Below are 72,089 nucleotides of genomic sequence, written 5' to 3' on the forward strand. Positions count from 1 at the left end.
AAAGTAAAATCACAAAAATACTGAATCCCGAAGAAAATTCAAAACGAAAAGTCCCTAATCAAATGGCAAAATCAACAGCTCAAACACATCAAACGAATAGATAACAACTGTCATATTCCTGACTTGGTACATGCATCTTCTTATGCAGAAAATGGTGGATTGGAAATTTTGTATAACCCTTTATTTAATTTTTTATTTCATTAATCTCGTGAAGCATCAAAGTATTCAATGAAAGTGGTCAGATACCTTGTATTTGTACACTGCACAAAATGCATTTCTGACAATTGATAAAATTCAGCGGTTAAACAAAATCGAATTGAGATACTTGAAATAGGATTTTTTTTTAATATTATCAACTTTCTGAGTACAACTTTAATTTTAAGTAAACACATAACGTAGTCAAGAATTTTCTACCTTTTAAGAAAACCAGGCTCGTATGCAAAAACCTACTAGACAATGAATAGGAAACACTCTATAGATTGTAAATTAATTATTAATTGGCTTGATTACGACATAAAAATTTAAAACATGTTTTGAAAATGTGTTGAGTACTCAGAATAAGAATGACTCTAGGGTAATCTTAATCACCACTTATATAAAAAGCTAGACTAAGGTAAGACGATTTCTAATAGAAATCACAGAAATAGATTACCTAAGCTGTATTTGGCAATTCTTTTAGGAATTTAGATCCTAAAAACTCTTAATTTTTGTCCTTTATTTGGAGTTTTTAACTCTTTTTTTATTAGAACGCAACTGATCAGTCTTTAGTAGACAAAACGCGCGTCTTTCGCAAATACAAAATAGCAGTCAGTAAGTGCAAGTACTGTCAGATCTGTACTTTGTGTCTGTTGTTTTTACGCATGTATAATTACATTAGATGCATGACTAATTATAATACGTTATATTAGATGGCTATAACAATTTCGCGTAACTTTGAAATTAACGTTAATTTCACGACAAATAAATTTATTTACCACGACACACGTTTGCACAATCAAGTGCAAATGATAAAAAAGTTTAAGAAAAACGTCATCGAAATCCTGTTTTCTTGATAATAGCGAAAAAAAATATTTAATTATTGTGAGCACTTCTTTTAGTAACTGTATAGGGTTGTAAAAGCGTTGAGCATGCACACATGTTAAGAATGAAGCGCTATCGCACTTCATAATAAAGGTATTTTGGTCAACCCTTTTACACATGAATGAATTAACATAACAAAAAAAGCATTCAAATTCTTGAATAAATACCCCCACGTCTGGTCTATGGTTTTGTTCCATGTTTTCTGCTTTGTTTCTATCTGATGAGTTAAGCCCTTGTCAGTTGATGTGTACAGTTTGTTTTTAATGTTGTTGTGTTAAACTATTCTCTCAGGCCTGTTGTTCAGTGGTGGTCGTTGGTATATGTCTGTCATATTTATACATATATTTTTCGTAATTTTTTTTGGTTATAAATCAGGCTGTTAGGTTTTTTCTTTGAAAGGTTCTATATTTTTCATGTCCTGAAATATTATAGCCGACTATACGGTATTGAGTTCCATATGATTGCTTGTTACTGCTTACATCCACTTCATTTTAATTTTGGATGATAGTTGTTTCATTCGCAATCGTACCATATCTCCTTATCTTTATATTAAAAACTTCTTATAGCACTTTTTCGCTATTATGATATATGAAGACTTTACTGAACGTTAAAAAACTTGCGAGTTCGAACTAAGAATATTAACAATCTTTAATTTTTGCAGTGACTTGTTTTATTTATGGATGGATTGATGTACTTCATGCAGTTGTACTAAATTTAATTTGATACTACTTTTATAACATCCCTTCATTTTCAAAACATTAAAAATTATATGTATTACACTACTGGAGGCGGGATTTTTTTGCTGTGCTGGAGACCAGTTGATAGCTTTTGGCTGATTTCTGCTCTATGAACTGTTGTTGTTTCTTTGATACATTTCTTTTCGCAATTTTTATATAATTATCAAATATACATTACCAGACCACTGTCGAATCAAACTGTCTAAGTTGATTTGATTTCCTTCAGACATTCTATGATATTGAAAACTTCCTTTAATATTGTATATATGACTCGATTCAGACTTGATCTTATAATGAACAACTTTTTATAGGAATTAATAGGATTGCTTGTTCTTTCCCTGTCGTTATGGCATGTAACTGATGGTGCACCAGCTCCTGCTGTTACAAGATTAGAAATCACAAGTCATTCATGCAATGGACGAAATCCTGTATTTAATTATGTCCAGATTGGATATGCAACGTCTACCATAGTCACTTGGGATGGTTCTGTAAGTACATAACAAAAGTCAAACAAAAGGAGATGAAATTGAGAAAAGAATTGGTGAATGTGTCTAAGAGACAACAATTCAATTAAATAGCTGAAAAATAGCCGAAGTCCGTTACTGGGTCTTCAAAACAGCGAGAGAATCCCGCATTCTAACGAGGATTTCTGTACAGCTGACATGAAATTGTATTGGTAAACGTGATTAGGGCAGCAACACATCTACCCAAACATAAAGTATCTGCTAGTCAGTAAATTTTGAATCCTAAAGGTTGCGAAAATATATTTAAGAGAATATCAAATATCTTTACCAACATCAAAATATTTTTCTTTTTAGATATTTTGCGGCATGCTATACACTGAGGTTTTTCTTATTGTTTTAGATCGTGTGATGAACCATAAATCGTTAACTTCGTCTTTTGAACTGTCCTTAAAAGTTTCCTCGTAGGCAAACATATTTGTTTTCGTTCACTTTTTGTACTTAAATTAGGCCGTTAGTTTTCTCGTTTGAATTGTTTTACATTTACATTGACATTGACATTTACAACACAGTTCATTATTTGTATACTCTTTAAGCAGTACTCATACTTTAAGAAAAAGGGAAGAAAAGTATGCTAAATAAAGAAAACCGAGACCAATCTCAGTCTGAAAATTATCATCCTTATAAATCACATTTAATAATTTACATTTTTCTCAGGATGCCAGAAGGGATTGTAATGAAGTTGAAAGATACCTGGATTGGAGTAGGATCATCACTGGATGGAGATATAGATGTGAACAAAAGACTATCTGTACTGCTACTCTTAAACTTCTTAATGGAAATTTTAGGGATCAACAGTTTCAAGACTGCTGCAATATACACTAAATTCAAATAGTTTTCATGACAATGAACATTTCGAATGAAGAACATTAACTCTGTGTAAAACAATTCATATAAGACATATACATTAAAGTTCAATATTACTTTCACGTACATACAGATGTTTCCTGGACCCAAAAGATCGTAGAAGTAACAAATGCATAGTTCCAAACGAATAAATCAAGCTAGGAAACAAAACAAACCAGCTATAAATGGCAATTGTAAAACCGATTATAGCTCGTTTCTGTGTGTGTTACATTTTAATGTTGTATTTCTGTTTTGTCGTAGTTCTCCTCTTATACTTGATGTGTTTCACTCAGTTTTAGTTTGTAAGCCGGATTTGTTTTTTCAATCGATCTTTTAATTTTGAACATCGGTATACTACTGTTGCCTTTATTTACAAGCTAACATGCAATTATTCTCTGCCACACCTTTTCAATAGTATTTAGTATATTACTTCTGTTTCACCAGTTATATGAACAAACATACAAAACTTACTATTTTTGTGGATACATCAATCTCATGACCCATTGTACTTATAAATATAAATTCAATCAAAATACAATGTAAGAATTCGATATATTAAAAGTACATTCGGATATTGTATAATGATAATCCAAAATAAACAAATTTTAATGGTGTCACAATAATCCACATAACACAACAAGAAGCTTTGGACATGGTTTTCATGCTTAAATCTCTAAATATGATCATATAATTAATTATTCTTAATTCTTTCGAAGTTCTAAAGGTTCTGATTCAGCAACAATTATCAAATGTTGTATAAAATATAAACGTTCAGTTTAATGCTGGTATGGCCATGTGTCATTTTGAAACATGCAGTAATAAAGCAAGATGGGTAGTACACATCTTCAGATCATCTTGCTTAGAAAGTATTTTCTATTGCTGCAGATGATACACGAATTAGAAATTACATCAAAATATTTTAGAACCTTATTAGTATATGCTGGTTTAGAAAATTTACACGAGGAATTTTATTTGATTTTGATAGAACTATTTTATAAAAATATTCTACTTTGAAGTGCACATTTCACAACACAAGATAACATATACACAAGATGAGCTTTCGCATTTTGTATATCATTAAGACAAAAACCCTACAGAATGAAAATATGCAGTTCATTTTGATTTGTATTTATGTAATTTATCTAACCACATCTGTACACGTCAATGAATAACAATGAAAGTACTGAGACTCTGACAATTGCGAAACGCGGAAACCCTACCAAGACCTTGTTGCAATGCAAAGTGTCTTTACATTTATAAATGTTTTCTTTCAATAACGCGTTATAGTTTCGGCATACAAATCAATTGCTATAGATTCATAAACAAGAATAGTGGCATTCTTGTTTTTATCGCGGGAACAGTTCTAAAAAATGCCAATAACAAAATTTTCCATTGGAATAATTAGAAAACAAAAACATTATTCAATACTGAAAATGAGCACGTAAATAAGGTATGTGTCAAAAAGACAACAATCCGACAAACGAAAAGCCAAAGGATATTATAAAAAAGAAAATATTGTACCGCTATGTCGGTTCTGCTTGTTTGTTACGATACACCATTTAAAAAATACGGAAACTATCCCCAAAGAGCCAATATGGCCGAAAGAGGCATTTAAAACCAAATAATTAATCGGTCAATCGTTTGTAACAAACTATAATGTTATTACCAAATAAATCAAAGATGCTTCGTCTTACAAGTAAAGCGAAAAAATGAAACTATACTTTTTCTGTCCTTGCCTGTTTCATTGTATATTAATTATATGTTCTAGTTAAATGAGAACATACAATTCAGTGTTAATGACACAATGATAAATTATTTCCCCGCTTTTTCGTGTAGGAATTAGTATCGATTCTTATTCTGTCGGTGTCTTTATGGCATGCTACTGAAGGAGGACCAGCTCCTCGTGTAACAAGATTAGAAATTACAAGTCATTCATGCAATGGAAGAAATCCTGTCTTTTATTATGTCCAAATGGGATATAGAACGTCTACCATAGTATCTTTGGATGGTTCTGTAAGTACATCAAGTAAAAATATATATAAATATTAATTATGGATAAAAAAAAAGAAAAAAGGGAGATTGGTAAACTTCAAAAAGACATTTTTGGCAAATACTACGGTAGAGAGGGTAAAAAATGCATATCCCTTTTTTGCATATACCCCGGCGGCGTTAAAAAATTAACGATATTCATTTGATAACAGTAAATTGGTGAAAAATGCACTGGCTATCAACCAATCAAAACCCAGGATTCTTACATAAGGTGTATTTTAACTCAATAAGCTATTGTGAAACCATCCAGTAATTAGCTCTAACAACAGCGATTGTTTACATTTATTAACTGAAAGGGTACAATATGTTTATGATATGAACAACTGTGTTTTAACCTGACATTATCTAAAATCAAAGACTCTCAGCATAGCACAGATATTAAACATGTTCTAAAACATCTGTCCTTTATAACATTTTATTTATTCTTGGAGGTAGTGATACCGTTATCGGATCTAATTGTTTCAGAGTCTTTAAAGGTAGCAAATTGTTTTATTTTTAAATATACACACGATTCTTGATTTATTTCATTTTGAATATATAAAACACATTTGTAGAAGCCGATTGTAGGCTCTTCTTTGAGAAGACCTTATGGTTGAACCGCATAAAAGATCAAAACAACTGACAGTTGAACATCAATTTAAGTCTAGAATTATTATCATCCTCAATTTTATTTTCTAGTACATATTTGTTTTCAGGATGCCAGAAGGGATTGTACTGAAGTTGAAAGATACACCTCGGGAAGAACCATTACTGGATGGAGATATAAATGCGAAAAAAAGAATATCTGTACTGCTACCCTTAAACTTACCAATGGACGTTTTAGGGATCAGAAGTTTCAAAGCTGTTGCAATTAACACTAAATTTAAATACAATTTTCAAATAGATTTACTGACAATAAGAATTTAGAAAGAAGAATATCAACACTGTTTATAATGATTGATATATACTTAATTTCGATACCTACAAGAAACCTACAAGCATTCCTACAAGCCTGTTAGATGAAATGTTTAAGGCTGAAAAACTGTTGCAGTTGAAATATTTATCTTAAATTTATGCATCTCAGATTGATTATTTCTTTTTAAAGTTAAAGCATAATAGTCTTTGGTCTTGTTTTTGTTTAAGTATTGTTTTTAATTTTTTTTATTCTATAGTTTATTATAGCTGGATTCTTGTTTTTGTTTATTACAAAGCTTATCATAGCTGGATATAATAAAATATGCATATTACAAAGTTTTAATTTCTCCCCTTTGTATATGGTAAATGTGTCTCTATAAAAAAGATAATGTGATACAATCACGATTGATAATGAGACAACTTTACACAGGTTGCTACAGGTTACCAACGACCTTCAACAATGAGCAAACTCAAACAAAACAGTGTTCATATGGTCATTATTTTTCTCAAATACTACCTTTCTCAATAAAGTTGGAATGTTGTTCACGTTTTTAGTTTGATGCCAGAATGGAATATATGAAATGTTCCTAACAAAATGATTATCAAAGATAGACAACAGTTGCGATTGTATGATTTTAAAAGAAAAACAAAATGTAAATTCTACCGATCCTATTACACCTAGCTGTCGGATGGTTTATTTGAAATCATGTTATGGGTTAAAGTATTTTTAAATTATCATTTTACTTGGATACGAACGATTTTATGTGGATTAGTTAAGTCAACATAATAATTCTTTAGAGTCTGTCACTCTACCTTGTTTCACTTTTCAAGAGGTTTCTTTTTGATGAATAAACATCCTGACCACCGCATACCACAACATAATGAATACACGCGAATAAATCTCAAACAAAAGTTCCATTAATAAGGACTTAAAATGGCTTGGTTTTTTTAATGCTAATTCCAAAGAATTTTAACGAAACTAACTACTACCATCAAAATATTATGTTTTTATCAGCTTTTACAAATGTGTGCAAACAAACTAAGCTATTGTCCTTTAACAGTTATAAAAACTCTCGTCAGTTATGTCGCCATTGAACTATGTATTTCTGTAACATTTTATTTGTCTGCATTACAAGAGATAGGTTTGAAAATACCAGAGTTTGTGTCTTAGCTTTGAGTATTAAAGTTTTAGTGCGGATAGATTAACAATACAAAAGAAAGAGATTTGGCGATGTACTATGACATTTTAATTCTTGCAAATTTAGAAAGGTGCCTTTAAAAATCCAAACCAATTGATCTTCAACGGTGCTGATTAGTTAGGCAAGACCAGGTAAGGAAAGCTCAATGTACATTATGGAAGAACTACACACAAAGAAGTATAACAGAAAATGATGATCACATTTAAAACTTAACCTTTCCAGATTTTCATTTGCTTATAGTATTCAATGTACTCAAGGATGATAGATACAATTTCTAATGAAACATTGATTCTTTAACGTGTTATTGAAAATTTGATCCAAATACGAAATATGATCCAGGTTCACTTCGAAAAACTGCAAATCAAACTATTGAACCATATATAGCAACAGCTTGCTGACTGTTTCAAGTGGAGTCGAAAAGTGGTAAGTTTAATATAAATAAAATAATTTATTTATTGTGGTGAGTTAACGCCCAGTAGCAAAAAAATATGCATAATTAGGACGGGAACACATTACGAAGTTAAGTTTTTCTTTTGTTAATTTGATCGACAGGATGGAAGTCAGGGAAATGTAAGCTGTCACTAACAATAGACCACCCACAGACGGTCCACCTCAAGGAGTTGAAATTTTCCCTTCAAGTGGCATCTTATTTATTAACAACATTTTGAGTGACCACATGTACTAATATTAAAATCAAATGTATGTTATTTAATAAATATAATAAATAAAGATTTGTCTTCAATCAATATGTAAACACGTATTTCAAAAGCAGTCAAATATTGTTAAACAGCAACTAAACCTTTGCATTTAGAAGTACAAATCGTAAATAATTTTCTATGAAATTAACACTTAATAAATTACGTGCATTTTTTTTTTGGGGGGGGGGGGTACCTTTCTCGAGAGGCTTAGATCTAAACTTTTGAAACCAAGGGTTTAGGGATGCGTAAACATGTTAGGCGCCACAATTGTACGATTAGATTAGATGGACGAAATGTAAAATCCGTCTAAGAACAGATTTGCTTGAGAGACTCTCAAACCTCAACTTCAAATCCAAGGACACATTGATATGTAAAAATGTCAAGAGCTATAGTATCAAAATTGAAAAACAAAAAGCTTAATTCTTCTGAAGTTACCTAAGGGTTTTTAAACCTTAGTTTTGTAATAATTTCCTTATTATCAAACGGGAATTTCTGAATAAAATGTTATAAATCATGTCACATAGCAACACGAAGCATGCATTTGCATCTAGTGAATGAATACTACGCATGCTTTTCTATTTTGATTTAACTATATCAAGTAGTATAAGAAGTCAAAAATTCACCAAAGAAATTAACATGCGAATGTTCCTCATATGTAGTAGTTCACTACATAGTTACATGTAACATGTAAAGTTGTTATGCATAATACATAGTTGACATATCGTTTGGTAGTTTCTCAGGTCATGCAGGTATGATACTGCATGAATATTGGTATATCCAGTAAATTCGTAAATTGTGTACAAAATTGTAAACGTTCTTTTTTTAATACTAATGGACATTTCATGAGCAGGATTGAGTATCTATTTCTAAGTTGAAAAGACATCACAAAATATCATGCCTCTCTTACCTTATCTCAATACGAAATAATTAAAAAGCAATTACTTTTTATTCTATTATTTAATACTAGTAATCGTTATATTGTTAACAACAGTCGTTTCATAAGTCTTTGGTAAACATAGTATTCACATTTTCTAATCTCACTCTGAGTAATTGGGATATATAGTTTCCAATCTATAATTGGATGACCTAGGCATGGTTGACGAAGGCGAACTTGCTTTAAATGTGTTACCAGTGTAGACAATAGTACTTATCATTTATTTGGTTTTACAAGCAGACATTTGTTCAGCTATAAGTTATTGGCTAAATTCATTTTAAATAGCTCATGTGTATATGATTGCTTAACATTACATCAACGCAAAGGACTATCTCGCAGCCAGAATTGAAAAAGACTGTATGCTCGTTTAACTTCAGGTGAATATATACTTTAACTAATTTATAATTTGAAAAATCTTTCAATGACCATGCACACAACATAAAAAAAAACCCACACACACAATGCATTTTTACTGTTTAAGAACTAGTTTTTTTAAATTAATAATTCGTAGTGATTTTACTCTGTACGCTTTTAAATCTATCTTTAATTCTTTAATGTTTTCAAATTTATTTCAGGAAATTGAAAAGATGAAAGCTTTCAACTTGGTAACGTAATTCCTATTATTTTCACGAACGTGATAATATTCACATTTACAATCATATGGTCATGATTTAATGCATCCATGTTTTCAATATATGTCAGTAATATATAATAGAAAAAAATGTTTAAATAATGGTGTTCTTACCAAGGTCTATATATACAACGCCCTCTGAATACGTTATTTTTAAACTGTTGCTATTATTATACAGTTCAAGGCTCTTGTCTCGCCGGAAACTTCAGTACGTGTTTTCCGTAACTGTATGAAACTTTCCCTGGTTAGGAAAGTCATTTGAATAATCAAGTATTATTTTGGTATATAAATCCTTGGAGTTATAATCGAACAATTGGCATATTTCAGATGCATCAAAAACTCTTACATGTGTGAGAGATCATGACATGATTGAGGACGAAAAATATTAACATGTCAGAACAGCAACGTTAACGTTATGTTAAAGGACTAACCCAAGTTATTAAAATTCATAAAGAATTTTTATCGCATTTTACCCTTTAGTGACTTACGAAAATTGGACGTTAAAAAATTGCAGTGTTCGCGCTATAAATACTTACGATGATTGCAGTAATTTTTGTTAAAAGGATCGGTTGATATGCTTTATGCAGTAAATTCAAGTTATTTGTCTAATCCTACCAACGTTACCTCTCTATTCCAAAAAAAAACCATCGAAAATTATATATAATATATTTTTATAATGTTTTACTATATTCCTGTTTGAAAAGATTCGATTTCCTAACTGAGATATGCTTTTCATAACGAGTGAGAATTGGATATCGCTTCTTTTTTTAAAACTCTGACTGTTTATTTTATCTCAATATGATATTAATATTACAATAAAAACATTTATTAATGGTTGAAAAAAGGCAACAGCAGTATACCGCGGTTCGGAAATCATCAATCGATTGAGAGAAAACAAATCCGGGTTACAAACTAAAACCGGGCGACATCAAATTTTACGAGTTGTTCTTCCCATTGTTTCTATGGTAAACCTTCTCGTCGAGGCATATACAAAAACTACGAATCGTTGATCTAATATTTTAAACATACCAGTATGAAACTCATATCATCCTTATCTTTGAAATTTAGCAAAGACATAACGAAGAGACAATAGAAATCTTGCATTGTCGTCCCAATGCTGCTTGATAATGCCCGTGTCACACTGTCCCGATTTTAATATACGATGGACACCCGAATGCGAAAATTGAAAGTTCGTACGAAGTTGGTCCCGATCTCGTTAAAATACCAAAAAGTGACCGAAGCAAGTACGATAAATAACGAAGTCTATACGATGGTGCCGAAATTATATACGATTGCAAAAGATGGACATACGAAGGTTAACCAAAGACGGGTTTTTACGCTTCATAGCTCATCCTAAATCTACACGATGGATCACGATGGATTACGAAGGCTACACGATGGATTACGATGATGGCGCGATGGCCATACGATGACTTAAAATAATTCTCAGTTTATTATCCCCTCACCTACTACATGTAAGTTGCGTGTAAATAAAATTGTTATGGACACTCCAGAACCCAAAATGATTAAAACTTGGTATTGTGTTTCACGTTAAGAATATATTAAGCGCTATTGACTTTAAAGTTCAAAGGTCAAGGTCACAGTGGCAGTTGTTAAACAAGGCAATATCACCCTTGTGGACACTCTAAAACCAATTAGCTTCAAACGATTTTAACCACATTTGGTATATTGTTCCTCCTTGTAATGATCTGACATTTTTTACGTTGAAGGCCAAAGGTCAAGATCATGCAGATGGACTTTTTTCCCCCTTGAAATAGCATAATATACACGAAATGTTTGCTTGTATGTTTACCTACTGGTTCTAAAGATAATATTAAAGGTGTTTCCAGTTACTGAATGTTTTGGTTGATTTCTAAAAAAATAGTTTATGTATCAAATATGCATATTCAATTACCAACTTTCTGCATGTGTCGTGTACACATATAGTGTACATATTTGTCCCCAATATGTTACATACGAGGGGATGCCACGCTCGGCATTGCCTTGTTTGAACTGTTAAATGTGTGCACTAGTCTGAATAACCACCCATAATAATGCCCATGTTTACTGATCTATCTTAAAGGTAAGGAAATGGGTTCGTTGATGCCTTTTATTCAAAAAAGCTCTTTCCATGAGAATATCATTATAATATAGTCAAATGGAAGGATGTGGGGAAAGCAACAAATGCGGCAAAATATGACATATAGAAAACAAAATTGTTATGGAGTAAACATTCGGGTGACAACAATTCAGACGATACATAAAAAATCAGAATAATGAAGAAAAAAGTTGGTTTCCCTATAAACGTGTACTTGCAGTGTTGGTGTAAGAGGCGCGTTTAAGATTTTCATTATGTTACTTAATATGAAAAATTGACAAAAATATTATTTTACTTGTCAAAATAAATCCTGAGCCTGTAATAGCTGCTCTTCTTGTTCCATTTGAATTAATAGAAACAACGCTGTCGCCTTTCTTGTTCTCATAGAATCATATGATATGAGCCCCATATTTTGTGAACGTCTTTCTCAACTGTCGTACTAAACTGACCAGTGCATATCGCGCATTGAACTTTAAATGTATTTTAGCGCGCAAATTTACTTACATTTACTAGTAGCTGGATTTATCGCCGCCGTGATTCCATCTTGTCGCCTTCATACTTTTATTCGATGACAATACGACAGGATTACGAGGTCTTCACGGAGTCGTGTTGCAATCGTAAGACCATAGGGTAGCTTCGTGATTCATTCGTGTAGACATCGTAGTGTCAAAACTGCCCGATGGAAACGATAGAAACACGAATGCAATACGATATTCAAAGATGTATTCCCGGTGACATTACAATGTTGAGGATGTTGATACGAACTCAATTTGAACCCTCAACATCGGATGCACCTTCGGGGATTTTTTAACATGTTTAAAAATTAAGAACCCTTCCCGAAGTTGTCCCCGAAGGCTAGAAAAAGTGGCCGATGGTTTTACGATGGTTAAAGATGACACTAAGAATAGCCCGATCTGGATACGATCAGTCCCGATTTTGAAAATTTCCATAATCGTGTTGCCATCGGCGTAAAAATCGGGACAGAGTGACTCGGGCATTAGCCAATTCAACGTAATTTTGGTAAAAAAAATCGTGTATTCATTATGATTCGAAAAATGATGTCTCTTCATGCAAGAAATAGAAACCATGTCACAACCAATAGAGATTGATAATTCAACTAGTTCAAACATTCATATACATTTTGTCAATATTAAAATTTAGAATGGAAATGGCAAATGTTGGGTTGATGTTTAGACGAGTTGATAAATATACAACTCGTCTAAACATCAACCCAACAATGTTAGATCTGTAAATTTGCTTTCGCAAATTTTTGGTTCTTCACTCGCCGGTATTCGAACCCATGCTACTGAATATCGTGACACCAAATCGCCTGCACTGCAACCGTACCGCTAGATCACACGACCACCTGGGCTCTCAAAAAAAGAGCCTTCGCTGGCCATGTGTTACCTTTCCACGTCAGTTTTAATCTAGCAGCGTACTACAGTACATGTTATATAAGGCATGAAGCTGTTATTGTTACAGATCAGCTAAATTATCCATAGTAAAGGTTCCTACAAATTAATGTAAGATACAGTCACAGAAAATAATTATATTCATAAGTACGTCTGAGTCAGTGACAACTCTACAACAGATGTATCCATCGGATCGCCATCAATGATGGTGATACATGGCTGTGTACATAATGTATATACAACTCGTCTAAACATCAACCCAACAATGTTAGATCTGTAAATTTGCTTTCGCAAATTTTTGGTTGTTCCCTCGCCGGGATTCGAACCCATGCTACTGTGATATCGTGACACCAAATCGCCTACACTGCAGCCGTCCCGCTAGACCACACGACCACCTGGGTTCTCTCTCTCTCTATATATATATATATATATATATAAACGAGTCTAAGTTGAAAACTACGTTCAAACCTATGATTGCGTTGGATAAAAACCGCAATTTTTATACGTGTGCATGTCAAACAAATTTCGTTGTAGAAGGGTCTAAAAACAGCACAAACAACATTTTTCAAAAGACCAACAAAGTGAAAAAGTATATTGAAACAAAGCACATTTGACTAACAGGTCGAACAACTGGTGTTCTTTAACCCTGCTGACTGCCATTGACGACTGCCAAATAAAATTGATCACAAGTTGTAACAAACTGGATCTTAATATAAATTTAATATGTCACAGAAAAAAAAATTGTTAACTTGTGGCCACGATGTTGCGCCACAAACATTCGGTGTCAATATTTTTTTAGTACACCAGATCTTGATTTCGACAATATATGTCTCTTCAGTGATGTTAGGGATCGAAACGGTATTTGGAAGGCCATATAATTTACTCTCAATTTAAGATTGACTCTTGAATTTAAGAGTCAATATAGGATGAACGGATCATATAAACCGGAGGTAAAATATGATACATGCCCAAACAAAATATATATATAAACGAGTCTAAATTGAAAACTACGTTCAAACCTATGATTGCGTTGGATAAAAACCGCAATTTTTATACGTGTGCATGTCAAACAAATTTCGTTGTAGAAGGGTCTAAAAACAGCACAAACAACATTTTCCATAAGACCAACAAAGTGAAAAAGTCTATTTAAACAAAACGCATTTGACAAACAGGTCGAACAACTGATGTTCGTTTACCCTACTGAATGCCATTGGCGACTGCCAAATAAAATTGATCACAAGTTGTAAGAAACTGGATCTTAATATAAATTTAATACGTCACAGAAAAAAATATTGTTAACTTGTGGCCACGATGTTGCCCCACAAACATTCGGTGTCAATATTTTTTTAGTACACCAGATCTTGATTTCGACAATATATGTCTATTCAGTGATGTTAGAGATTGAAACGGTATTTGGAAGGCCATATAATTTACTCTCAATTTAAGATTGACTCTTGAATTTAAGAGTCATCATAGGATGAACGGATCATATAAACCGGAGGGAAAATATGATACAAAGCCCAAACAAAAAAATATAAACGAGTCTAAATTGAAAACTACGTTCAAACCTATGATTGCGTTGGATAAAAACCGCAATTTTTATACGTGTGCATGTTAAACAAATTTCGTTGTAGAAGGGTCTAAAAACAGCACAAACAACATTTTCCAAAAGACCAAAAAGTGAAAAAGTATATTTCAACAAAACACATTTGACTAACAGGTCGAATAACTGATGTTCTTGAATCCTGCTGACTGCCATTGGCGATTGCCAAATAAAATTGATCACAAGATGTAACAAAATGGATCTTAAAATAAATTTAATACTAAACAGAAAAACTTTTTAAACTTGTGGAGCGATGTTATGCCACAAACATACGGTGTCAATATATTTTAGTACACCAGATCCGGATTTCGACAATAAATGTCTCTTCAGTGATGTTAGGGATCGAAACTGTATTTATATATATATATATATATATATACGAGTCTAAATTGAAAACTACGTTCAAACCTATGACTGCGTTGGATAAAAACCGCAATTTTTATACGTGTGCATGTCAAACAAATTTCGTTGTAGAAGGGTCTAAAAACAGCACAAACAACATTTTCCAAAAGACCAAAAGCGTGAAAAAGTATATTTAAACAAAACGCATTTGACAAACAGGTCGAACAACTGATGTTCTTTAACCCTGCTGACTGCCATTGACGATTGCCAAATAAAATTGATCACAAGATGTTAATATAAATTTAATACGTCACAGAAAAAAAAAAAAAATTGTTAACTTGTGGACAGGATGTTGTGCCACAAACATTCGGTGTCAATATTTCTTTAGTACACCATATCCGGATTTCGACAATAAATGTCTCTTCAGTGATGTTAGGGATCGAAACGGTATTTGGAAGGCCACATAAAAAGTACCCTCATTTTTTAGAGAAAGTACCCTCATTTTTAGATTAACTCTTGAATTTTAAGAGTCAATATATAGGATGAACGGATCATATAAACCGGAGGGAAAATATGATACATGCCCAAACAAAAAATATAAACGAGTCTAAATTGAAAACTACGTTCAAACCTATGACTGCGTTGGATAAAAACCGCAATTTTTATACGTGTGCATGTCAAACAAATTTCGTTGTAGAAGGGTCTAAAAACAGCACAAACAACATTTTCCAAAAGACCAAAAGCGTGAAAAAGTATATTTAAACAAAACGCATTTGACAAACAGGTCGAACAACTGATGTTCTTTAACCCTGCTGACTGCCATTGACGATTGCCAAATAAAATTGATCACAAGATGTTAATATAAATTTAATACGTCACAGAAAAAAAAAATTGTTAACTTGTGGACAGGATGTTGTGCCACAAACATTCGGTGTCAATATTTCTTTAGTACACCATATCCGGATTTCGACAATAAATGTCTCTTCAGTGATGTTAGGGATCGAAACGGTATTTGGAAGGCCACATAAAAAGTACCCTCATTTTTTAGAGAAAGTACCCTCATTTTTAGATTAACTCTTGAATTTTAAGAGTCAATATATAGGATGAACGGATCATATAAACCGGAGGGAAAATATGATACATGCCCAAACAAAAAATATAAACGAGTCTAAATTGAAAACTACGTTCAAACCTATGACTGCGTTGGATAAAAACCGCAATTTTTATACGTGTGCATGTCAAACAAATTTCGTTGTAGAAGGGTCTAAAAACAGCACAAACAACATTTTCCAAAAGACCAAAAGCGTGAAAAAGTATATTTAAACAAAACGCATTTGACAAACAGGTCGAACAACTGATGTTCTTTAACCCTGCTGACTGCCATTGACGATTGCCAAATAAAATTGATCACAAGATGTTAATATAAATTTAATACGTCACAGAAAAAAAAAATTGTTAACTTGTGGACAGGATGTTGTGCCACATATATAGTGTCTAAAAATAGCAACAATCAACATTCAATTTATATAGGTGTGGATCAGTTTGTAAATAAACTGATGCAGTTACTAAATTGAATTATATAAGTGTCTAAGAATGTAACTTTAACACACTAATGAGTGTTATAAAATTAGGTGTTATATTTTATATATTATTCACGCAATATTTCGCTAAACAAATTAGCTTCATCGGGCGTGTGCATCTATCAAGGTGAAATCGGATGCATGACAAAAAATATCTTTGTAGCTTGAGCTACACAAAAGTTTAACATATTGATTAATGATCTGTATAAAACAATTTTTTGCCGTTTATTGTACATAAACATTTTTTTCAAAAATTAAAACAAATAGGTGTTTTAGTTAAATAGAAGTAAAATTGATGACTGAATAGATAGTCAACGATTAATCTTACAGGGCGATGGATCATGTAATATGATTCTGTACACTACTCAATATAATAAATAACATGTCAAAAAGGGTACAACATCACCATAAAATAACTATAAAATAAACAAATATTAGATATTTCGGATACTAGTAACAGATATCCTTCTTCAAAAATAGCACGATGTCAAATATATATATTGAGAGCCCAGGTGGTCGTGTGGTCTAGCGGGACGGCTGCAGTGCAGGCGATTTGGTGTCACGATATCACAGTAGCATGGGTTCGAATCCCGGCGAGGGAACAACCAAAAATTTGCGAAAGCAAATTTACAGATCTAACATTGTTAGGTTGATGTTTATACGAGTTGTATATACATTATGTACACAGCAATGAATCACCATCATTGATGGCGATCCGATGGATACATCTGTTGTAGAGTTGTCACTGACTCAGACGTACTTATGAATATAATTATTTTCTGTGACTGTATCTAACATTAGTTTGTAGGATCCTTTACTATACATGTAGATAATTTAGCTGATTTGTAACAATAACATCTTCATGCCTTATATATCATGTACTGTAGTACGCCGCTAGATTAAAACTGACGTGGAAAGGTAACACATGGCCAGCGAAAGCTCTTTTTTGGAGAGCCCAGGTGGTCGTGTGGTCTAGCGGGACGGCATTTGGTGTCACGATATCACAGTAGCATGGGTTCGAATCCCGGAGAGGGAAGAACCAAAAATTTGCTAAAGCAAATTTACAGATCTAACATTGTTGGGTTGATGTTTAGACGAGTTGTATATATATATATATATATTAGTTCATTAAAATATACCTTTTGTTAATATTGCACGATTCACACTGCATCTGATATTGGTCAATATTTTTTTGTAGGAGTTAGTAGCAATTCTTATTCTTTCGATGTCTTTATGGCATGCAACTGAAGGAGGACCAGCTCCTCGTGTTTCAAGGTTAGAAATCATACATCAGACATGCAATGGAAGAAATCCTGTCTTTTATTATATCCAGATGGGATATGCAACGCAAACATCAGAAGCTTGGAATGGCTCTGTAAGTACAATAAGTAAACAAAAGATGTTGGTACAACCAAACGACGACATAGAGATATAACAAACCTACAAGTCAGAATATGGTTTTAAATGATAGACACGTATGCCAAAATATAAATCGTCAACAAATCTAAAAAGTTAATAAATATGTTAGAGAATATCAAATATCTGTATTGATAAAATTGTCACGCGATTCTTGATCAATTTCATTGTGCATTTGAAATTATAAATGTAAGGGCCGATTGTCAATTGTTCCTTGTGAAAAAGGGGTATTTTTCATGCTGAAACTAAGATCAAACAACTGACAGTGTAATGTAAATCTTAATCTACAAATCATAATCATTCGAAATCACTTTCAATATCATACTTTTTTCAGAATGCCTCACGGGATTGTACTTGGGTTCATCGTTACCTTACTACGGGAAGGATAATAACCGGATGGATATCAAAATGCGAAAACAGGAAAACCTGTTCTACTACTCTCAAACTCCGCAACGGAAGATATTGGGATAGCCAGTTTAAAAACTGTTGCAATTAAATGCACATTAAGTTCATATATCTTTCCTGCCAATTGAAATTTCGAACGAGGAATAAAACTTAGTTCAAAATAATGCATATACACACTTTCAAATACCTACAAATGTTTTCTCAAGCTTATTAGTTGAAATTCTAAGGATGAAAAAACTGTTGCAGTGGTTGTTATAACACAATAAATGCAACACTTGTAATATTGATTTTTTTTTAAGTATTTAAGTTTCTGGTGACGTCCGTTTTCACTAAAATAGAACATGAACTTGTTAAGAAGGCGGCTGAAACATCGGGTGCGAGATTTTCAAGCTGCGTTGAAGATCCATTGGAGGCATTATGCTAAGAATGCAAGCAAGACTTTTCTCTCAGTCGACATATGAAATCCCTTACCCATACTCAGGCAGATCCCCATCGATTTACCATTATCAGTTAAAATACTGGTTGACAGGTAAACAAATTCCTCGAGCCGTTAAGTGAGGAAAATTTGTTTACCTCGAAACCAATATTTTTAGCAAATAGTCCTTGTAAGCATGATATAATTTATTATTGAATGACACCGACTGTTTTATCCATCTCAATGAAAAGTCAAGAAGTCTTCGGACGTCTATTTTTATAGACATGGTATTTTTCATCTGCAATGATATTTGCTATAAAATACCCCCGGACATGAAATTTCCACATGACAAATACACCGGGAGAAGAAAAAAATCTTTGAAATATGTCAAAGATAAACTGCGTGAATTATAGATGACACAAATAACTTGGTAGTTATGATTTTATACACTTAAGGGAGGAGAGTGACTTGAAGGAGTAGATTATAAGACCGAGGTCAAAATTAATAACAAGAAAATAATTAAGATCAATGCATATAGTAATTCCTTGTTACCGAATATAGAGAAAGAAAAGATTTCAGTAGATGTAGTTTATTAACGAATCAGCATTTCTATCAAAATGTCGGTTTTCATGCTATCGGCAACAGTTGTGTCTATCCAGTGTGTTGGTAAACAATGTTTATGCTTTGTGCTTGTAATCGTTTCGGTTTCTTATCAACCATACAGCTATTAAAAAGAGAGGAAATTACCAAGTGAACATCAAAACCATAAGTTGAAGAAAACAAATGAAACTATTGCAAAATATAAAAGTTCTCAACATAAATATTAAGCCAAGTATACATGGAATATTCCATCAATAGCATGCAGTGAACCAACATACCCCGAAATATCTACACTTCCTTCTCCACGTGTGACACACTCATTCGTTAGAGAACTATATTCCATGAACCATTTTAGATGATAAGGTATTCAACAATGACTGTTTTGTAAATATCTTTTTCCTAACCCTAATAAATTACCAAATTTAGAAATGAAAGGATTGTTAATTCCCTTTCCTTAATACTTGAACGAATGACAATGTTTTAAAATGTAAATATAAGAAAGAAGATGTGTTATGATTGCAATGAGAAAACTGTGCACACGAGATCACAGGACACAGAAATTAACAACTATAGCTCACCGTATTCAACAAAAAGCAAAGCCAATATTGCATAGTTACACGGACACAACATTCAAGCTGGATACAGCTCTGAATTTGGATTGTGATTAAATAGTTGACACAGCATAGGTTTCTGACACAGATATGTGGTCTAGTGAACTTGATTTTGTTTTTGCTTTTGAGTAATTCACTATGCTGTTGAATATTAATTCTCTAAAAAAAAAACAAATTGAAGAAATTTTCTTTTTAATTTCTAAAATCTGAAATGATGAAAATTGATGCCCCTTCCATTTTTTCCCCTTCCACATTCCCTTATTCCTAAAATGAACTCAATTAAAATGTCCAATGGAGTTTGCAACACCAACTACTCATTTAAATACATCATAAAGTATTAAAATATTTAATTTCATACAGTCGTGGTTAAAATTATTGTTAATATTAATTAATAGTAACTTCTAAAAACAATAATGGGGAATGTGTCCAAAGGGGCACAGATTATGTTCCCGCTAGCATATAACTTATAATAATTATAACGTTATAAAGGGACACAAGTTAAGAACAATAAAAATGAAGCTGCCAAAAATTGAATTTAAACTGAGTTTGAGATAATAAGCCTTATATACACATTTCATTAAATTAAGTTGAGACAAACTAAAGTTAATAGAACAGAAACGAAAATATTCTTCAATTTTCCACTTGTAAAGGGGCATAACCCTAGACTGGTAATCAAAGTGCTTGTAATTACTGAATGGTAAAAAATGCTTTAATCTATCAGTTGGTAGTAAAAGTGAATATTGCATTGTATATTGTATATAGCATTGATTTAAGTTGATTTTAACTATTATTCTGGACAAAAAAAGATCACTCCAATTTTCAAAGAAAATTTAACAAAGCATTGGTTTTAGGTGATTTAACAACCATTCTGGACAAAGAAAGATAACTCCAATGTATTGTCTTTAAACTACAAAAATGCTTGTTTTTTGGCTCCTTTCTTCCTAGACTATTTGCCCTGTAACCCTTAAAATATATCCAAACCTTCTACTTATGGTATTGAACATTGTGGTACAATTTCAGAACAATTGAAATACTTATACACAACTTGTTGTCCTGACACCAGATAAATGGTTGTTTTGGGCCCCATTTGTCCCCTAATTCATAAACCTTAGGGACCATAACCCCTAAAAAAATCACAAACTACCTTTTTGTGGTTTATAAACATTGTCTTAAAATTTTATTGATTTCTATTTACTTATACTAAAGTTGTTATCCGGAAACCATCCGTCCTCGGACGACGCTGACGACGACGTGATACCAATATACAACCGCAAAAATGTGTGCGATCGTATAAAAAATGAACGTTTACCAGCACAAAGCAAAAGCATGGTTTGCCAGCACATAGGATAGACACAACTGTTACTGATAGGATCGAAACCGAAATTGGTAAATAAGAAAGCAGAACATATATTCATTGAAAATACAAAACTGTAAAATAAAAAAAGCAATACGAGACTCTCTTTAACTAATCTAGAGGTAATATCGGGTATCTGGATATAAAAGGCATTTTTTTTGTCATAAAAAAAATCTGTCGTGTTGCTTATGATATGTAAAATTCCCGTGGTGAGTCGCACTCGGTGTCATAATCGAGCTAAATACAAACCCTTGGCTATGTAGATCTGTGAAACACGAATATTTCATTACAGCGGACCAACACTGGACAATACAGGTATATTGGATAGGTACATAAATTTTGTCTTGCAATAGGCTTCCTACAGAACCTTTAAAAAGCAATTTAAGGGTTCTAAACATGCAGATATTTTGGATAAACTATGTGTTAGACGACTTTCCCAACTACATTATTAGATTATAAATATAAAAATTGATTGTACAAGGCTCTTTTAATATACGCTACAAAAAGTACATGGAATACACGCTTTTCAATATCGAAGGAAACAAAACTTTTTAATGTCGAAGGAAGAAAAACTTTTTATTTGCGAAGATGAACAAAATTTTATATAGAGATTTAATTTAACAATATAATTGATCAAAAATTAAAACACTTATAAAAGGTACTAGTAAAAGGTTTCCATTTATTAGCCGACGAGCATTTTATTGTCATAATAAGAGGGGTAACTCTTGATTTTCAATTTTGATGTGATGTTATATATTTGAACTGAACTACTGCATCATTAAACTGAATATATCTTACATTCAAGAGCAAGTTATTGATATTAACAAGTTTATCAAGTTTAAATGATAATGTTTTGTCTTATTAACTTTTAATTGAAAATGTAACAGAAAAACATCTAAAAAAAAATAAAAAGGAAATTGAATTCGTCCTATTGTTAACAAAGTTTCGTTCTCCGCCAACAGTCTATGTGAATATCTCATGTATTTTAAGATATTAAACAGACGAGTACTGTTCATGACTAAATATGTTTAAGAATATCGTCGAGAGAGAGTGTCAAAAACGCACAAGGACATGCAAGTTGCCGATACCAATATGTTGCCATTGTACTCGGCTATGCTATTCTCGAGACAGCTTATTCTATTTTCTCACTAGATCCAATCAAGGGGACCTAAATCTAAGAATACATAGTATATTTATTAGCTGCAATTAAGCTTTAAACTCCCGGTAGCTTTTTAATTTGTGTCCTTTTTCGTTTTTTTTGTTTCTTTTGTGAATAATGCAGAATTAATGAGCTATACTATTTTCAATAAATTTATAAAGTTTCTTTTAATGTTTTAGGTCAAAGAAATCGTTTTCGTTCTTTGATTTTCTTTTTTTTTAAAGATTGGTCTCAATTATTATATTTTACCAAAGTCATTTCCTTAATATTTATGAGAAGTGTATAACAAATCCATGTACATCCTACTAGAATATGCAAGACGGAGATGTTTGGTATGTTTGACACAGCATAATTCCTTGACTTATATTCGAATGGTGTCAGATATAACTCAAATAGGTAATGGACTTTGCCATTTTTATTTACAGTTTTGGAGAAGGTAGTTGATACGTGCTAAACTTAACATACGCGTTTCTCATTCAATGGGATATCCAGCACATGCAGCCAGTCTCAATTAATATATAAATGGTTATTTCATTATACTAGCTTATTACTGTCTAGATGAACTCCGAATAAAGTTGTACTTCGACTGTTCGTGTTCGCTACAGAATGTACATATGTGTTTCGAAAACAGTCGTTATTTTAAAGTCCCTAAAATGCCACCAATATGCATAGGTAAATCCTAAGTGTAGTATATAGGAGGAGGAAATAAAGAAACCCCTTGACTCTTTAAAAATACTAAGATAAGAATCAGTTTAATCAAATAATTGTTAGATAAAAAAGAGAAACGGATGTATTTGTAGCTTTTTAATTTAATTTCCATCCTGCAAATGACGTTTTAGCACGATAAGCATTGTTGCTTATAATTGAGGCGGTGGCCTGATGCGACGAACGAATGTACACACTATCACCTTGGTTTAATGATACGACTATAGTTCCAGAGTCTGAGTCGTAGTCTAAAACATCATCCGTTTCGCCTAGTGTGCTGCTATATACATCATTGCTAACCAAGACGTCTAACCATGTCTGTCCTCGACTTGCTGTATATATCGTCCATGCAAAGACATACACACCTTGAATCGGAGCATTGAATGTTCCCGTGTAATGATTGTAGCCACCTCCAATATTAGTTTTAGCAATGTCAAAAACCAGTTGGTAATGAACGCTTGGGGCTGGGGTATTTGATGACATATACGCATAGAAAGCTACCACTTGAGGTTCACTAGCAGGCATTGAACGTAGAAAACTCTCATCTGCAAAAAAAAGAGCTAGTTTAATTTTAAGGGCTTTTCGAAAGAACATTAAGATATAAAAATATAAATCGAAAGAACCGGTATCTGTCTCATATGCAAGTAATTCTTTTATTATAGCTGTACAAAATTCCTTTTATGCTTAGACAGAGATGAGTCTGTACTACAACTGTAAAGATACATGAGTGAAGATAATAATAACACATAAAATATTACGACAAAACAGATGCAAAACAAAAACAAAAATCTGCGTTAGAATTTTTTTTTACTGTTTTGTTTTATGCTGCAGTCATGCCGAGTGTTTATTTTTCGATACTTTGAAAAGTATACGAACGGCGAACACCAAATGATTGAAACAAACCCGTATAGGTAGAGAAAAAAACAATCCGGGTTACATACTAAAACTGCAAAATATGCAAAGAAAATAATGCTTTTTATTAAGTCTTATTTGTTGAACGGCTGTCAAGACATAGTTCCAGAGTACATATTAATAGTTGATTTTTTCAATAATATATCAGTAAATAGTATATAAACTTTATTTGATAAAAAGAAACGTGTGCATTACAGTACAGTTGAATACTCCTTTTTGAAGTCGAGAAGAGCCAATACTATAATCGCAGAAATAAATGAATACAAACGGAAAACCACCAAATATAAAGACAAACGACTGTAATCAGTACTTGATGATTTTTAAGATTCAGCAACACAAATTTCACCAACAACTGCTAGTTGATATCAGATGGTTTGAGAGTGAAAGCATATCCTGCACCATTTTTAACGCCCAGCGTGTTGCTCATGAAAATTACACTACGTTTTTCATCAATCATGCCAGAACTAAGTATAGCCCTATCATACCTGCAATGGGGTCTACCAAGGAATTGTAAAGGAAAATACTTCTATATATAAAAAAAATAATAAGTGGCTTGTCTCACTGCCGAATAACGAACTGGGGTTATATAATAATAAATAAGGAAACAAAAGATGCCAAATATGATATACTTACTTGTATGACTTGCTGGCAACATAGGTTCCACATTTGTCATTTGCCCATTGCCCATATCCAGGTTATTTTCGACCCTGCTGTCTTTAACTGTTTTGTTTGATTGAATATGTTCTCCGTCATGTAATTTGTACGGTTTTCTGTTGGTCGGTCTAATCGTGATCAGTCCATATAGTTCCTGAATGTCTTGTCTAAGTAATCTGTTTTCGTTTTTGAGAGACAAGTTTTCCTCCTGAATAGATCGAAGTATAGTACGGATTTCATCTATTTCTTGTTCTACATCTTTTGCAAAAGCATAATGAACGAAATTGAATATTATAAACCTAAAAATCATGGTCTGAAAACTACACAACATCATCATAAGAAGTTCACATGTAATGTTTGAAAGATAATAAAACTAATTTAATCAAAATTGTATTCGTCGATACGAACTAGTGCAGACTTTACCTTGTATTATACAATCAATCTTCGTAATTTGTTCTTATAATTTATAGTAAACATAGTCCATTAAGTAGTGCGGCCTTCATTGTACTAGATACCTGAATAACAGTAAAAAGTTATGTTGTTGACTCTTGCAATTGCTCGAGAAAACCAATTTTTAACTTATCAAAATCAATTTATCAGCAATCAAAGTCGTCGTGCTTTAAATTCATTGTAAAACTACCTGCTCTAAAGGTGACGTGGGTGTTAACAAATTCAAAGATCTGTTAGAGTACAAACAGTATAAGTCTCTTAGTTTCATATTTCATTCAAAATCATAAAAACATTTGACTTTTATATCCTTTTCTATCCTCTCCATTTCACCTCAAAAAGAAATTTACAGATTTGGTTCGGCTTTATGTCATAAAAGCAATGGAAAACGCATATACGAATTAGACAAAAAAGTTTAAGGTTACATCGTCTTAGTGTTATTAATAAAAAAAATCGAAAGGGTACCAAAAAGCAAGTCAATCATTTGGGAAAAGGTATCTTAAAGTTATTTCTTCTTACTCAAAGTCTTGGTTAATTTATTTCATCAATAAATTAAAACAATTACTGGAACCAGTTGTCATTTGCGTTAAGTCTTTTCCCTACATTTGGAACTTTCGATTTCTCAGCATTAAACTTTAGATTCAATTTTGAAACAAATTCACTACCAATATTCAATAGGGATGTATTTTCTTTCAGGTTTTCCCTATTAAAACAATAATGTCTCCGAAGAGTAAACTACTTATAACTTCTGTGGCTACATTTATATGGCGATTTGTTTCTTTTATCATTTACACCGGATCGTCATTGTTTTGGGACACATGTTTGATCAAACAAGTTTGATGCGTAATTTCCAAAAAATACCTTGTAACTTACGTTTTAATTTATAGAACGTATTAGTTTAGGTTATTATCAAATTCATGTTCTCGTTTTTGTGCAAATAATTATAAATATTCAGTAAGGCGAAAATAAAATATGTTATTTTAACATTTAAGAAATCATTTTTATTGGTTCAATGAAAGTTCAGTACGTGAATACTATGATGACGTAATCTTCATCATTTGACATATATATAAAAAGTGCAGCACTTCATCGGATCGCTTTGTAACTTTTTTTTTGTATTTATATGCTGTCAAATCCGCCAGATATAAAAAAAAAACAAAAAAAAACAAAAAAAAAAACATACAGGCATTTAGGGTCATTTGGACGCATGTTTAAGTTGATATGTAATACATATGGTGAAAGATAACCATATACCATGTATAAAGAATTCGTCTTAAAATTACCATGAATTATAAGGATACCAGTGCGCAATACTGGTGTAAATAAACACAACCAGTCAAATAAAGATTTGTTGAGTTTCGGAAATACAGGGTGTCCTCCTTATTTTTTCAATTCATAATGTGTACAAGTTAACTGTTTTATATTACGGTATATCTCAATGGTTATAACATTTTATAAAAACTTTGAACCAATTTTGTGACATGTCATTTCATCATGATTTTGATGCTCATTTAGAATGACTCAATATCTTCCCATTTGAGAAGTAACGTTCAGTGCTAATTCAATATGATTAATCCTGCAACATAACTTTTGTGGTTTCTTATCTAAGAGAGTCTAAAGATACCAAGGGATATTTAAGTCTAAAAAAAAACAAACAATGGCATGTCAGTTTACGCCGACAGGGCAAACAATTATTATAGTACACAAAACATTACATGAAAAACTAAAGACTGAGCAACACTAATCCAATAAAAAATACTTATGGTAATCTTAGGTGTTTCTGAAGACTGTAGACTGAATCTGCTCCACGTGTGGTACCCGTTGTGTTAGCACAAACACGGTATTATTGAGTATGTCACATTCGGTGGAAAGAGGATGAGATTGTTTTTAATTGAACATATCAGTCATTGTCTGTGAACCAACTCGAAACGGCATTTGTATATTTTTCCGTAAATATTTATACTTTAGCACTAAATCGCCTGGTTCGTTCAACGAAAAAAAAAAAATTCCTGCCTTTGGTTTTTCAAGCTCCCCCTTCCATACTTTGTTCGTCAGAATACAGCACACTTAGACAACAAAATAGTAGTTTTTTTTTAAAGTTTTTTTTCCCTCAAAGCAAATAGTATTTTGAACCCTCAAACAATATGTTTTCTCTTTTAAAATGAATGTTCAGTTCAGAAGGCTTCAGATAACAGTGCTTGATAAACTAGTGTTTCATTTTTATTTAGTGAGTACGTGATTTTTGAACGTATCTAACATTAAAATAAATTTCGAAGTGTAATTCTACTTTTATAATCTTATTAACGTCGAATTTAAAATAACAGCAAGACATCAGCAATCTTTGAAATAAAGGTAGCTGACGTGACACATGCACATTATGCATGCAACGTGTGTGATGAGAGTAATATTATATAATATAAGCTATAAGAAAATTGCAAATGTAATTGTATGCACTTTTAAAGTTTTCGCAGTATAAATATACAATTTGCATCATATTTGTTGGACATGTTGTAAACATAAGGTTGATTTATTATTGTATTACGGGAGAACGGATACAGCGGATTTTAAACAAATATTAATAAAGTATTGTTTTCCAGGGTAATACATGTAAGGAACCAGTCCTATTTTCAGCTTTGTTTAGCAATCATCTAGATTCAAGTCATGTGTATCCTATTTGTGTTGCTGCACGTATTATAAAGTATACATATGCTCTGGCACTCACACCATATCTTCCTATATCTATATCTTTATATGTTCAGTACTGAGAAACCGAAAATGCATGAAACAACAATTTAAATTAAACGTATCACACTCCAGTTATGGAGGTAAAGAAACATTTTTTCAACATTTGTTAACTTTGTTTTTTGTATGTAGTTCAAACCCAGTTATTTTAAAATCGTACATTAAAAGCTTAGTTGTCAAATCTTACAATAAAAACCTTTACAATTCATTTTTACAACAAACAATTATAAGTTTTTCCTTCCAAAGTCAAATTTATTTCATGTATTTGGTTAAAGTTGATTAAATCTGTAAAAGTAATTAAATAACTTTTAATAAGACACAATTAAATTGAAATCCCCCATTACAACAAACTAGTCTAGACTTTTGCAAATTAACTGTTTGATATATTTCGTAGATCTTATTTAACTGTTGGAAACCATTCGTTGTGCTCTTGATGTGTTCTTCATAATTGTATTTGTTGTATACGTGCTATCTAATTGACGTATACACACATCTAATATTTGATATTATCGAGCTGCTTATTTTGGTTAACCTTTTTTTATGTTCTGTCCTATTGATAGTTAACAAACACCCCATCAAAGTATACTTTTAATTAAGTTGTATGAAAAATTACCGTATCATAACTGTTATCATGATAGTAAGGACTTTTCACCGTTATCATCAGTAATATTATCAAGCACCAGCTGCTTCCGCCACAGACGCCGCCACCGCGACTTCATCATCATCATAATTATTATTATCAATATTATTATTATTATCATTATCATCAGCATCAGCATTAAATCGTTTCCATTATCGTCATCATCATCCTTATCATTATCTTTATTATTATAATTATTATTATTATTATTATTATTATTATAATTATTATTATTATTATTATTATTATTATTAGGTCTTTCCACATTTCCGTGGAAAGACCTATTGAATTTGTTCTGATTATTATTAGGTCTTTCCACTTTTCTGTGGAAAGACCTATTGTTTTTCTTCTGATTATTTTTTTTTTTTTTTTTTTTTTTTTCTTCCGCCTAATTTTGTTCTTGCGATAAACATTTGTTTCGCAATATGTCGCTTAGATATTTGGTATATGATATCGAACAGTTTATGCGCTTTTGAAATTTACCCTGCGTAAACGAATACTTTTCTTTGTAGGAGTTATCTCCCCAAACACTGTTTTCCTTGTTAGCGCAACTCCTTCGCAACCGTAAAATATTATGACAAATTTATTTTACAAAATTGCTCGTTATATCCTTCGCATGATTTGTCCTATTTTGACCGAAGCGATATGAACGCTCCATATGAGAGTTATTTCCCCTTATGCATTTGATATAAGTGATATGCATTTCTATCTTGTAAACCATCAGTGCTAGAGACCTAGGATCTTTTGATTTGAAGTCCTTGGTCCAAAAAAATGAAAATTAGGTCAAGGTCAAAGGTCAAGGTCATAGTCTAATTTTTTGAATTTGGCTTATTATCTCTTATTTCCAGAAACTGTATAAGATAACGACAAATTATTTTACCTAAATTGTTTGTTGCGACATGTCATTACACGTAAATTTTGATTGCAAGGGTACGTTGAACGTTAAATGGAGTTTTCTCCCCTCTTGTATTAAAAAATACGCGTATGGTGATATAACTCATTAACCAACTATAAATAAGACCTATAGTCTTTTGATTTGAGTTCCTTGGTTTGTGACCTTGAAATTGAGGTCAAGGTCATGGGTTAATAGGACGTTCTAGATTTTGACCTTCGCTCTAAATTCATACAAATACATCAAAAAGCTATAGGAACTAACATTATTAACTGATTTTTTCTATATCAATATCAAAATAGATCTTTACTAGTGGGAAGACCTTCAATTGTTCTCTGAACAATTGGTTTTTAATTATTATTATTATTATTTTTTTTTTTTTTCTTCCGCCTAATTTTTTTTCTTGCGTTTTCTTGAGGTTTCAAAAGATGTCGCTTAGATATTTGGAATATGGTATCGTATAGTTTATACGCTTTAAAAATTAACAACTGCGTAACAAAAGACTTAACGTTGTAAAAGTTATCTCCCCAAACACTGTTTTTCTTGTGGCCACTACTCCTTCGCAACCGTTAAAGATTACGACAAATTTATTTTACCAAATTGCTCGTTACATCTTCAGGATTAGGATATTCATTTGGACCGAAGCTTTACGGAGACACCATATGAGAGTTATTCCCCCTTTTCCATTTAATTAAGTGATATGCATTTCTAAATGGTAAACCATAAGGGATAAAGACATAGGGTCTTTAGATTTGAGGTCCTTGGTCCAAAAAAATAAAAATGAGGTCAAGGTCAAAGGTCAATGTAATATTCTAAATTTTGATTTTGGCTTATTTTCATTTATTTTCAAATACCTTATGACATATCGACAAATAATTTTTCATAAATTGTTAGTTGCGACAAGTCCTTACTTGTATATTTTGGTTGAAAGGGTGCGCAGACAATAAATGGGAGTTTTTGCCCATCTTACATTTAGAATTACGCGTAAGGTGATATAACTAATAAACCAAACATATTGAAGACCTAGGGTCTTTTGATTTAAGGACCTTGGTTTGTGAACTTGAAATTGAGGTCAAGGTCATAGGTTAAGATGACGTTCTAGATTTTGACCTTTGCTTTAAATTCATATAAATACATCATAAAGCCATAGGAACTAACATTTTAAACCGATTTTTCATTTTTCAATATCAAAATCGATCTTTACTAGTGGAAAGACCTACAATTGTTCTCTGAACAATTGTTTTTTAATTATTATTATTATTATTATTATTAGGTCTTTCCACCTTTCCGTGGAAAGACCTATTGAATTTGTTCTGATTATTATTAGGTCTTTCAACCTTTCAGGTGAAAGACCTATTGTATTTGTTCTGATTATTATTATTTTTAGGTCTTTCCACCTTTCCGTGGAAAGACCTATTGAATTTGTTCTGATTATTAGGTCTTTCCACTTTTCTGTGGAAAGACCTATTGTTTTTCTTCTGATTATTTTTTTTTTTTTTTTTTTCTTCCGCCTAATTTTGTTCTTGCGATAAACATTTGTTTCGCAATATGTCGCTTAGATATTTTGTATATGATATCGAACAGTTTATGCGCTTTTGAAATTTACCCTGCGTAAACGAATACTTTTCTTTGTAGGAGTTATCTCCCCAAACACTGTTTTCCTTGTTAGCGCATCTCCTTCGCAACCGTAAAAGATTATGACAAATTTATTTTACATAATTGCTCGTTATATCCTTCGCATGATTTGTCCTATTTTGACCGAAGCGATATGACCGCTCCATATGAGAGTTATTTCCCCTTATGCATCTGATATAAGTGATATGAATTTCTATCTTATAAATCATAAGTGATAGAGACCTAGGATCTTTTGATTTGAGGTCCTTGGTCCCAAAAAATGAAAATTAGGTCAAGGTCAAAGGTCAAGGTCATATTCTGATATTTGAATTTTGCTTATTTTCACTTATATCCAAAGACTGTATAAGATATCAACAAATTATTTTTACTAAATTGTTAGTTGCGACATGTCGTAAGATGTAAATTTTGATTGCAAGCGTACGTTGAATGTAAAAGGGAGTTTTCTCCCCTCTTGTATGTAAAAATACACGTTTGGTGATATAACTCATTAATTAAATATAATTAAGACCTATGGTCTTTTGTATTGAGGTCCTTGGTTTATGACCTTGAAATTGATCTCAAGGTCATAGCTTAATTTGACGTTCTAGATTTTGACCTTTGCTTTTATTCTATATGTATACATGATAAAGATATACAACTTTTAGAAAAAGGTATCAAACCATTTAACCTTGAAAAAAACAACCGGAAGTGACCTTTTGTAAACCGGAAGTAGCTATTTTTTTGTACTTTATTAATATAAAAGTACATAGAACCAGATATTTTTGGAATCAGTGTCAAGTAAATATTCAAATATAATCGGAAGTAACATTTTTCAAACCGGAAGTAACAAATTATCTCCCTTATTTAAAAAAAATGTATGGAAACAATATATTTTTGGAATCAGTTTACTAGGAGCTATCATTTTACGATTGAAATGACATTTTAAACTTAGTTTCACAACTTTTCATATCAAAATACATTGTTTTGATGGAAAGACCTTCAATTGTTCTCTGAACAATTGGTTTTTAATTATTATTATTATTTTTTTTTTTTTTTTTCTTCCGCCTAATTTTTTTTCTTGCGTATTATTGATGTTTCAAAAGATGTCGCTTAGATATTTGGAATATGGTATCGTATAGTTTATATGCTTTAAAAATTTACAACTGTGTAACAAAATACTTTACGTTGTAAGAGTTATCTCCCCAAACACTGTTTTTCTTGTGGCCACTACTCCTTCGCAACCGTTAAAGATTATGACAAATTTATTTTACCAAATTGCTCGTTACATCTTCAGGATTAGGATATTCATTTGGACCGAAGCTTTACGAAGACTCCATATGAGAGTTATTCCCCCTTTTCCCTTAAATTAAGTGATATGCATTTCTAAATGGTAAACCATAAGTGATAAAGACATAGGGTCTTTAGATTTGGTGTCCTTGGTCGAAAATAATAAAAATGAGGTCAAGGTCAAAGGTCAAGGTCATATTCTAAATTTGGCCTATTTTCATTTATTTTCAAATACCTTATGACATATCGACAAATAATTTTTCATAAATTGTTAGTTGCGACATGTCCTTACTTGTATATTTTGATTGAAAGGGTGTGCAGACAATAAATGGGAGTTTTTGCCCATCTTACATTTAGAATTACGCGTAAAGTGATATTACTAATAAACCAAACATAATAAAGACCTTGGGTTTTTTGATTTAAGGTCCTTGGTTTGTGAACTTGAAATTGAGGTCAAGGTCATAGGTTAATATGACGTTCTAGATTTTGACCTTTGCTTTAAATTCATATAAATACATCATTAAGCCATAGGAACTAACATTTTAAACTGATTTTTAATGTTTCAATATCAAAATAGATCTTTACTAGTGGAAAGACCTACAATTGTTCTCTGAACAATTGGTTTTTAATTTTTTTTTTTTTTCTTCCGCCTAAATTTTTTTCTTGCGTAGTAATGATGTTTCAAAAGATGTCGCTTACATATTTGAAATATGATGTTGTATAGTTTATACGCTTTAAAAATTTACAACTGCATAACAAAATACTTTACTTTGTAAGAGTTATCTCCCCAAACACTGTTTTTCTTGTGGCCACTACTCCTTCGCAACCGTAAAAGATTACTACAAATTTATTTTACCAAATTGCTCGTTACATCTTAAGGATTAGGATATTCATTTGGACCGAAGCTTTACGGAGACTCCATATGAGAGTTATTCCCCTTTTTCATTTAAATTAAGTGATATGCATTTCTAAATGGTAAACCATAAGTGATAGAGACCAAGGGTCTTTAGATTTGAAGTCCTTAGTAAAAAACAATGAAAATTAGGTCAAGGTCAAAGGTCAAGGTCAAATTCTAAATTTTGATTTTGGCTTATTTTCACTTATTTTCATTAACTTTATAAGATTTCGACAATTTTTTTACTAAATTGTTAGTTGCGACATGTCGTAACTTATGAATTTTGATTGGAAGGGTGCGTAGACAATAAATGAGAGTTTTTGCCCCTCATATATCTAGAATGATGCATAAAGTGATATTACTCATGAACCATACATAATACAGACCTAGGGTCTTTTGATTTGGGATCCTTGGTTTATGACCTTGAAATTGAGGTCAAGGTCATAGGTTAATTGGACGTTCTAGATTTTGACCTTTGTTCGAAATTCATATTTTTATATCATAAAGCCATAGCAACTGACATTTTCAACTGAATCTTAATATTTTCATATCAAAATAGATTCTTATTGGTTGAAAGACCTTCAATTGTTCTTTGAACAATTGGTTTTTAATTATTTAGGTCTTTCCACCTTTCCGTGGAAAGACCTATTGAATTTGTTCTGATTATTATTAGGTCTTTCCACCTTTCCGTGGAAAGACCTATTGAATTTGTTCTGATTATTATTATTTTTTTTTTTTTTTTTTTTCTTCCGCCTAATTTTTTTCTTGCGTAGTATTGCTGTTTCAAAAGATGTCCCTTAGATATTTGAAATATGATATCGTATAGTTTATACTCTTTAAAAATTTACAACGACGTAACAAAATACTTAACGTTGTAAGAGTTATCTCCCCAAACACTGTTTTTCTTGTGGCCACTACTCCTTCGCAACCGTAAAAGATTACGACAAATTTATTTTACCAAATTGCTCGTTACATCTTAAAGATAAGGATATTAATTTGAACCGAAGCTTTATGAAGACTCCATATGAGAGTTATTCCCCCTTTTTCATTTGATTCAAGTAACATGCATTTCTAACTAGTAAACCATAAGTGATAGAGACCTAGGGTCTTTAGATTTGAGGTCCTTGGTCCAAAAAAATGAAAATGAGGTCAAGGTCAAAGGTCAAGGTCATATTCTAAATTTTGATTTTGGCTTATTTTCACTTATTTTCAAATACTGTATGACATATCGACAAATAATTTTTCATAAATTGTTAGTTGCGACATGACCATACTTGTATATTTTGGTTGAAAGGGTGCGCAGACAATAAATGGGAGATTTTCCCCATCTTACATTTAGAATTACGCCTAAAGTTATATAGCTCATTAACCAAACTTATTAAAGACATAGGATCCTTTGATTTAAGGTCCTTGGTTTGTGACCTTGAAATTGAGGTCAAGGTCATAGGTTAATAGGTCGTTCTAAATTTTGACCTTTGCTTTAAATTGATATAAATACATCATAAAGCCATAGGAACTAACATTTTAAACTGATTTTTCATATTTCAATATCAAAATAGATCTTTATTAGTGGAAAGACCTTCAATTGTTCTCTGAACAATTGGTTTTTAATTATTATTATTATTATTATTTTTTTTTTTTTTTTTCTTCCGCCTAAATTTTTTTCTTGCGTAGTATTGATATTTCAAAAGATGTCGCTTAGATATTTGGAATATGATGTCGTATAGTTTATACGCTTTAAAAATTTACAACTGCGTAACAAAATACTTTACGTTGTAAGAGTTATCTCCCCAAACACTGTTATTCTTGTGGCCACTACTCCTTCGCAACCGTAAAAGAATACGACAAATTTATTTTACCAAATTGCTCGTTACGTCTTCAGGATTAGAATATTCCTTTGGACTGAAGCTATCCGGAGACTCCATATGAGAGTTATTCCCCCTTATGCATTTGATATAAGTGATATGTGTTTCTTACTGGTAAACCATCAGTGATATAGGCCTAGGGTCTTTAGATTTGAGGTCCTTGGTCCAAAAAAATAAAAATAAGGTCAAGGTCAAAGGTCAAGGTCATATTCTAAATTTTGATTTTGGCTTATTTTCTCGTATTTTCAACAACCGTGAAAGATATCGACAAATTCCTTTTACTAAATTGTGAGTTGCGACATGTTGTAACTTATAAATTTTGGTTGGAATGGTGCGTAAACAATAAATGAGAGTTTTCGCCCATCTTATATTTAAAATCATGCCTATAGTGATATAACTCATTAACCATACATATTACAGACCTAGGGTCTTTTTGTTTGAGGTCCTTGGTTGGTGACCTTGAAAGTGAGGTCAAGGTCAAAGGTTAATAGGACGTTCTAGATTTTGACCTTTGCTTTAAATTCATATTTATACATTATAAAGTTATAGGAACTGACATTTTAGATTGATTTTTAATATTTTGATAATAAATTAGATCTTTACTTGTGGAAAGACCTTCAATTGTTCTTTGAACAATTGGTTTTTAATTTTTTTTTTTTTTTTCTTCCGCCTAATTTTTTTCTTGCGTAGTATTGATGTTTCAAAAGATGTCGCTTGGATATTTGGAATATGATATCGTATAGTTCATAGGCTTTAAAAATTTACAACTGCGTAACAAAATACTTTGCGTTGTTAGAGTTATCTCCCCAAACACTGTTTTTCTTGTGGCCACTACTCCTTCGCAACCGTTAAAGATTACGACAAATTTATTTTACCAAATTGCTCGTTACATCTTCAGGATTAGGATATTCATTTGGACCGAAGCTTTACGGAGACTCCATATGAGAGTTATTCCCCCTTTTCTATTTACTTAAGTGATATGCATTTCTAAATGGAAAACCATAAGTGATAAAGACATAGGGTCTTTAGATTTGAGGTCCTTGGTCCAAAAAAATAAAAATGAGGTCAAGGTCAAAGGTCAAGGTCATATTCTAAATTTTGATTTTGGGCTTATTTTCATTTATTTTCAAATACCTTATGACATATCGACAAATAATTTTTCATAAATTGTTACTTGCGACACGTCCTTACTTGTATATTTTGGTTGAAAGGGTGCGCAGACAATAAATGGGAGTTTTTGCCCATCTTACATTTGGAATTACGCGTAAAGTGATATTACTAATAAACCAAACATATTTAAGACCTAGGGTCTTTTGATTTAAGGTCCTTGGTTTGTGAACTTGAAATTGAGGTCAAGGTCATAGGTTAATATGACGTTCTAGATTTTGACCTTTGCTTTAAATTCATATAAATACTTCATAAAACCATAGGAACTATCATTTTTAACTGATTTTTCATATTTCAATATCAAAATAGATCTTTACTAGTGGAAAGACCTACAATTGTTCTCTGAACAATTGGTTTTTAATTATTATTATTATTATTATAATAATAATTATTATTATTATTAGGTCTTTCCACTTTTCCGTGGAAAGACCTATTGAATTTGTTCTGATTATTAGGTCTTTCCACTTTTCCGTGGAAAGACCTATTGAATTTGTTCTGATTATTATTAGGTCTTTCCACCTTTCCGTGGAAAGACCTATTGAATTTGTTCTGATTATTATTTTTTTTTTTTTTTTCTTCCGCCTAAATTTTTTTCTTGCGTAGTATTTATGTTTCAAAAGATGTCGCTCAGATATTTGGAATATGATGTCGTATAGTTTATACGCTTCAAAAATTTACAACTGCGTAACAAAATACTTTACGTTGTAAGAGTTATCTCCCCAAACACTGTTTTTCTTTGTGGCCACTACTCCTTCGCAACCGTAAAAGATTACGACAAATTTATTTTACCAAATTGCTCGTTACTTCTTCAGGATTAGGATATTCATTTGGACCGAAGTTATCCGGAGACTCCATATGAGAGTTATTTCCCCTTATGCATTTGATATAAGTGATATGCGTTTCTAACTGGTAAACCATCAGTGATATAGCCCTAGGGTCTTTGGATTAAAGTTCCTTGGTTCAAAAAAATGAAAATAAGGTCAAGGTAAAAGGTCAAGGTCATATTCTAATTTTTTATTTTGGCTTATTTTCTCTTATTTTCAACAACCGTGAAAGATATTTACAAATTATGTTACTAAATTGTGAGTTGCGACATGTGGTAACTTATAAATTTTGGTTGGAAGGGTGCGTAAACAATAAATGAGAGTTTTCGCCCATCTTATATTTAAAATCATGCCTAAAGTGATATAACTCATTAACCATACATATAACAGACCTAGGGTCTTTTTATTTGAGGTCCTTGGTTGGTGACCTTGAAATTGAGGTCAAGGTCAAAGGTTAATAGGACGTTCTAGATTTTGACCTTTGCTTTAAATTCATATTTATACATTATAAAGTCATAGGAACTGACATTTTAGATTGATTTTTAATATTTTGATAAAAAAAATAGATCTTTACTTGTGGAAAGACCTTCAATTGTTCTTTGAACAATTGGTTTTTAATTTTTTTTTTTTTTCTTCCGCCTAAATTTTATTCTTGCGTAGTATTGATGTTTCAAAAGATGTCGCTTAGATATTTGGAATATGATGTCGTATAGTTTATACGCTTTAAAAATTTACAACTGCGTCACAAAATACTTTACGTTGTAAGAGTTATTTTCCCAAACACTGTTTTTCTTGTGGCCACTACTCCTTCGCAACCGTAAAAGATTACGACAAATTTATTTTACCAAATTGCTCGTTACTACTTCAGGATTAGGATATTCATTTGGACTGAAGTTATCCGGAGACTTCATATGAGAGTTATTTCCCCTTATGCATTTGATATAAGTGATATGCGTTTCTAACTGGTAAACCATCAGTGATATAGGCCTAGGGTCTTTGGATTAAAGTTCCTTGTTTCAAAAAAATGAAAATAAGGTCAAGGTCAAAAGTCAAGGTCATATTCTAAATTTTGATTTTGGCTTATTTTCTCTATTTTCAACAACCGTGAAAGATATTGACAAAGTATTTTAACTAAATTGTGAGTTGCGACATGTTGTAACTTATAAATTTTGGTTGGAAGGGTGCGTAAACCATAAATGAGAGTTTTTGCCCATCTTATATTTAAAATCATGCCTAAAGTGATATAACTCATTAACCATACATATTACAGACCTAGGATCTTTTTGTTTGAGGTCCTTGGTCGGTGACCTTGAAATTGAGGTCAAGGTCAAAGGTTAATAGGACGTTCTAGATCTTGACCTTTGCTTTAAATTCATATTTATACATTATAAAGTCATAGGAACTGACATTTTAGATTGATTTTTAATATTTTGAAAAAAAAATAGATCTTGACTTGTGGAAAGACCTTCAATTGTTCTCTGAACAATTGGTTTTTAATTATTATTTTTTTTTTTTTTCTTCCGCCTAATTTTTTTTCTTGCGTAGTATTGATGTTTCAAAAGATGTCGCTTAGATATTTGGAATATGATATCGTATAGTTTATACGCTTTAAAATTTACAACGACATAACAAAAAACTTTACGTTGTAAGAGTTATCTCCCCAAACACTGTTTTTCTTGTGGCCACTACTCCTTCGTAACCGTAAAGGATTACGACAAATTTATTTTACCAAATTGCTCGTTACGTCTTAATGATTAGGGTATTCATTTGGACCGAAGCTTTATGGAGACTCCATATGAGAGTTATTCCCCCTTTTTTATTTGATTCAAGTGATATGCATTTCTAACTAGTAAACCATAAGTGATAGAGACCTAGGGTCCTTAGATTTGAGGTCCTTGGTCCAAAAAAATGAAAATGAGGTCAAGGTCAAAGGTCAAGGTCATGTTCTAAATTTTGATTTTGGCTTATTTTCACTTATTTTCAAATACCTTATGACATATCGACAAATAATTTTTCATAAATTGTTAGTTGCGACATGTCCTTACTTGTATATTTTGGTTGAAAGGGTACGCAGACAATAAATGGGAATTTTTGCCCATCTTACATTTAGAATTACGCGTAAAGTGATATTACTCATTAACCAAACATATTAAAGACCTGGGGTCTTTTGATCTAAGGTCCTAAGTTTGTGACCTTGAAATTGAGGTCAAGGTCATAAGTTAATATGACGTTCTAGATTTTGACCTTTGCTTTAAATTCATATAAATACATCATAAAGCCATAGGAACTAACATTTTAAACTGATTTTTCATATTTCAATATCAAAATAGATCTTTACTAGTGGAAAGACCTGCAATTGTTCTCTGAACAATTGGTTTTTAATTATTATAATAATTATTATTTTATCATCATTGTTTTTATTATTATTAGTACTATTATTAGTATTACATTTAATAACATGTAAAAAAAAAATTTACATAAAGAAGCTGTCCGAACTCATAGTGTTTGTGTGGGTCTCTCGAAATTGCAATCTTGATAAGTTCAAACACATAAAACTCAGTGTATCGGTAAGATTTGTGCCAGAAATAATCAGGGTAAGGTCGCTTCATCATAAAACTTATTTTCCTTTCTCTAAAGGTAATATTCGTATAAGAAATCTAGTTTCTACCTTTTTTTTTTATATATAATATTAAGAAAGCAACAACATTAAAACAAAAAACCGATTAGTCGAGCAGTAATTTGGTAATAGATGCTCGATACTACCGATTGATACCTGAGTACTCGAGTACTCGTTAACATACGTAGTGAAAACATACAAAAACCAGTGTATCGGTGAGATTTGTGAAAGCAAAAGGCAGGACAATGTCGTTGACTTCATGCTATTACTTAGTTTTTTCTCTATAGGTTACATTTTGTATTCATAGTCTGATTTCTACCTATGTTATGTAACTATGATGATCAATAGACCGACATATGGGACGTCGTCAATTAAATTATGACTTAATAATATAAGATATGTAACGAGTGAAGAGCATAATGATTGGTTGACAGTTCCTATGACAGAAATACTTTGAAAAAACTTAATATCAATTTAAGATTTTTTGCCTTTTCTCTTTTTGAAATTTAAATTTGAACGAGACATACTTAGATAACGTAAGTTATTATCATTCGTTTGCAGCAATTTTAAATCATAAAGTGCATAGGGCTCTAGTGAAATATAAACCTTATTGATATGTGGAATTCATTTTGCTAATAAGTTATAACGGTTGAGAATGATTCTATCTATGACAAATTCATTTTTGTATTTTTTTTTATCATAATCTCTAGTTCAGTTTTTTTGTATTGTTTTTCCCATTTGATTTTTAAGCTGGTTTTCTTAGTTGTTGATCTTATCCTCTTACTAATGTTTAATTTTCTTTTTTGTTTTATTTTGTATTATTTTGAATTTTCGTTTTTTCGATGGTACAACCGCTAAATATAATTTAATCATTTGTATGGAGACGAAATCATCAAGATGAGACACAACAAGCAATCGTTTCCGAGATATTAAAAGTTGTCTGTACTTTAAGAAGCTATTTTAGATTTTCTAAATATTTCGCACAAAAATATCAAAATAATGCCATCTAGACTAAATATGGTAGGCTCTTGTTTCTAGAATTTGTAGATTAACTTTTTGTTATATTGTTTTATGTCTTTTGTTTGTTTGTTTTTTCATGTATAAAATTGATATTATAAACACTTCATACTACGAATATCACCGCTTCGTTTATGTTTCTTTTTATTTGATATTTTTTTTATCACTTTTGTTTTGCTACGTATAAATACAAATTATAGATTAATGTACAAAAAGATCGTACGAAGTGTTTCGGTTTATGCCTTTAACGTTCATTGACTTAAAAACAAAATGCACACGTTAAATGAACGATCGTCCTTGTTTGTCTCTGAAGCATTCAAATGTGAAAAATTACATATTTGATTTTCGCCTCACTAAATATTTAGTATTTCTTTGCACAACAACAATACTAAAGTATGAATTGAATTATTTCTAAAAATATTTCACTTGGAGGGAACTGTTCCAAAACTGTACATTCCTTTTTATCTCTTTGAAATTTTCAATTATTATCTTGATAGATCTATTCCGAGAAAGAAAAAGTAGTCTGTACTTTAAGAAAATGTAATTATCGTCAAGGAATGTGAAAATATATATGTGGTATAATTGCCAATGAGAAAACTTTCCACTAAAGTTGCAATGAGTAAACGTAAGTAACTACGGGACCCGAACGGTCTTCAACAATGAGAAAAACCTTAAGTCGGCTATGACAGAACATGACATGAATAATATGAAATATTTTAATTGAGAAATTTTAGTGAAATCCGTTTCAAGTAAAGGAGTAGTGACAATAATGCCCTCATTTGGCCCAAATGTTGTAGTAAATTTACAAATTATCATATAGTGAGATAACGTCAATAGTCAATAAAATGTTCATCTTGATTTTTTTTGTTGGTTCTTGGCTGCGCAAAATGTTTCTATAATGAAAATAACGGCGTAAAACAGCCTACATTCTGTAGTTTTCATCATTTTTGTGAAAACGTTACATATCATGACGTCATTGTGACATAATCAGATACAAATGTTTATAATTTTCATTTATATGTCATGACTCTATGTTTTTCTAAACATAGTGTGTCAATTTGAAATACATTGTAGTTGTCGAACAATTTGTTTTATTATTTTTGATTTAAGAATGATAATTCCCGGGTTGCTCTCTTAATAAAAAAAGGTTTGTTTATAAACTTAAGATATCAACATCATTCTAACAGGAAACCGATTAAACGAGCATCCTTTTGGTACTCAGTACTACTTAGCGATACTCGAGTACTCGAGTACTAGTTGACATCCCTAGTTAAATCACATTAAAATCAGTGTATCGGTAGGATTTGAGCAATCAATAAATAGGGTAAGGTCGCTTCATGATATAAATTATTGTCCTTCTCTAAAGGAAACATTTCGTTTTTTGATTCCTGTATCATCCTATGTAAGGTAACTATCGTGATTGACATATGGGAAGTCGTCAACTAAATTATGACTTAATAAAATAACATCTATAAAGAGTGAAGAGCATCATGATTGGTTGACAGTTCCTATGACAGAAATACTTTTGAAAAAGGCAATATAAAGTTTTGAATCTTTTGCCGTTTCTTTACTTTGAAAATTGAATTTGAACGAGAAATACTTAGATAACGTAAGTTGTTATCATTCGTTTAATTTATAGCATTAACAAATCATGAAATTTAGATAGCTCTGATGAAATCTTTAGCTTATTGATATGTTAGATTTGTTTTTTCCAAAAAGGTTATTATGGTTGAGAATGATACTATTAATGGCAAAAGTAATTCCTTTTGTGTTTATTATTATCTCTATTTCAATATTTTTGATGTTTTTCTCCTTCGTTTAATAATTTCGTTTTCTCAGTTATTATATGTATGTACGCCTCCGGGTGCGGAAATTTCTCGCTACATTGAAGACCTGTTAGTGACCTTCGGCTGTTGTTTTTTCATTTGGTCGAGTTGTTGTCAGGGCAGGCTGAATCTGTTCCACATGTGGAACCCGTCGTGTTAGCACAAACACGGTTTTATTGAGTATATCACATTCGGTGGAAAGAGGACGAGATTGTTGTTAATTGAACATATCCGTCATTGTCTGTGAACCAACTCGAAACGGCATTTGTATATTTCTCCGTAAATATTTATACTTTAGCACTAAATCTCCAGGTTCGTTCAACGAAAAAAAAAATTCCTGCATTTGGGTTTTCAAGCTCCCCCTTCCATAATTTGTTCGTCAGAATATATCACATTTAGACAACAAAATCGTAGTTTTTTTCCCCTCAAAGCAAATAGTATTTTGAACCCTCAAAAAATATGTTTTCTTTTTTAAAATGAATGTTCAGTTCAGAATGCTTCAGATAACAGTGCTTGATAAACTAGTGTTTCATTTTTATTTAGTGAGTACGTGATTTTTGAACGTATCCAACATTTAGATAAATTTCGAAGTGTAATTCTACTTTTATAATCTTATTAACGTCGACTTTAAAATAACAGCAAGACACCAGCAATCATTGAAATAAAGGTAGCTGACGTGACACATGCACATTATGCATGCCACGTGTGTGATGAGAGTAATATTATATAATATTAGCTATAAGAAAATTGCAAATGTAATTGTATGCACTTTTAAAGTTTTCGCAGTATAAATATGCATCATATTTATTCGACATGTTGTAAACATAAGGTTGATTTATTATTGTATTATGGGAGAACGGATACAGCGGATTTTAAACAAATGTTAATAAAGTATTCCTTTCCAGGGTAATACATGTAGGGAACAAGTCCTATTTTCAGCTTTGTTTAGCAATCATCCAGATTCAAGTCATGTGTATCCTATTTGTGTTGCTCCACGTATTATAAAGTATACATATGCCCTGGCACTCACACTATATCTTCCTATATCAGTGTCTTTATATGTTCAGTACTGAGTTCAAACCCAGTTATTTTAAAATCGTACATTAAAAGCTTAGTTGTCAAATATTACAATAAAAACCTTTACAATTCATTTTTACAACAAACACTTCTAAGCTTTTCCTTCCAAAGTCAAATTTCTTTCATTTATTTGTTTAAAGTTGATTAAATGTATAAAAGTAATTAAATAACTTTTAATTAGACACAATTAAATTGAAATCACCCATTACAACAAACTTGTCTAGACTCTTGCAGATTAACTGCTTGATATATTTCGTAGACCTCATTTAACTGTTGGAAACCATTCGTTGTGCTCTTGATGTGTTCTTCATAATTGTTTATGTTGTATACGTGCTATCTAATCGACGTATACACAAATCTAATATTTGATATTATCGAGCTGCTTATTTTGGTTAACCTTTTTTTATGTTCTGTCCTATTGATAGTTAACAAACACCCCATCAAGGTATACCTTAATTAAGTTGAATGAAAAATGACCGTATCATTACCGTTATCATGATAGTAAGGACTTTTCACCGTTATCATCAGTATTATTATCAAGCAGCAGCTGCTTCCGCCACAGACGCCGCCACCGCGACTTCATCATCATCATAACTATTATTATAAATATTATTATTATTATCATTATCAGCATCATTAGCATTAAATCGTTTCCATTATCGTCATCATCATCCTTATTATTATCTTTATTATTATTATTATTATTATTATTATTATTATTATTATTATTATTATTATTTTTATTATTATTATTATTATCCTTCTCTAAGGTAACATTTCGTATTAGAATTCTAGTTTCTACCTTTTTTTTTTATAATATTAAGAAAGCAACAACATTAAAACAAAAAACCGATTAGTCGAGCAGTAATTTGGTAATAGATGCTCGATACTACCGATTGATACCTGAGTACTCGAGTACTCGTTGACATCCGTAGTGAAAACACATAAAAATCATTGTATCGGTAAGATTTGTGCCAGCAATAATCAGGGTAAGGTCGCTTCATCATAAAACTTATTATCCTTCTCTAAAGGTAATATTCGTATAAGAAATCTAGTTTCTACCTTTTTTTTTATATAATATTAAAAAGCAACAACATTAAAACAAGAAACCGATTAGTCGAGCATCAATTTGGTAATAGATGCTCGATACTACCGATTGATACCTGAGTACTCGAGTACTCGTTGACATCCGTAGTTAAAACATACAAAAAACAGTGTATAGGTAAGACTTGTGCATTCCATTATCAGGGCAATGTCGTTGACTTCATGCTGTTACTTAGTTTCATTCTCTAAAGGTTACATTTTATATTCATAGTCTGATTTCTACCTATGTTATGTAACTATCATGATCAATAGACCGACATATGGGACGTCGTCAATTAAATTATGACTTAATAACATAAGATATGTAACGAGTGAAGAGCATCATGATTGGTTGACAGTTCCTATGACAGAAATACTTTGAAAACACTTAATATAAATTTTAATTTTTTTGCCGTTTCTCTATTTTGAAATTTAAATTTGATCGAGACATACTTAGATAACGTAAGTTATAATCATTCGTTTACAGCAATTTTAAATCATAAAATGCATAGGGCTCTGGTGAAATATAAAACTTACTGATATGTGGGATTCATTTTTCTTACAAGTTGTAACGATTGAGAATGATTCTATCTATGACAAATTAATTTTTGTATTTTTTTTTATCATAATCTCTAGTTCAGTTTTTTTCATGTTTTTCCCATTTGCTTTTTAAGCTGGTTTTCTAAGTTGTTGATCTTATCCTCTAATTAATGTTAAATTTAGTTTTTTTGTATTATTTTGTATTATTTTGAATTCTCGTTTTTTCGATGGTAGAACCGCTAAATAGAATTTAATCATTTGTATGGAGACGAAATCATCAAGATGAGACACAACAAGCAATCGTTTCCGAGATATTAAAAGTTGTCTGTACTTTAAGAAGCTATTTAGATTTTCTAAATATTTCGCATAAAAATATTAAAATAATGCCATCTAGACTATCTAAATATGGTAGACTCCTGTTTCTAGAATTTGTAGATTAACTTTTTGTTATTTTGTTTTATGTCTTTTGTTTGTTTGTTTTTTCATGTATAAAATTGATAGTATAAACACTTCATCCTACAAATATCACCGCTGCGTTTATGTTTCTTTTTATTTTGTATTTTTTTTATTTTTGTTTTGCTACGTATAAATACAAATTATAGATTAATGTACAAAAAGATCGTAGGAAGTGTTTCGGTTTATGCCTTTAACGTTCATTGACTTAAAAACAAAATGCACACGTTAAATGAACGATCGTCCTTGTTTGTCTCTGAAGCATTCAAATGTGAAAAATTACATATTTGATTTTCGCCTCACTAAATATTTAGTATTTCTTTGCACAACAACAATATTAAAGTATGAATTGAATTATTTCTGAAATTACTTTCACTTGGAGGGAACTGTTCCAAAATGTACATTCCTTTTTATCTCTTTGAAATTTGCAAATATTATCTTGATAGATCTATTCCGAGAAAGAAAAAGTAGTCTGTACTTTAAGAAAATGTAATTATCGTCAAGGTATGTGAAAATATTATATGTGGTATGATTGTCAATGAGAAAACTTTCCACTTAAATTGCAATGAGTGAACGTAAGTAACTATGGGATCCGAACGGTCTTCAACAATGAGAAAAACCTTAAGTCGGCTATGACAGAACATGACATGAATAATATGAAATATTTTAATTGAGAAATTCTAGTGAAATCCGTTTAAAATAAAGGATAAGGGACAATAATGCCCTCATTTGGCCCAAATGTTGTAGTAAATTCAAACATTATCATCTAGTGAGATAACGTCAATAGTTAATGAAATGTTCATCTTGATTTTTTTTGTTGTTTCTTGGCTGCGCAAAATGTTTCTATAATGAAAATAACGGCGTAAAAACAGCCTACTTTCTGTAGTTTTCATCATTTTTGTGAAAACGTTACATATCATGACGTCATTGTGACATAATCAGATACAAATGTTTATAATTTTCATTTATATGTCATGACTCTATGTTTTTCTAAACATAATGTGTCAATTTGAAAAACATTGTAGTTAGCGAACAATTTTTTTTATTAATTTTGATTTAAGAATGATTATTCCCGGTTGGCTCTCTTAATAAAAAAAGGTTTGTTTATAAGCTTAAAAAATCAACATGATTCTAACAGGAAACCGATTAAACGAGCATCCTTATTGTAATCGATACTCAGTACTACTTAGCGATACTCGAGTACTCGAGTACTAGTTGACATCCCTAGTTAAATCACATTAAAATCAGTGTATCGGTAAGATTTGTGCAATCAATAAATAGGGTAAGGTCGCTTCATGATATAACTTATTGTCCTTCTCTAAAGGTAACATTTCGTTTTTTGATTCCTGTATCATCCTATGTAAGGTAACTATCGTGATTGACATATGGGAAGTCGTCAACTAAATTATGACTTAATAAAATAACATCTATAAAGAGTGAAGAGCATCATGATTGGTTGACAGTTCCTATGACAGAAATACTTTTGAAAAAGGCAATATAAAGTTTTGAATCTTTTGCCGTTTCTTTACTTTGAAAATTGAATTTGAACGAGAAATACTTAGATAACGTAAGTTGTTATCATTCGTTTAATTTATAGCATTAACAAATCATGAAATTTAGATAGCTCTGATGAAATCTTTAGCTTATTGATATGTTAGATTTGTTTTTTCCAAAAAGGTTATTATGGTTGAGAATGATACTATTAATGGCAAAAGTAATTCCTTTTGTGTTTATTATTATCTCTATTTCAGTATTTTTGATGTTTTTCTCCTTCGTTTAATAATTTCGTTTTCTCAGATATTCTATGTATGTACGCCTCCGGGTGCGGGAATTTCTCGCTACATTGAAGACCTGTTAGTGACCTTCGGCTGTTGTTTTTTCATTTGGTCGAGTTGTTGTCTCTTGGACACATTCCCCATTTCCATTCTCAATTTTATATACTCATACCTTACTTGAACTGCTGTCTAATTTTGTTTTTGTTTTATTTTGAATTGTCGATCGAACATGTAGAACCGCTCGATATAATTTAATAATGTGTATGAAGACTAAATCATCAAAATGAATTACAACGAGTAATCGTAATTTAAATAGTGCCTTGCTATTTGTTTTAACTTAAGTTTATAAACGTGATAGCGAATAGTTACAAACACTGATACATTCGTATTAATTATCTGGGTTAATTTAAACAAATGCAGATTCAGATACAAGTCGAAATATCTAAAAGCAAATATAAAGATTATTTGTGCGTCCGAAATTGTTTTTTTTTAATTTACCTTGATCAGAAAAACCCAAGGAACAAAAACGTGAAAGCCAAGTATTTCAAATACTCTGACACTCGAAAACCAAACACTCTTTTTCATTTATTTTTTTTAAACAATGGAAAACATAATTTACTTTTTTAATTCAGCTTCTCTCGTCGTACCAGACTGTATTTCCTCATTTTTACGAAGGAACTCAAATCATCAAAGCTGTTTGTTCACCTTTTAAATTTTTCTCTCATATAGACAGATAACAAAAACATATAAAGTTAAAAACTTAAACACATTTAACGTTTATTCGAAATATTATAAATGATTGTTTTGATAAACAAGTTCTAACTTTGAAAAACACATCCAACACCTTCAGATGGTAGATATTTTTTAAATAAAAATAACTCTCATTTCTTTTTTGTTATATATAATTCATTTACATCTGACAATTCTGAAATTGACAACACTTACTTGTTTTATGCTTTTTGATCATGTTTCGTTGACACATTTCCATATTCCATTCTCTATTCTACTTTGACCAAAGTCAAATTTCTTCAAATCTGTTATAAATTGGAGTAAAGACATCAGCATTACCCTTCTTCTAACTTTCATTGCATATATCTTTTAAATCTAATATAATCTGCTTATTGTCGAAAGGTATTAGTTTTTATAGAAAATCGTTGTACTTCAACGATATATTGAACAAATTAAATGCTCGTTGGAAGCTGTTTTTGTTGTTGTTGTTGCAAGATCTTCCGAAACTAGAGCTGAAATATAGTATTCAACTACTTCCATTCCTTCTACTTGAATTGAAAAATGATGATATATGTAGATGAACATTACGTTATAAATTGCATCATCGCTTTTCTAGATTTACATTTAGCAGGTTGGCTCAAAACTGACTATGTGATGGCCAAGAATACAAGTGAATCGAAACAGTTACAGGGCTTACTTACCAAAAAAATGCACTTTACTAATGGTCAAATTCATCAAGGTAAATTTTGCCTAAGGACGATTTCACACCAATCAAACTATGTGTGGTTACAAGAAACTTTTCTTAAATCGTAAAGTAAGGCATTATAAATTTACAACCCGGTATTTAGTGGTGGACTTAACTATGACATCTTTTATCTGTTTTCAGTGCTTGCAAACATGGCCTTAGTCCTGACAAAATTTCCACCCAAATATGGCTTACCTGAATAACAATATATATCTAAAATGAAATATCAATTTAGATATTTTAAATATTTTACATCAACAATGGTTAAAATAATGCCTCTTAACTATCTGAAAATTGTAAACTTTTGTTTCTATATTGTGTAAATTAACTGGGTTTTTTTGTATTTTTTTTAGTGTATAAAAATTAATATCATAAACACTGCATATTACAAATATCCCTCGCTGCCTTTATGTGCTATTTTATTTTATATTTTCATCACTTCTGGTTTGTTGCGTATAAATACAAACTTATAGATTAACGTACAAAAAGATCCCATGAAGTATTTCGGTTTAAGCCTTATGGTTCATTGACATTAGTACAAAATGCACATGTTAAATGCATGATCGTCCTTATTTGGCGCTCAACCATTCAAATGTGAAAAATTACATATATTTTATTTTCGTCTCACTAAATATTTATTATTCATTTGCACAACAACAACAAAACTAAAGTTTGTATGAAATAATTATTGACAGAGCTTTTACTTGGAGGAGACTGTTCCAAAAATGTACATTCTTGTTTCTCTTTTCGAAATTGAAGAATATTCTCTTTAAAAAATCTTTTCCGAGTAATAAACAATAGGCTTTACTTTAAGAAAATGGATTTATCATCAAGGAATATGAAAATGAGGAAATGTGGTATGATTGCCATTGAAACAATTATCCACCAAAGTACAAGTGAAGTGAATGTAAGCAATTATTGACTTCAACTATTAAAAAACAAACCAATATCTATAGTCGGCTATGACAGGACACGACATGAAAAATACGAAACATATCAATTGAGAAATTCTTATGGAATCTGTTTAAAATACAGGAGTAGGAACGATAATGCCCTTATTTAGCACAAATATTATAACAGCAAATTTAAAAGAAGTATCTTTTCGTGAGATAACGTCAAAAGGTTATCTAAAAATGTTATGTTGTTTCTTTCCTGTACACAAAGTTATATAATGAAAGTAACGGCGGAAACTGCATGCATTCTATAGTTTTCATCATTTCTGTGAAAAACTATGCATATCATGACGTCATGGTAACGACATCAGATTCAAATCTCTATGTTTTTCATTTTATATTTCATCATATTTATATTTGTTATTCTCATAGGATTTTGTCTAATGCTTAGTCCGTTTCTGTGTGTGTTACATTTTAATGTTGTGTCGTTGTTCTCCTCTTATATTTAATGCGTTTCCCTCAGTTTTAGTTTGTAACCCCGATTTGGTTTTATTGTCCATGGATTTATGAGTTTTGAACAGCAGTATACTACTGATGCCTTTATTTCTATGCATTTCGAAACATTATGTATAAAATTGAGAAAGGAAATGGTGAATATGTCAAAGCGACAACCATCCGACCATAGAGCAATTTGAAATAACTTTTACATAAATCTGTACGACCTCGAAGTGTTTTAGTAAGTTTTTCAACCTAATTTTAATCTTGATAAGTTAAAACACATAAAAACCAGTGTATCGGTTAGATTTGTGCAAGCAATAATCAGGGCAATGTCGTTGAGTTCATGCTATCATATAGTTTCAGTCTCTTTAGGTTACATTTTGTATTCATAGTCTTCTACCTATGTTAGGTAACTATCATGCTCCATTGATCGACATATGGGACGTCGTCAATTCAATTATGACTTAATAAAATAAGATATGTAACGAGTGAAGAGCGTAATGATTGGTTGACAGTTCCTATGACAAAAATACTTTGGAAAAAAAGACTTAATATAAATTTAGAATCTTCTCTTTTCTTTATTTTGAAAGTTAAATTTGAACGAGAAATACTTTGATAACGTTAGTAATTGTCATTCGCTTATAGCAATTATAAATCATGAAATTCAGAAAGCTCTAATGAAATGTTAACCTTATTCATATGTTGCATTCATTTTTATATTAAATTTTTTATTGCGGTTCAGAATGATTCTATTCATGGAAAATGAAATTTATTTTAGTTTTTCTTTTGTTTAACTCTTATCTCTATTTCAGTTTTTTTTTGTTTTCACTTTTGCTTGTTGAGATAGTGTTCCTAGGCTTTGTTGTATATATATTTAGCATACCCTTTAACTGCTATAAGTTTATGTTTCTGTTTTATTTTGACTTCTCGGTTTTTCTTTCGTAGAACCGCTAAATATTATCTAACAATTTGTATGGAGACTAAATCATCAAGTTGAGACACAACAAACAATCGTTCGCAAAACGGTGCCTTGTTACAGCTTTTTTTTTATATATACAAATGGAAAAAAGTATTGCAACACCTTGATTTTTTAAAACTTAAAAAATCAGCCTCTTTTTTAGGATGAAATATAATAAAATATTTGTATAATATTATCGGATGGAACATATTTGTGATAACATTGGCATTTAAACGAACAAAAAATGTTTGAAAAAAAAATGATTTATAGAACCACAATTTTAATAACAAAATGAAGTGTTTTTTGTACAAAAAAATGCATTTCACAACTTTTACTGTAGTCGAACTTTACAGTGTCAGATTTTTCAAAAATAAATCTTCAGATGACTGTTCACATCATGGGTGATCGTTATACGCCAAAGGATTAGTACTTTGTGCGCAGCCTCAAACGGATAACCGCATCTTAACGTCTTCTGATTCCTGCCATAAATCGACAAATTTTGTTGCTAATTTCCTTCGTTTAGATATTTGGAAAGCAATTGAAGTTTAATTCAGTTTTTTAGTTCAGCTCCTCGTCTCTCGTCGCATATCCCTGCATATAATTTCTAATAGTAATAATATTGCTTATTATCGAAAGCTTAGTAGTTTTATAAAAAAAATAGTTTTACTAAAACTATATATTAAACAAAGTAAATGTTGATGGGAAGTTGTTTTTGTTGATTTTTCAAGTTCTTCAGATACTCGAAGTTGAAATTAAGTATTCAAGTACTTCCATTCATACTTCTTGAATTAATAAGTGGTGATACATGTAGATGAAGATTTCGCCAAAAAAGAAACAAAATGCACATGTTAAATGAATGATCATCCTTGTTTGTCGCTGACGCATTCAAATGTGAAAAAAGACATATATTTATGTTCACCTCACTAAATATTCATTATGTATTTGCACAACCAAAAAGAGAACACTAAGGTGTAAAATAAATAATTTCTGAAATAACTTTTACCTGGAGAAAATGTTCATAAACTGTACATTCTTGTTTCCTCTTCGAAATCGGAAAATATTCTCTACATCATCTTTTCCAAGGAAATAAAATGTAGATTGGACTTTCAGAAATGGAAAAAGAAAAATAAGCAAAACCGAGGAAAAGTGTCGAATAAAAGCAAAATTATCTGACTGAAAGACAAAAAGCAAAAAGGACAGAAAGCAATGGACAAAAATCAATAAAGTATATCGTTGTTCGAATAAATCGTTTGAGAAAAAAAAAATCCGAGCTACACACTTAAAATGAGGGAAACTTGGGAAAATGGTGGGTTGAACCTGGTTTTGTGTCTAGCCAAACCTCTCGCTTTTATGCCATTGTTAAATATGACATTCAAATGACAACATTCCATGATAGGACTACAATACAAATAAATAATTCAGTGAAGCTCGGATAAAACAAAAATGGAACGAAAGCAACAAACATACAGCAAAACTGTCATAAGAAACGCAAAATTATCTGATTAAAAGCAAAAGCGACCAAAACCCAAATTCCTGACCAAAAGCACGGTTCATTTTTTCGCCTCACTAAATATTTATTATTCATTTGCACCCAATGATGAATAGATGAATTTAACCATTCTTTTAGTGCATTTTTGGTCATGTACAATGTAGTTCATAGCTGTTTCGGTTCTTATACATCCTTGACTTTCAACCCAATACAGAATGGCGTTTATGCAATTTATAGCGTATTGTTTTCCGTATTTTCCAACAGCTTTGAGCTACATGACCAAAAATGCACTAAAAGAATTGTTAAATTCATCTACCGTAAACTTTGTCTAAGGGTTATTCCACAACATCCAAACTATATTATACTACAGAAAACTTGACCAAATAGCGTAAGATAAAGCAAGCTAAATTTACAACCCGGTATTGTTTGGTGGACTAACTTTTTAATTCATAAAAAAATGATATTATAAACCGTTCAATTACAAATATCACTCACTGCCTCTATGTTCTCTTTTTATTTAGTATTTTTATCGTCTTTTGTTCCGTCGGATGATACAAAATTATAGATTTATTTACTTTAACGTTCATTGACTGTAAAACAAAATGCACAATTTTAATGAACGATCGTCCTTGTATGTCGCTCAATCATTTAAATCTGAAATATAACACACATATTTGTTTTTGCCACCCTAAGAATGTACTGATCATTTGCACAACAACAAACAAATTTAAATTATTTCTGAAATAACTTTTACTTGGAAGAGATTGTTCTAAAACTGTCCATTCTTTTTTTTCGAAATTGAAGAATATTCTCTGAATACATCGATTCCGAGAAGAAAGAAAGTAGTTTGTACTGTACTGTAGGACGGTGCCAAAGAAGTATCACCGTAAAAAAATAAAAGGAAAAGAAAATTAATCACTGTTGTCGAAAAACTGAAATATGTTAATCTAGGAGAGGACATATAATGCTATTAAATTTTAATATATTTAAAGTATGTTCCTTTGGATAAGTTTCGGCAGTATATTTAAAGAATCCTAGATTATTATTCGAAAAACATGTTGAAGTTAACGGTAGGTGTTATGAAATGAAATTTATGTAATGAAAAATGATACATAAAACATAACATGCAAATACTTGGGAAAATGTAATTTACAAATTTGCATCACCCCATACCTGGTCCCCAAAAATACCTACAACCTGCCTTTAAACTTAATTGTCGGAAGTACACAAATGTTGTCAAGGCGAAATTTAAAGTTTTAATCATCTCATCACACACCCAGTCGGTATATCTAGCATCTTTATCATGCGCTGATTGACCATTATGAAAAAAGAGTGTCGGAAATCATATCTGAAATTCTTCCTCAGTCATTATGATCTTCCATCATTACCGAACTGATAAAAAAAATATCACGACGGGTGCCGTATACGGTGCAGGAAATGCCCACTCTTCCGGAGCACCTGATTTCACTCTCGGGTTTTAGTGGAGTTGGTGTTGTTTCTTAATTATTATTTATAACTGTTGATGGAAATGTTCTTTGGTTTTGTGAGTCTTTGTTTACTCCTTGGTTTTGATTGTTATTATTTTTACCTTATCATAACAGACAAATGCTTGATAATAGTTATCAAAGGTACCGGGATTATAATTGTATACGCCAGACGCGCGTTTCGTCTACAAAAGACTCATCAGGGACTCTCAGTCCAAAATAGTTATATAGCCAAACAAGTAAAAAGTTGAAGAGCATTGAGAGCCGTGGTGTGGTGGTTAGTGCATCGGACTACTAACACAAAGGTTCCTGGTTCGATTACCGTTTGGGATGAAATTTCAGGAACTCAATTTTCGGCTCTCCCTTGACACCATTTGCGAGTATGGTCTTGAGGAAACGATGATAGTCCGTCGGACGGGGAAGATAAATGGCTGACCCGTGTTAAGAGAGAGCCATATCTCTTGCACGTTAAAGACACCCTTGTAGATTTCGAAAAGGAGTAAGCTAATGCCGCTACAAGGCAGCACTCGCACCCGCAAAGTGGAAAGGGATTAATATGAGTTGCAAAACTTGTTTCCCAATCCACTATAAATAGACATGTTTAAACTAAGAGCATTTAGGACCAAAAATTCCTAAATTATAAGCAAATAAATTTGAAAGGAGGTCTTTCACTGACATTATAAGCAATTCTTATAATTTGAGAAATTCCAGCAAGCTTACTTTTATTTTTTTTAAATATAAAGGATACTAAGGGCAACGACAAAAACAGAAAACTGAATGACACTACCATAAATAAATTAAAAAGATGATGAAAAAGCAAGTTGACAGATAAGAAACAAGAATCCTGTCTACACAGTGCGTGTATTTTTTGTTTGAGAAAGGTAAACAGTCGTGCTTCCTTTGGGTAATCTGTAGTGTTGTTTATACAATGTATAACAGGTTAAAACGTATTGATAAATAGAAATCCGATTATTAACTGTAGGCGATGATAAGCATCTATAATTAAGAGATATCAATGATCAAGGGAAATTTTCAAAGAGTGTAATTCAATATCAGTGAATATTATTTTGTCTGTTCTGCTGAAAGACTCAACGTAAAAATATTCCAGTCAGTCCCTATCATCTTCATGTCTCAAAGACCTATAGTAAACGTCACATCTATATTTGTAAAATGTATTAGTCAAATTACGATATAATTTCAAAACTGGGCCTCAGACTTAAAAAGTAATATAAGAAGGCCTTTGAGAAATAGTTCTAGCGCCGAATGACGCGGAAAAGACGGTTTTTTTCACATTGCTTTCAAAAGTATGCCCTTAAGCACTAGTTATTTAGAAATTCGTAAAGTAAGTGATCCCACACAGTGAGCAATCAAATTAGATTAATAAATAAGTCAAGTGTCAGATTAATGCACTCATATAAAAGAAAAATGCATGTGAAGCAAGTCATTAAATTAATAGCTTTACGGTATAACTTTACCCTTTCTTTAAGGTTGCGAGTTTTATATGTAAATATTAAAGTATGGATGTTCTGCATACAAAGTTGCACAATAGATAATTGAAGTTCGTTTAATGTAGCACATCCCTTATCTTGCAAATTAGGTGCACCCGTGTTAATTCTATAATACAATTCCGATGCATGGACTTATGTCATAATGTCATCAGTTCTATTCAATTCAACAGTTATGTAAACTACAGTATTTTTAGATTTTTTATTAAAAAGTTATATTCAGATTGACGTAAAAATAAAATCAATTGATTTGTCAAAAATTACCATATGACATTTAAATCAGCGTATATTTAGTAAAAATAGGGGTGGACTTAATTTGAGTATATTTACCCATGCAATATTAAGTATTGGTCTGCATACAGTTGTAAAATAATGTATACATTGCCAAAAAAAAATTAAGAAGTCCTATACATTTTCGCTTTAAATTTTTTTTTTTTTAATTTTTATAACTTGTGAATCATTCTGTAAAATTATGATCGTAATCTTTAATCTTTTGAACACTGCGCAATAAAGTGTTTCGGAAAGAAATTATTTAATAAAAGTGCATTTAAAGTTAGGTGTAATAAAGAGGTAAACGAAATCTAAGGGACATTTAAACTCATAAGTCGAAAATAAACTGAAAATGCATCTAATCATCGCTTTTGTATTTGTTTGAATTTTTCTATATAACATTGAAAAAAGCACCTACCTAATTAGATTTTGTTAGGAGGAGTGATAAAATATATACAAATTAGTGTTATTGGGGCAATATATATTTGGTTAAATATTTATAATTGGTCCTAATGTAGTCAGAAACCCAAATGTACACACATGAAGATATGAAAATGCAAATAACAAAATGGTCCTAATTGGCAGTTAATTCAGATGAAATTGGCCTAACATCAAATTTAAACATATTTCTTTTTGTTTCTTAGTTTTTCACTTGAAAAGGATTTTCTGCAATAAGAACAAAAAAGAGCAAAAACATGTTGGTCTAGATTCATGAATACGGAATGTCAGTTTTTGTCAATAGGAACCACCCTTGTCAAATGAGGAATATCTTAAAATAAAACAACACTTTATTGCAACACTAAAACATTACTATTGCCTTTATTCGCCGAAATGAAACATTATACGTCGAATGTGATATTATATGTTTGTAATTAATATGTTGATGATTGAATGAATTTATGATAGTAAACCCGAATAGTAGTATAATACATGACGTTTATAATTCAAGAAGTATACATTTTTTTCAGGTTGTCAAGTTATAAAATGTCGCAATGTATCAAAATCCTGAAAAAGATCCACTCCAAAGAAATACATGTAGATGAATTTGGAAAAGCGAAGCAGTTTGCATTATTTAGCATTGCTCGGCCGCACATGAGGAGTTTCCATTCATCATGGTTTTGTTTCTTTATGGCTTTTACATCATGGTTTGGTATCCAGCCTTTGCTACCCACAATCAGAAAAGAGCTTCATTTATCTAAATTGGACTTGGCTAACTCCGGTATAGCAAGCGTAGCTGCCACTATAGCTGTACGTGTTATAATCGGACCTCTTTGTGACAGATTTGGTCCAAGAAGAACTATGGCAGGTTTACTTATGACTGGGGCTGTTCCTATGGCACTGTCGGGGTTGATCAAAGATGGAACAGATCTTATCGTCCTGCGACTTTTTGTCGGCGTTCTCGGAGGAACATTTGTACCTTGTCAGTTTTGGACGAGCGCCATGTTCAGTCCTAAGATTGTTGGTACTGCAAATGCTATGGTTGGTGGATGGGGTAACCTAGGTGGTGGTTTCACATTCTTACTTATGCCCGGATTGTTTCAGTTAATGAAAGCTTTAGGAACAGATGCATTTCTTGCATGGAAACTGGCAGTGGTGGTTCCTGCTGTTATCTGTGTAATTTTAGGTAGACATACACTTATATAGATGACTTATGTTTGAGTTAGAGAAGATGGGTTGTTGTTGGATTGCTTATACATTATTACGTATTCCCTATGCATTTTTTTTTATATTAATACCCCAGAAAAAGGTGCAGAATAACATGCAATCATTCATGATATTAGATATATTTCACGACCAGGTCGAAATTCATATTGAAATGATATAGTTGACGATTAACTGTCCATATAAAAAAACACAATATATATTCTACTGCATCCATGTATCTATACCACAGTCAGTTGAATGTACTGGATTTTTAATTTACAAAATTGAGTATTATTCAACGTGGAAAAACAATTTAGATCTATATATGTATGTTTGTGTGTTTATATTTGACTTTTTCTATTTTTCTTACAGGGTTTTCAATTATATTCACAACAGACGATTGCCCACAAGGTCACTGGTCGAATAGAAAACTACCAGAAATTACAATAAATATCAGTAAAGATGAAATTGTTCAAAACGAAAAAGGCGTCCCAAATTTAGGATTCCAACCCGACTTACCATACAACGAAGAAAAACAGAACGAAGGTATATTGTAGTTGGTCATAACAAAATATGTTATAATATAAATAGACTACCAGATATCTTTCCTTGTCTTATATATATGTAACTTTCATTTTTTTCTTGGGGAAATGTCTGTACCAAGTTAAGAATATGATTGCAGTTTTCTGTTTATTCCGTTGGTTGATATAATTTAAATTAAATTTGATATTGTCATGTTGATTCTTTTTAATTCCTCTTTTTGAATGTAGCTTGGAGTTTTGTATTAAAAATTTGTGCAGTACAGATTTTTGCATTTTTCATAGATTTGTTCAAAAAGAAGGAGAACATATTCAGGGAGGAATACAAATTTCTTTAGTGGGATAATAATGGACAACACAGTACGATGGACAAAGCGAAAAACGAAAAACGAAGAAAAAGACAAACAAAAAATCCAGAGACACTTAACAGAAAACTAAAGATTTAGTAAGACGAACCCTAACAAAAATCTGGAATGCTCCGAGATGGAAAGCAGTTTAAAGTCCAATAGTGGCACCAATCGAGTTATTCATAACAAAAACAAAATCGGCGAATTACATCAAAACTATATGTAAAAGACATTTATACAAATAAGAAGTATTTACATATTATTTTTTTCAGCTATACAAGAAACAAAAGTTGAAGTTACGAAAACAAAAGACCTTTCGGAAAAGAAAGCAGAAGACTCCGAACAGAAGGGCTTGAAATGTACATCCGATGGATGCTGTACAGTTGTAACGGTAGTTATTCTTTTTATGCAGTATGGGATGTGCTTTGGAGTAGAGATTGCCGTAAACACAGTCATGAATCTATATCTATTATATCGATTTAAAAAAGCCGATTGTGAGCAAGGTAATATCCCATTTTCTAACTCTTCAAACATGACAACTACAATGCATTTGGTGCCAGAAGAAAATGACAACGAATGTAGTATTTTGAACCAAGACACAGCAAGTTTAATTGCATCTTTGTTTGGGCTGATGAATCTTTTTGCAAGAGCGCTTGGTGGAGTGTATTCAGACGTTTTGAGAAAACATTTAAGTCTAGCAGGTCGTCTTATTGCCCATTTTACATGTTTAATTTGTGAGGGCATCATGCTCATCGTATTTAGCCAGATAGACAGTGTTCCCTCTGCCATTGGTGTAATGGTTCTGTTCAGTACCTGCGTACAGATGACAGAAGGGACTACATTTGCGATTGTCCCGTATGTTTCAACAAAGCGAATCGGTATAGTGGCTGGATTAGTCGGTGCGGGTGGAAATGCTGGCGCCCTGATTTGGAATACAATATGGCGGCAATATGTTGAAACCGATCCGAGTGGATGGTTTTGGCTCTTAGGAATCATCGTGTTATGTGGCAGCACTTTGACATTTTTCATACAAATATCAGGCGAAAGCATATGGCATGCGTGTCTACGTTGTAAATCAAACAAAGACAAGTATGAAATGTAAAAATACCTCATTTACAAACTAGTACATGATATTGTTATTTTTACTTCATCTCAGTTATATCGTTATTGTTTGTAGTATCTACATTATACATCTATGTATTAACATGAAGATTATAATATTAGTTTTGTTTAATAAATTAGAATGTTAATAATGTTTTCATCTTTGTGTAAATAGTAGACTTCCCTAACGTTTGATCATACGTTTATCTTTAAAAGTGTGTCGTTCTCATAAATCGTCGTTATCTGATGTAGATAGTACAACCATTAAATAAAGGCAACAGTAGTATACCGTGCAATTATTCGTTAACCATACTCTATGGATGTTGAACTATTATCACAACTCCTCTTTGTGCCCTTGGTGACACATTATTCTAAACATATGTTACAATACTTTACTCAATGCAAAAATCATTTGCTTTCTTATTGGCTGTCTGAATATCTAGACATCCATAGCCGTTATTAATCTACTTTGCGATACGTAAAAAGTTATTCAAAAATAGTCACATGAGGAATTTATATATCCCCACTATATATGAGTTTTATCTAACTGAACATTCAGTAATATCATACATGCATATAAGAACGAATTAACCGATTGTCTAAAAAAAAACATGTGGCTTAAACGTACGTAGATACAACTTAGATTGCAAAGATTGTTCTCGCATTTGGTTGATTGTGTGCTTAAAGCCAGTTAGAAATATTTCGTGTTTCTCCTGGACGAGATGAATTATCAATATATTCATTTGGGAAAAAAGGCTGGAGATATCAAAAGTAGACTCAATCCTCACAAGTCGTTGAGAGACCAAAAAATCATGTAAAAAAACAACGACAAAATGATTAACACAATATATATATTAAGCATTTATTTTACATTAAAAAACAAAATAACACGACCTCTAAAAAACGGGGACGATATCAGGTGCTTGAGAAGGGCAAGCATATCCTGATACTGACGTGGTTCGCGTCGTGTTGTTATTCATAAGTACTAATTCGGTGTTACGGTCTTCTTAGGGGATGTCTCAATCGAGTAAAAGAGTAAGAGAGAAATGGTTCAAATCCATTGTTATCTGTGACACAGATATACACTATGACTGTCAACCAATAAAACTTTGTAAAACCAATAAAAGGGATGACTTATGTTATTAAACAATACTGTCTGCTAAAAACGAATTTTCATTTCACTATTTCACTTTCATTAATGATTGAATGATACGCATTTATTTGAAATTGTATGCTTGCGTTTTTATTAGAAATTTAAAAAAGTCGGTAAAGACTGTCGTTTGCATCCAATCTACATTATTTTACAGTTTCAAGTTGCTTAAAAATGTGGCATTCATTCGTCAATTAACTCGTCATTGATACCGGACCTACATTTTGTGTACAAAAGACACATAATGGTAGCTCAAATTGAATAAAGTTAAAAGGCCAAACTAAAGTAAAAAGTTGAAGTGAATTTTAGCCCAAAAATTCCGAAGGGTTCTTGCCAAAATGTAAATATTTACTTGTGTACTAAAATTCGAAAACACCTTTCTGATTAAAAAAAATCTCTGAAGAGGTAAAGAATGTTTTCAGTTTAAACTTGTAAAATTACATTTGAAATATTATCTTTGATGATGAACGATGTTATTCGTGACGTCACTTTATCATAAGGTCGTTGTCTGTATATCCGACGCAGCTCATTTGTAAGATCAAAGTCCCAAATATATCTTGGGTTGAAATTTTAAGATTAGATGTATGTAATTGTAGTCGTACTCTTTACGTGACAAACGGACTGACAGCAGAGCGAACGGACGCGCAGACCGAAAAATATGCTTCATGTATAGGTGAGGTACCATAAAAACAAGGGCTTTCAAAATTGTAAAAAAAACAATCTTACATTGAAAATTCGACCATTATAGTATTAAGTCTTGTCTACAATCCTTATCTTTTATCTTTTATAGAAACAATGCATTCACATTTGTTTCGATTAAAAAGACTTCTATACTACTAAATGTTACCCAACCTGTTTCTTTCTTCTTATGCATTTAATATTAACTTATATTATTATGTTTTTTTTCTGACAGTTCCAACACAATTGTCTTTCTTATTTTGATAATTAACATATTTCTTACATAATACTTTTTATGATATATAAAAGACATTTCAAATATTATTCATAATTTATTGTGAAATAGAATTATTTTATGGTCTGACTGCACAAGACTGCATTAACATAACTCTTTTCAACTTAAATGCAACATGTTTGTCAATATAATTATAAGTATGTTAAATTTGAACTCAGAAGCGTGTACAGTGTGTCAAGGTTTAAAAATGAAAACAACAAAATCATTGAAGTTCAAAAAAACTTGATTTCTAATTGAATAATTCATTTACTTTTACACGGTAGGTCTTTTTTTTAGGGAAATGTGGATGGGATTGTTGCTACGACAATAGGAAAACCCATCGTCATCTGTGAAATATATATTCTATAATGGTCAACCCACTCATGATGGCGTCCGTAATTTTTAAAAGGGCTGATTTCAACTTCACCACTTGGTTTGACAGATTTGTTGTAAGCAGCAATTCTGAATCGAAGAAATCATAATAGGCCATGCCAGCTCTGAAATATCGCGTTAACTAGGAGATATATACGCTGCTGTAAAGTTCACTATTGAGAATTTGATATCTGCTCTTTTGCCGACATTGTTTATCCTCAACCGATCCTAGTTGTCAATTTATAGCGGTATACAGGGGCGGATCATGGAATTTTTTCAGGGGGTGTTCAGCTTTTGAAATCTTAGATTAAAATACCCTTTTTTTATTGATTCCATGCAAGTAATTACAACTATAGGATACACAAGATACACATGATTTATAAAATTCATTTTTTTCTTTGATGTCTGCGTGCAAACATGTCAACAATCACACCAAGTTATAAATCTAAAATGTAATGCAAGTGGATCAGTACGAGTTCATTTATTTGACCCTGGCCCATTGTTGCACGTAAATATGTTTTAGTAATCCGCTATTCGAACGCTCAAATTCTCAACTTGTTACAATCATTGTGACAACAATTTTTAAACTACATGTATTTATTAAATATATCAGATATTTACATTATTTCTGAAGTGTCCTGTGAAAACAATTCTATGTTAGTCTTTGGCAAGCAATTCTCGTTTGAAGATCTCATTGTGTTTATGTTCACTTTTATGATTCTTCTAGGTAAAATTCTAATAACTCTTACAATTCTGATAAAAACACTTTTTGTCAACTTTAGGTTTGTTCCTAAATTGCTAACGCAATAAGAGTAGAGATAACATAGTGGTTAAAATTCTCAAACTCAAATGAACCACAATAAAACATTTTGTTTTACCATACAGTTTTTTTGGTATCAGTTTACGTGGCTACTATATAGAATGCACTTATATTCAAGTGTAAGGAGGTGGCACTTCGCTGTCATCAGACAAAGCACTTTAGTTTACCCTTGATTACTGTAACATGCAGCCTTAATACTTATTCTTTATTCTAATTCAAATATTTGCTTCTGAATTAAAAACAAAGCATGGGAGAATTCCACACTCTTCGCAAATACGAACCGCTAACGTTTCCACTTCAATTTGCTTATTTTGATGCAGATATATATATATACAGACTTTATGGGGAAATTTTATTTTATGGTAATATTTATGTCCTTAAATACGGAATGATTTTTTCTTTCTCTAATTTTTTTTTTATAATGTCTATATGATGGGAGAATAAAAAGATAAATAATTTAAACTACATTTATATCAAAGGTCTACATGTTGTACCGATGAATAAGATAATGTGTCCGCAAAAAGTATTCTTAGATTCAGGTTGAAAAAAAAATATTTACTGTTGTTTATCTTTTTTCAACTTATACAATTCAGGTGAGTCTCTAGATTATGTTTGTTTCTAAACAAAAAGCTAGCTATCTGTCATTACTTATTTCTGGATTCTATCTTTGACATATTACATTTACTGTTTCTATTCTTTTTCTTCTTTTTTTTTACAAAATTTCAGATTTTACTTAGTCCATAGCTTGTTTTGTATTATGTATTGTTTAAATTAGCAAGAACAATAGATTCATTTGACAGGGGTCTTTTTTTCATTTTTTTTTAATATTTGGTTTATCAAGGGTCTAAACAAGGATTTTTTTAAATGTGTAACGTCACGTCGTGACTCGACTTATGACGTCAAGAAAGGTTGCTCTAATAAGGGCCTTGTGCTGTGTGTGTCTAGATAAAGACCGTTTAATAATCCTTATTTATTTATTATTTGTGAGCTGATATTGTTAAGTTGCTTACCCGTTGACTTAATAGACCGTGAGTTAAACCCAGGACAAAATACATAGGTTAATTTTATCTGCGGCGTTTAGTCAGTGGTTAAAATCTTCGTTCAGTTTGCACGTTTCCACAATTTGAAACTGCTTTTTTTGAAAAATCTCTTATTGGAGCCGGTTTTATACAACGAACGAAAATTCATTCAGGCGATTAATCTTATTTTGATATTTAACATATTTCTTGCATAATACTTTTTATGGTATATAATAGACATTTCAAATATTATTCATAACATATTTATTGTGAAATAGAATTATTTATGGTCTGACTGCACAAGACTGCATTAACATAACTCTTGTCAACTTAAATGCAACATTTGTATCAATATAATTATAAGTATGTTAAATTTGAACTCAGAAGCATGTACAGTGTGTCAAGGTTTAAAAATGAAAACAACAAAATCATTGAAGTTCAAAAAAATAAACCGTTGAATTCTAATTGAATAATTCATTTACTTTTAGACACAAATATATATTCCATAAAAAAAAATACATAAACTGACTGTTTTATATTACCAACACATATATTAACCGCATACATGTTTTTTTTAAACACGTTTCTTCGGCATGTTTTCTTACCAATTTTTTTTTTAAAGATTATTTTATTAGATAATTCACCAGAGTGAATACGAAATACCCATCCTTTTCCGTTATAAATAAATCAAACTGTGAAGCATAATTTGATGTTTGTATATTACTGTATTAAGAATTACATAAGTACTATATCAGCATTGAAACACTCGAAGCTGTGATCACGGATCACGAAAAATAGCACAACTAAACCTGCAAATTCCATTAAGGATCAGATGGTGCACGAAACTGCTTCCTCTTTTTTATATAACATTTTTTTTCTTTTAACAATAACACACGAAGTACGTTATTAATATAGTTCTAGTATTTTTACAGAATTTTGTATGAATCAATTATTTGTATTCTAACATATAAAAAAGGCAAACAAGACCAAATTGATATTCACAGTCGTTCGTCAAAAGCGAACTGACAACGCCATGACAAGAGCGAACAAAAGACCAAAATACAAATAAAAGTAAATTACACACACCAACGAATCTTCAGACTGAGAAACTAACCCCATCAAACAAATATGGGTGATCAGGTGCTTCGGAAGGGTACAAATCCTGCTACACGTGTGACCTCTGTCTTGTCGCTTATTTCAGTACAAAACTGGTGATACGTCGAATTCGGTATGTCACATTCGAAAAGAAGACGAATTGTAGTTGAAGGCGTTTCTAAATTGAAAAATAGTTCTAACCTTGAAAAATAAAACAATCGTCCATATCAATAGTATAAAATCATATCTGTCATCAGTATCTTTCAATTTTTCTAGAAATAATTCCTTCACAATTGTTTCGATTAGATAAACATGTTACTCCAAGTTGTTCCTTTCTGTTTTCAATTATATTTACTTATATAATACGTTTTTTGACACTCTTTCAACACAAATCTCTTTCTTATTTTGATATTCAGCGTATTTTCTACTTAGAAAAACACAATTCGTATAAAGTGTTTCGCGAAAGAGAATTATGTTATGGTCTGAATGTGGCAGACTGCATTAAAATAGCTCTTGTCGATTTAATCGCAATAATTTTTTTTTATCAATATGAGTTTACTTAAGTATGTCATATTTGAACTAAGAAGCGTGTAGTAAGTCAAGGTCTAACCAATTGTGAAAATATAATCTAGATCAAAGCATTAAATACACAATGACATTTGAGGACTTTTTAACTTTTAGACACATATATAGTTCTGGAAATATAACAGAATTTTGTATGATATTGTACCAAGTGAGCTGTGTCTGAACTTGTGATTTTTATTTGCAAATTAAAAAAGAGTTAAACGACATAACAGAAGGCTATTCAAATTCATGCTTTGAAAAAGAACAAACAACACAATAAAAGAAGAAGAGAAAAACGACTAAAACACAACAGTAAACTATTTAAATTATAGAAGACTAAGACTGAGAAAAAAGAACACCACAACAACAAAAAGGGAGCCACTGTCCTATCTCTCATGTCGGTACAACCTCGGCGACTAATTTGGTAGGTCTTTTTTTTAGGGAAATGTGGATGGGATTGTTGCTACGACAATAGGAAAAGCCCATCGTCATCTGTGAAACATATATTTATATAAGGGTCGCGATGGCGGCCATAATTTTTCATAGGGCTGATTTCAACTTCACCACTTGGTTTGATAGCTACCAAATAAGCAGCTAATCAACAAAGAAATCATCGGGGCCTTTTAGAGCTGACTATGCGGTATGGGCTTTGCTCATTGCTGAAGGCCGTACGGTGTTAATGTTTGTGTCATTTTGGTCTTTTGTTGATAGTTGTCTCATTGGCAATCATACCACATCTTCTTTTTTTATATATTGCAAATTCGATTGAGAAGATGCGTTCAACTTAGTCCCTACACATATTTTAACTAACAGCGGTATTAATTAAATATATCAGATATTTACATTCCTGAAGTGTCCTGTAGAAGAAAATATTCCTCTTTGTTAGTCTTTGGCAAGCAATATTCGTGTGACGTTCTCGCTGTGTTTCTGGTGACTTTTGTGATTCTTCTTCTATGCATGCAACATTACAACGTATCCTATCAAAGAGAAAATTAATATAGAAAAGTTATCTTTGAGTGTGGAAAATGTACCGTTAATTCGATGCATTGTATAGGACGATGATCGCTCTGTTCACGTAACACGCCTTAGAAAAAACTAGTTTAGGGATTTCATAGGATTTAATGATTGTCTTTATTTACATAACATTGTTATTGTTAGAATAACAATTTCTGAGGTTAATATTCTAGATAAAATTATAAAATTGCCAGCCATTCGGATAAAGACACTTTTTCACATTTAGATTTGTCCTGGATAAGTTTTTTCCATTCCTTGCGTATCCACAAAGATTAAAGATTACACAGTGGGAAAAAATCGAAAGGAAAACTTAAATGTACCAGAATTAAACATTTGTGTTTCCCCATATTAACCAAAGTGAGAAGGATATACTATATATTAAAACAGTTTGTGTACCAGTTTTCTCCCACTATTAACGCGGTTAATGTATGGAATGTTCTTATATTCGAGTGTAAGGAGGTGACACTTCACTGTCAACAGACAAAGTAGTTTGCCCTTCATTACTGTTATAGGTATCATTTCTAATTAATTTTTCTTAGATTTCAAATGTTTGCTTCTAAATTGAAGAAGCATGGGAGAATGCCGCTATCTTCGCAAATGACCGCTAACATTTTCACTACAATTTACTTATTTGATGCAGATTTAAAATATACAGACTGTATGAGAAATTTTATTTTATGGTTTTATTTGTGGCTTCAAATGCAGAATGATTTTTTTATTTTAAATGTCAATATGAAAAAAACAATCAGATAAGTAATTTTAACTATACCAAAGGGCTACATGTGGTACCGATGAAAAAAAAATGTTTCCGCAAAAAGTATTATTAGAGTCTGGTTGAACAAAGTGGAATTATTTACTATAATTGTTTATCTTTTTTCAACTTATACAATTCATGTGAGTCTCTAGATTCTGTTTGTTTCTAAAAGAGCTAGCTATCTGCCAGTACTTATTTCTGGATTCTATCTTTGACATATTACATTTTGTTTCTACTCTTCTTTTTTTTTTACAAAATTTCAGATTTTACACAGTCCGTAGCTTGAAACAGTTTTTTGTATTATGTATTGTTTAAATTAGCAAGCAAAATAGATTCATTTGACAAGTAAATTTGTTAGTTTTGTTTATCAAGGGTCTAAACATTTTTGAAGGATTTTTTTTTTATTTGTAACATCACGTCGTGGCTCGACTCACGACGACCAGGAACGTTGCTCTAGTTAGGGTCTTGTGCTGTGTGTTTCCAGATTAAGACCGTTTAATGCTCCTTATTTATCCATTATTTGTGACCTGATTTAAGCTGCTCATCCATTGACCGTCTGTTAAATCCAGGACAAAATATATAGGTTCAAATTGTTCCTAATTTTAGTTTGAAACTACACGCATTGAGTTAATTTTATTTGCAGCGTTTAGTCAGTGGTTAAAATCTTGGTTCAGTTTGCACGTTTCCACAATTTGAAACTACTTTTTTGAAAATTCTCTTATTGGAGCCGGTTTTATACAAGAAACTAAACTTCATTCAGGCGATTTATTGAGTAGTGCTTTTTTCGTGAAAATATTTAAAATTGTTTGTTTATTCATATTTAGTAAATCCAAAAATCATCACCACTACTGTAACTGCTTTTGTGTCACAGTGTATATATGTTACAGTGAATTTGTATAATCAGTGATTATGTAGAATCCCTGAAATTTTCAGGGATTATGTAGAATCACTGGCTTGTTTAGTGATTATGTAGATTCACTGAAATTTTCAGAGATTATGTATAATCACTAGAAAAAACGTCAGGGATTCTACATAATAACTGAAATGAAGAAATAGTTGTAATCATAAAGAAAGTTAATAAAAATAAAATAATTTATTCTATAAAATCACATAATAATTATAATAAAGTAACAAAAATTGTAACAATATAACAAAATGATAAACCCATTTTTTTTAAAGTTAGGCACACTATATTAAAATGTTAAACACAATTTATTAAAATAATATGCTTCACATCTGTTTTTACCACAATATCCACATTTTAAAAATCCTTTTCCTGCACATATCGAATCAGATTTCAACAGGCCAAAGATAAATAAAAAGTTCAGTAAAAACATACGAAGGCACCCCCCTCCCCCCCAAAAAAAATATTAAAAAAATAAATAAATGGGAATTTGCAACCTTAAACTGGTTCGAGAAAGAAAGATAAAGATACCATTGTTTTGTGATCAGGCAATATCCTTTTTAGACCTTTTTTTTTTTTTAAAGAATTGCCATTATGTTTTTTGGATTTCCCTTTTCTTTTTTATCCTGTTGAATTGCTATGAGAATATATATGTGTTACAGTGAATTTGTATAATCAGTGATTATGTAGAATCCCTGAAATTTTCAGGGATTATGTAGAATCACTGGCTTGTTTAGTGATTATGTAGATTCCCTGAAATTTTCAGAGATTATGTATAATCACTAGAAAAAACGTCAGGGATTCTACATAATAACTGAAATGAAGAAATAGTTGTAATCATAAAGAAAGTTAATAAAAATAAAATAATGTATTCTATAAAATCACATAATAATTATAATAAAGTAACACAAATTGTAACAATATAACAAAATGATAAACCCATTTTTTTTAAAGTTAGGCACACTATATTAAAATGTTAAACACAATTTATTAAAATAATATGCTTCACATCTGTTTTTACCACAATATCCACATTTTTAAAATCCTTTTCCTGCACATATCGAATCAGATTTCAACAGGCCAAAGATAAATAAAAAGTTCAGTAAAAACATACGAAGGCACCCCCTCCCCCCCAAAAAAAATATTAAAAAAATAAATAAATGGGAATTTGCAACCTTAAACTGGTTCGAGAAAGAAAGATAAAGATACCATTGTTTTGTGATCAGGCAATATCCTTTTTAGACCTTTTTTTTTAAAGAATTGCCATTATGTTTTTTGGGTTTCCCTTTTCTTTTTTATCCTGTTGAATTGCTATGAGAATATATATGTGTTACAGTGAATTTGTATGATCAGTGATTATGTAGAATCCCTGAAATTTTCAGGGATTATGTAGAATCACTGGCTTGTTTAGTGATTATGTAGATTCCCTGAAATTTTCAGAGATTATGTATAATCACTAGAAAAAACGTCAGGGATTCTACATAATAACTGAAATGAAGAAATAGTTGTAATCATAAAGAAAGTTAATAAAAATAAAATAATTTATTCTATAAAATCACATAATAATTATAATAAAGTAACAAAAATTGTAACAATATAACAAAATGATAAACCCATTTTTTTTTTAAAGTTAGGCACACTATATTAAAATGTTAAACACAATTTATTAAAATAATATGCTTCACATCTGTTTTTACCACAATATCCACATTTTAAAAATCCTTTTCCTGCACATATCGAATCAGATTTCAACAGGCCAAAGATAAATAAAAAGTTCAGTAAAAACATACGAAGGCACCCCCCTCCCCCCCAAAAAAAATATTAAAAAAATAAATAAATGGGAATTTGCAACCTTAAACTGGTTCGAGAAAGAAAGATAAAGATACCATTGTTTTGTGATCAGGCAATATCCTTTTTAGACCTTTTTTTTTTTTAAAGAATTGCCATTACGTTTTTTGGGTTTCCCTTTTCTTTTTTATCCTGTTGAATTGCTATGAGAATATATATGTGTTACAGTGAATTTGTATAATCAGTGATTATGTAGAATCCCTGAAATTTTCAGGGATTATGTAGAATCACTGGCTTGTTTAGTGATTATGTAGATTCCCTGAAATTTTCAGAGATTATGTATAATCACTAGAAAAAACGTCAGGGATTCTACATAATAACTGAAATGAAGAAATAGTTGTAATCATAAAGAAAGTTAATAAAAATAAAATAATGTATTCTATAAAATCACATAATAATTATAATAAAGTAACAAAATTGTAACAATATAACAAAATGATAAACCCATTTTTTTTAAAGTTAGGCACACTATATTAAAATGTTAAACACAATTTATTAAAATAATATGCTTCACATCTGTTTTTACCACAATATCCACATTTTAAAAATCCTTTTCCTGCACATATCGAATCAGATTTCAACAGGCCGAAGATAAATAAAAAGTTCAGTAAAAACATACGAAGGCACCCCCCTCCCGCCAAAAAAAATATTAAAAAAATAAATAAATGGGAAGTTGCAACCTTAAACTGGTTCGAGAAAGAAAGATAAAGATACCATTGTTTTGTGATCAGGCAATATCTTTTTTAGACTTTTTTTTATAAAGAATTGCCATTATGTTTTTTGGGTTTCCCTTTTCTTTTTTATCCTGTTGAATTGCTATGAGAATATATATGCAAGCTTTCTCTTAAAGTTTGTTCTATTTGTCAATCCCAAGTTCTGCCTGTTTTTCTTTACATTTAGATGCCTAAGTTCTCACAGTTTGAATTTTTTGCAAATTGTTCTTTGAACAAAAAGAATACCCACACAAAACAGTTGTTCCATAATCTACTTCACCATTTGCTTTACATGTATCACAAATAAAATGCTTGTGGATTTACAAATAGAACATGAATATCAATTTGACGATGGCTTTTAATAAACAAACAATACATGTAAATTAAAGCTATCGTTATAAAGGGAAGGTTTAATATTTAAAATTTAAAATTTTGAAGTCTTCAATATTTAAAATTTTAAATTTTTGAACTCTTCAACTATATCTCGAAACATTGTGTTGGTTATATCTTTTAGATCATCCTCTATGTTTAAAAGCAAAATTATTTCATCAGGCAAGGAAAATGAAAGAAACTTAAAATTATAATTTGTCTATATTAATTTTGTTTATTAAACAAAGGATCATTAAATCATTCATAATCCCTGAAATCATATTAGGGAATTTGTAGAACAATTATTAAAATGTTCAGTGATTATGTAAAATCACTGGTCATTTTCAGGGATTATATATAATTACTAATGAGTTTAGTGATTCTACATATTCCCTGAAAAATCAGGGATTCTACATAATCCCTAATTATACAAATTCACTGTAACATATACACCACTATACTACTACCTGTTTATTATTTTCGGAAGCTTTACATTGTACGTCTGCATGATGTAATTGTTTATTAGGCATGCATCTGACGTGGTATAGAGATTCATAAATTTTGCTGACACATACACACGCATGATTGACTAGCGCCTTATGTCACTTAAAGAATTCGCCAGTACTTATTACTTTTTTGTATTTTTCATTCAGTTGCGTTGTGTTTTTTGTTTATCTCTTTTGTCATCTTAACCTAC

At 31.3% G+C, this 72,089-nt stretch overlaps 3 protein-coding genes across 5 annotated transcripts; 2 read left to right on the forward strand and 1 right to left on the reverse strand.

Annotated features, from left to right (window-relative positions):
• Nucleotides 1-9,538: 9,538 nt before the first annotated feature.
• LOC134683697 (uncharacterized) lies at nucleotides 9,539-18,552 on the forward strand. The gene is made up of 3 exons (XM_063543008.1): nucleotides 9,539-9,563; nucleotides 17,823-17,999; nucleotides 18,375-18,552. The coding sequence occupies exons 1-3, from the start codon at nucleotides 9,546-9,548 to the stop codon at nucleotides 18,534-18,536; spliced, it is 357 nt and encodes a 118-aa protein (XP_063399078.1). The 5' UTR covers nucleotides 9,539-9,545; the 3' UTR covers nucleotides 18,537-18,552.
• A 4,836-nt stretch (nucleotides 18,553-23,388) lies between these two features.
• Nucleotides 23,389-25,165, reverse strand: LOC134684388 (caprin-2-like). Its single transcript, XM_063543672.1, has 2 exons — nucleotides 24,835-25,165; nucleotides 23,389-23,834 (listed from the first exon to the last, which is right to left on the reverse strand). Exons 1-2 carry the CDS (start codon nucleotides 25,163-25,165, stop codon nucleotides 23,389-23,391), a joined length of 777 nt encoding a protein of 258 aa, XP_063399742.1.
• Nucleotides 25,166-40,336: 15,171 nt separating this feature from the next.
• On the forward strand, nucleotides 40,337-59,902 carry LOC134683698 (uncharacterized). Of its 3 annotated transcripts, none has more exons than XM_063543012.1 (4): nucleotides 40,337-40,381; nucleotides 57,156-57,811; nucleotides 58,204-58,377; nucleotides 58,990-59,902. In XM_063543012.1, the coding sequence occupies exons 2-4, from the start codon at nucleotides 57,172-57,174 to the stop codon at nucleotides 59,817-59,819; spliced, it is 1,644 nt and encodes a 547-aa protein (XP_063399082.1). In that variant the 5' UTR covers nucleotides 40,337-40,381; nucleotides 57,156-57,171; the 3' UTR covers nucleotides 59,820-59,902. The 3 variants fall into 3 exon arrangements, with proteins under 3 accessions (XP_063399082.1, XP_063399081.1, XP_063399080.1); XM_063543011.1 differs by lacking the exon at nucleotides 40,337-40,381 and adding an exon at nucleotides 45,292-45,310; XM_063543010.1 differs by lacking the exon at nucleotides 40,337-40,381 and adding an exon at nucleotides 47,302-47,408 and having other exon boundaries at nucleotides 58,990-59,901.
• The last annotated feature ends 12,187 nt before the right edge of the window (nucleotides 59,903-72,089 follow it).

Source organism: Mytilus trossulus, chromosome 9 (assembly GCF_036588685.1).
Source record: "Mytilus trossulus isolate FHL-02 chromosome 9, PNRI_Mtr1.1.1.hap1, whole genome shotgun sequence".
NCBI classification, from domain to species: domain Eukaryota; kingdom Metazoa; phylum Mollusca; class Bivalvia; order Mytilida; family Mytilidae; genus Mytilus; species Mytilus trossulus.

What these genes read in the sequence shown, in the direction of transcription:
- LOC134683697 (XM_063543008.1), top strand. An exon ending in CAGAAGCTTGGAATGGCTCT is followed by an intron (nt 18,000 to 18,374) that starts GTAAGTACAATA and finishes TACTTTTTTCAG; the next exon opens with AATGCCTCACGGGATTGTAC.
- LOC134684388 (XM_063543672.1), bottom strand. Translation starts at nt 25,165, where the DNA reads ATGATTTTTAGGTTTATAATATTCAATTTCGTTCATTATGCTTTTGCA. An exon ending in GTTGCCAGCAAGTCATACAA is followed by an intron (nt 23,835 to 24,834) that starts GTAAGTATATCA and finishes TTTTTTTTGCAG; the next exon opens with ATGAGAGTTTTCTACGTTCA.
- LOC134683698 (XM_063543012.1), top strand. Translation starts at nt 57,172, where the DNA reads ATGTCGCAATGTATCAAAATCCTGAAAAAGATCCACTCCAAAGAAATA. An exon ending in TGTTATCTGTGTAATTTTAG is followed by an intron (nt 57,812 to 58,203) that starts GTAGACATACAC and finishes TTTTTCTTACAG; the next exon opens with GGTTTTCAATTATATTCACA. An exon ending in CGAAGAAAAACAGAACGAAG is followed by an intron (nt 58,378 to 58,989) that starts GTATATTGTAGT and finishes TATTTTTTTCAG; the next exon opens with CTATACAAGAAACAAAAGTT.